The sequence below is a fragment of the Eurosta solidaginis genome, chromosome 5 (assembly GCF_040869045.1).
Source record: "Eurosta solidaginis isolate ZX-2024a chromosome 5, ASM4086904v1, whole genome shotgun sequence".
NCBI classification, from domain to species: domain Eukaryota; kingdom Metazoa; phylum Arthropoda; class Insecta; order Diptera; family Tephritidae; genus Eurosta; species Eurosta solidaginis.
The window spans coordinates 31,734,354-31,806,442 of record NC_090323.1 but is presented as its reverse complement, the minus strand read 5'-3'; the positions used below and the strand labels follow the sequence as shown (position 1 = coordinate 31,806,442).

At 35.8% G+C, this 72,089-nt stretch overlaps 3 protein-coding genes and 1 long non-coding RNA gene across 6 annotated transcripts; 2 read left to right on the top strand and 2 right to left on the bottom strand.

Moving 5' to 3' along the window:
* Positions 1 to 26,106: 26,106 nt before the first annotated feature.
* LOC137251719 (collagenase-like) lies at positions 26,107 to 29,032 on the top strand. The gene is made up of 3 exons (XM_067786511.1): positions 26,107 to 26,376; positions 26,509 to 27,083; positions 27,161 to 29,032. Exons 1-3 carry the CDS (start codon positions 26,108 to 26,110, stop codon positions 27,208 to 27,210), a joined length of 894 nt encoding a protein of 297 aa, XP_067642612.1. The 5' UTR covers position 26,107; the 3' UTR covers positions 27,211 to 29,032.
* A 3,768-nt stretch (positions 29,033 to 32,800) lies between these two features.
* Positions 32,801 to 52,277, top strand: LOC137254572 (uncharacterized). Its single transcript, XR_010954031.1, has 6 exons — positions 32,801 to 33,003; positions 33,080 to 33,312; positions 33,539 to 34,030; positions 34,189 to 34,306; positions 34,365 to 34,475; positions 51,952 to 52,277. It is a non-coding gene; the product is annotated as an uncharacterized lncRNA (long non-coding RNA).
* On the bottom strand, positions 51,861 to 60,107 carry LOC137254571 (putative nuclease HARBI1). 3 transcript variants are annotated; one of them, XM_067792342.1, is made up of 4 exons: positions 60,007 to 60,107; positions 53,187 to 53,379; positions 52,198 to 53,118; positions 51,861 to 52,131 (listed from the first exon to the last, which is right to left on the bottom strand). In XM_067792342.1, exons 2-3 carry the CDS (start codon positions 53,227 to 53,229, stop codon positions 52,202 to 52,204), a joined length of 960 nt encoding a protein of 319 aa, XP_067648443.1. In that variant the 5' UTR covers positions 53,230 to 53,379; positions 60,007 to 60,107; the 3' UTR covers positions 51,861 to 52,131; positions 52,198 to 52,201. The 3 variants fall into 3 exon arrangements, with proteins under 3 accessions (XP_067648443.1, XP_067648441.1, XP_067648442.1); XM_067792340.1 differs by lacking the exon at positions 60,007 to 60,107 and adding an exon at positions 53,464 to 53,655 and having other exon boundaries at positions 53,187 to 53,406; XM_067792341.1 differs by lacking the exon at positions 60,007 to 60,107 and adding an exon at positions 53,464 to 53,655.
* A 7,832-nt stretch (positions 60,108 to 67,939) lies between these two features.
* LOC137253835 (putative nuclease HARBI1) lies at positions 67,940 to 69,755 on the bottom strand. The gene is made up of 4 exons (XM_067791359.1): positions 69,543 to 69,755; positions 69,266 to 69,485; positions 68,277 to 69,197; positions 67,940 to 68,210 (listed from the first exon to the last, which is right to left on the bottom strand). Exons 2-3 carry the CDS (start codon positions 69,306 to 69,308, stop codon positions 68,281 to 68,283), a joined length of 960 nt encoding a protein of 319 aa, XP_067647460.1. The 5' UTR covers positions 69,309 to 69,485; positions 69,543 to 69,755; the 3' UTR covers positions 67,940 to 68,210; positions 68,277 to 68,280.
* Positions 69,756 to 72,089: the final 2,334 nt, after the last annotated feature.

The window sequence follows — 72,089 nt, the reverse complement described above, 5'->3', positions numbered from 1 at the left end:
TTTCCAGATATCCACCAAAATGTGGACCAGGGTGACCCAGAACATCATCTGTCGGGTACCGCTAATTTATTTATATATGTAATACCACGAACAATATTCCTTCCAAGATTCCAAGGGCTTTTGATTTCGTCCTGCAAAACTTTTTCATTTCCTTCTACTTAATATGGTAGGTGTCACAGCCATTTTAGCAAGTTTTTTTCTAAAGTTATATTTTGCGTCAATAGATCAATACAACTACCATGTTGCATCACTTTTTTCGTATTTGGTATATAATTATGGAATTTTTTTCATTTTTCGTAATTTTCGATATCGAAAAAGTGGGCGTGGTCATAGTCGGATTTCGGCCATTTTTTACACCAATACAAAGTGAGTTCAGATAAGTACGCGAACTTAGTTTAGTAAAGATATATCGATTTTTGCTCAAGTTATCGTGTTAACGGCCGTGCGGAAGGACAGACGGTCGACTGTGTATAAAAACTGGGCGTGGCTTCAACCGATTTCGCCCTTTTTCACAGAAAACAGTTATCGTCCTAGAGTCTAAGCCTCTACCAAATTTTACAAGGATTGGTAAATTTTTGTTCGACTTATGGCATTAAAAGTATCCTAAACAAATTAAATGAAAAAGGGCGGAGCCACGCCCATTTTGAAATTTTCTTTTATTTTTATATTTTCTTGCACCATATCATTACTGGAGTTGAATGTTGACATAATTTACTTATATAATGTAAAGATATTCAATTTTTTGTTAAAATTTGACTTAAAAAATTTTTTTTTTTAAAGTGGGCGTGGTCGTTCTCCGATTTTGATAATTTTTATCAAGCATACATATAGTGATAGGAGTAACGTTCCTGCCAAATTTCATAATGATATCTTCAACGACTGCCAAATTACAGCTTGCAAAACTTCTAAATTACCTTCTTTTAAAAGTGGGCGGTGCCACGCCCATTGTCCAAAATTTTACTAGTTTTCTATTCTGCGTCATTAGTTCAACTCACCTACCAAGTTTCATCGCTTAATCCGTATTTGGTAATGAATTATCGCACTTTTCGATTTTTCGAAATTTTCGATATCGAAAAAGTAGGCGTGGTTATAGTCCGATATCGTTCATTTTAAATAGCGATCTGAGATGAGTGCCCGGGAACCTACATACCAAATTTCATCAAGATACCTCAAAATTTACTCAAGTTATCGTGTTAACGGTTGGACATGGCTCAATTGAATTTTTTTTCGATACTGATGATTTTGATATATGGAAGTCTATATCTATCTCGATTCCTTTATACCTGCACAACCAACCGTTATCCAATTAAAGTTAATATACTCTGTGAGCTCTGCTCAACTGAGTATAAAAAAGCAAACACGCCCACTTTTTCGATATCGAAAATTTCGAAAAATCGAAAAGTGCGATAATTCATTACCAAATACGGATTAAGCGATGAAACTTGGTAGGTGAGTTGAGCTTATGACGCAGAATAGAAAATTATTAAAATATTGGACAATGGGCGTGGCACCGCCCACTTTTAAAAGAAGGTAATATAAAACTTTACAAGCTGTAATTTGGCAGTCGTTGAAGATATCGTGATGAAATTTGGCAGGAACGTTACCCCTATTACTATATGTATGCTTAATAAAAATTAGCAAAATCGGAGAACGGCCACGCCCACTTTTTAAAAAAAAATTTTTTAAGTCAAATTTTAACAAAAAATTTATTATCTTTACAGTATATAAGTAAATTATATTAACATTCAACTCCAAAATGATATGGTGCAAAAAAATGCAAAAATAAAAGAAAATGTCAAAATGGGCGTGGCTCCGCCCTTTTTCATTTAATTTGTCTAGGATACTTTTAAAGCCATAAGTCGAACAAAAATTTACCAATCCTTGTGAAATTTGGTAGGGGCTTAGATTCTGGGACGATAACTTATTTCTGTGAAAAAGGGCGTAATCGGTTGAAGCCACGCCCAGTTTTTATACACAGTCGACCATCTGTCCTTCCGCTCGGCCGTTAACACGATAACTTGAGCAAAAATCGATATATCTTTACTAAACTCAGTTCACGTACTTCTCTGAACTCACCTTGTATTGGTATAAAAAATGGTCGAAATCGGACTATGACCACGCCCACTTTTTCGATTTCGAAAATTACGAAAAACGAAAAAAATGCCATAATGGTATTTGGATTAGTTTATTGACGCAAAATATAACTTTAGAAAAAAACTTTGTAAAATGGGTGTGACACCTACCATATTAAGTAGAATGAAATGAAAAAGTTCTGCAGGGCGAAATAAAAACCCTTGAAATCTTGGCAGGAATACTGTTCGTGGTATTATATATATAAATAAATTAGCGGTATCCAACAGATGATGTTCTGGGTCGCCCTGGTCCACATTTTGGTCGATATCTGGAAAACGCCTTCACATATACAACGCTTAAAAGCCTCATTAATACCTTTAATTTGATACCCGTATCGTACAAACATATTCTAGAGTCACCCCTGGTCCACCTTTATGGCGATATATCGAAAAGGCGTCCACCTATAGAACTAAGGCCCACTCCCTTTTAAAATACTCATTAACACCTTTCGTTTGATACCCATATTGTACAAACGCATTCTAGAGTCACCCCTGGTCTACCTTTATGGCGATATCTCGAAAAGGCGTCCACCTGTAGAACTAAATCCCACGCCCTTTTGAAACACTCATTAACACCTTTCGTTTGATACCCATATTGCATAAACGCATTCTAGAGTCACACCTGGTCCACCTTTATGCCGATATCTCGAAAAGGCGATCACCTATACAACTACCACCACTCCCTTTTAAAACCCTCATTAATACCTTTAATTTGATACCGATATCGTACAAACACATTATAGAGTCACCCCTGGTCCACCTTTATGGTGATATCTCGAAAAGGCGTCCACCTATAGAACTAAGCCCCACCCCCTTTTAAACTACTCATTAACACCTTTCGTTTGATACCCATATTGTATAAACGCATTCTAGAGTCACCCCTGGTCCACCTATATGGCGATATCTCGAAAAGGCGACCACCTATACAACTACCACCACTCCCTTTTAAAACCTTCATTAATACCTTTAATTTGATACCCATATCGTACAAATACATTCTAGAGTCACCCCTGGTCCACCTTTATGGCGATATCTCGAAAAGGCGTCCACTTGTAGAACTAAACCCCACGCCCTTTTGAAATACTCATTAACACCTTTCGTTTGATACCCATATTGTATAAACGCATTCTAGAGTCACCCCTGGTCCACCTTTATGGCGATATCTCGAAAAGCCGTCCACATATAGAACTAAGGCACACTCCCTTTTGAAATACTCATTAACACCTTTCGTTTGATACCCATATTGTATAAACGCATTCTAGAGTCACACCTGGTCCACCTTTATGCCGATATCTCGAAAAGGCGACCACCTATACAACTACCACCACTCCTTTTTAAAACCCTCATTAATACCTTTAATTTGATACCGATATCGTACAAACACATTGTAGAGTCACCCCTGGTCCAGCTTTATGGCGATATCTCGAAAAGGCGTCCACCTATAGAACTAAGCCCCACCCCTTTTAAACTACTCATTAACACCTTTCGTTTGATAGCCATATTGTACAAACACCTTCTAGAGTCACCCCTGGTCTACCTTTATGGCGATATCTCGAAAAGGCGTCCACCTGTAGAACTAAATCCCACGCCCTTTTGAAATATTCATTAACACCTTTCGTTTGATACCCATATTGTATAAACGCATTCTAGAGTCACACCTGGTCCACCTTTATGCCGATATCTCGAAAAGGCGACCACCTATACAACTACCACCACTCCCTTTTAAAACCTTCATTAATACCTTTAATTTGATACCGAAATCGTACAAACACATTGTGGAGTCACCCCTGGTCCACCTTTATGGCCATATCTCGAAAAGGCGTCCACCTATAGAACTAAGCCCCACTCCCTTTTAAAATACGCATTAACACCTTTCGTTTGATAGCCATATTGTACAAACACCTTCTAGAGTCACCCCTGGTCTACCTTTATGGCGATATCTCGAAAAGGCGTCCACCTGTAGAACTAAATCCCACGCCCTTTTGAAATACTCATTAACACCTTTCGTTTGATACCTATATTGTATAAACGCATTCTAGAGTCACACCTGGTCCACCTTTATGTCGATATCTCGAAAAGGTGACCACCTATACAACTACTACCACTCCCTTTTAAAACCCTCATTAATACCTTTAATTTGATACCGATATCGTACAAACACATTGTAGAGTCACGCCTGGTCCACCTTTATGGCCATATCTCGAAAAGGCGTCCACCTATAGAACTAAGCCCCACTCCCTTTTAAAATACGCATTAACACCTTTCGTTTGATAGCCATATTGTACAAACACCTTCTAGAGTCACCCCTGGTCTACCTTTATGGCGATATCTCGAAAAGGCGTCCACCTGTAGAACTAAATCCCACGCCCTTTTGAAATACTCATTAACACCTTTCGTTTGATACCCATATTGTATAAACGCATTCTAGAGTCACCCCTGGTCCACCTTTATGGCGATATCTCGAAAAGCCGTCCACATATAGAACTAAGGCCCACTCCCTTTTGAAATACTCATTAACACCTTTCGTTTGATACCCATATTGTATAAACGCATTCTAGAGTCACACCTGGTCCACCTTTATGCCGATATCTCGAAAAGGCGACCACCTATACAACTACCACCACTCCCTTTTAAAACCCTCATTAATACCTTTAATTTGATACCGATATCGTACAAACACATTGTAGAGTCACCCCTGGTCCACCTTTATGGCGATATCTCGAAAAGGCGTCCAGCTATAGAACTAAGCCCCACCCCCTTTTAAACTACTCATTAACACCTTTCGTTTGATACCCATATTGTACAAACGCATTCTAGAGTCACACCTGGTCCACCTTTATGGCGATATCTCGAAAAGGCGACCACCTATACAACTACCACCACTCCCTTTTAAAACCTTCATTAATACCTTTAATTTGATACCGATATCGTACAAATACATTCTAGAGTCACCCCTGGTCCACCTTTATGGCCATATCTCGAAAAGGCGTCCACTTGTAGAACTAAACCCCACGCCCTTTTGAAATACTCATTAACACCTTTCGTTTGATACCCATATTGTATAAACGCATTCTAGAGTCACCCCTGGTCCACCTTTATGGCGATATCTCGAAAAGGCGTCCACCTATAGAAGTAAGGCCCACTCCCTTTTAAAATGTTCATTAACCCCTTTCATTTGATACCCGTATCGTACAAAGAAATTCTAGGGCCATCCCTGGTCCACCTTTATGGCGATATCTCGAAACGGCGTCCACCTATAGAAGTAAGGCCCACTCCCTTTTAAAATACTCATTAACCCCTTTCATTTGATACCCGTATCATACAAACAAATTCTAGAGTAAACCCTGATCCACCTTTATGGCGATATCCCTAAATGGCGTCAACCTATAGAACTATGGCCCACTCCCTCTTAAAATATTCTTTAATACCTTTCATTTGATACACATGTCATACAAACACATTCCAGGGTTACCCTCGGTTCATTTTCCTACATGGTTATTTTCCCTTATGTTGCCACCATAGCTCTCAACTGAGTATGTAATGTTCGGTTACCCCGAACTTAACCTTCCTTACTTGTTTTTTGTTAATATTAATAATTTTGCTGAAGTTTCACCTAACTTACTGCTGTCCCGTACAAACAGATGCTTGTTGCTATTGTCACGGATATTACCACCCCTAAGTTATCCCATCACTAAGGCGATGCTAAGGCCATGCCAAGCAGTATTTACGTTAATAATCAAATCAAGTATACACATATATAAGGCAGCCCAGAGAGATGTCACACACAGATGCATTTACTTATACGGCTATGTGCGCGCGAGAGACTGTAAACTACAAACATTCACATCAATAATTCAATCTTTATGTGTTTACATAAACGAATAAATAATTGCGTCTACACATATGTACGTATACGAGCAGCGGAGCGACAATGCACAAACACATGCATATATCTTATCTCAGTGGTCACAAGAGAGGGCAATAATTTGTGCACGGAGTTGTGGCTGGCGATTTTGTAGCCGAAACAACTAGTAACTTCTGGAAATCGAAGAGCCTAGAAGTATGCAGCATAAACTATAAAAGCGGTGCAGGCGAGTAAGAAGTAATTCAGTTTGAGTTGAGCAATCAATTAGTTATTGATTAAGCCAGCGAGTAGCAAAGTATAAGTGTTATTGTGAAGTACTTTAATAAAGGCCATTTTTCCATTATTCAATATTGGAGTTATTTATTCAACAGTTTAGTGATTCGAACTTAGCAGAGGATTCTAATAAGAGGATTTGCAAGTAAATTCGTTACAATTGGTGTCAGAAGAGGAATTGTTGAATAAATTCCGAAGATTGGGAATACAACTTGGACATGGCAAAGTTCATTGAATTGAAGATCCAGCAACTGAAAAAGGAGTTGGAGAACCGTGGATTAAATACAACCGGCAATAAGATTGAACTTCAAGCACGGCTACGAGAGGCAATGGAGTCGCAAGGAATTGATGTGGACGAGTTTGTCTTTTATCCTGATGGGGACGAAACAACAACAAAAATTGAAGAGAAAGACGAAACATCGCAGACAGTTACAAACACAGACTTGAACATGATATTGGCTGCAATATCGGCACAAATGTCCGAAATGTCATCACAAATATCCACCAACATGTCATCCCAACTGGAAGAACAAAAGACAAATATAACATCCCAACTGGAGTCACAGAAGACATATATGGCATCCCAACTGGAATCACAGGAGGCACGTATTTCAGAAATGACGTCGCAAGTGTCATCTCAACTGGAAGACCAAAAGACATATATGGCATCTCAATTGGAAGCGCAAGAGGCACGTATATCTGAAATGTCGGCAGAAATTTTGGAACAGGTATCATCAAAACTGGAAGTGCAGGATGCAAAAATGGCTCAATTTCAGGCAGAAGTAAATGATTTAAAAGGTCGTATGGAGCAGTTACAACTAAATCGCCCAGCTGTTTCAGCGAGTAATCCAAAGGTAAAGACACCATCCTTTGACGGTTCTGTTCCTTTTCAGGTCTTTAAGCTACAGTTTGAGAAGACCGCAGCAGTGAACCAATGGAATGCTGAATATAAAGTTGCAGCTCTGTTCGTGGCACTGAAAGGGCCTGCCGCGGAAATCTTACAGACCATCCCAGAGTACGAGCGGAACCATTACGAAACATTGATGAGCGCTTTAGAGAGACGTTGCGGAAGCGAGCATAGAAAACAGATATTCCAAATTGAGTTGCAAAACCGCTACCAAAAAGCAAATGAGACATTGCAGGAGTTTGCTTCAGATATTGAAAGATTGGCTCATCTTGCAAATGCGGACGCACCCGTGGAATACACTGAAAGGGTAAAAATCCAGAGTTTCATAAATGGCATACGGGACGTGGAAACGAAGCGAGCTACATACGCAAACCCAAAGCTGATATTTGCTGAAACGGTATCACATGCATTGACTTAGGAAACGGCCTCACTATTGAGTAAACCAGCATACAAAGCTCATCGTGTAGAAGTGGAAAGACCAGATTGGGTAGACACTATTTTGGAAGCACTGAAGGGATCACAACAGAAAAATGCCGGAGTTATTAAATGTTTCAAGTGCGGCAACCCAGGTCATATTGCACGACATTGCAGCAGCGGTCCCAATAGCTCCAACAATGTGGGTGGTCGTAAACGCAGAGCAGAAGGTGATGAGCAAATATCCAAGACCACTCAATCGTTAAACTAAATCGAGTCAGCCGCAAGGGGCGACAGCTGGCTCCCGCAATTGAATGCCCCATAATCTCTATCTCGCAGATTGGAAGAAGATCGAGCAATCTTACTGTTGGAGGACATGTGGACGGAAAGGAACGGTTACTGACTGTAGATAGGGGTGCATCTCATTCCATCATTCGAGCGGATTTAGTCAACAAAAAGATAAGACCACTGCTTGGAGCAAGATTACGTACAGCCACGGGAGAGGGCACCCAGGTAATTGGAGAAGTAGAATGTGAAGTCGCAATTGGGAACGTCACGGTAGTACACAATTTTATAGTGGCAGAAATTGTTGATGAAATCATAATTGGAGTGGACTTCTTAATCGACCAGGGCATCAAGATCGACATGCAAAGCAAGACGATGCGATATAAAAACATGGATGTACCACTTAATTTCGGCTACGAGAGAGGCTACAGCAGTAAACGAGTGCTGGTGGAAGAGAGTCAGCAAATACCACCAAAATCCGAAGCAGTCATCTGGGCAAAGGTTGATGGAGATTGTGGGACAAACAAATTGTGGGTTGTCGAAGCAGCAAACAAATCAGCACTAAACATACTTGTAGGAAAAACCCTGGCTATGACAAAACAAGATGGACGTATTCCGGTAAGAGTACTCAATGAGTTCAAGTCACCACTCAAACTGACTAAAGGAGCTATTTTGGGAAGATGCCAAGAGGCTGAAGTAGTTATTAACTGTGAACAGCTCCAGGAACAGGTTTCGGCTAGTAATACTGATCTTTCAAATGACATCACGGCATGGATGCAGGGGCTAGAGGAAGCATATCAGAGTCAGGCAAAACAACTGCTCCTAAAGTACGCGAACATATTTGACCAGGATGATTCTAAACCAGGCCGCACCAACGTTGTGAAACATCAAATTGACACTGGAGATGCGAGGCCGATCCGTCAAGCTCCACGTAGTGTTCCACTGGCGAAGCGGGAAGTTGTGAGTCAAATCATTCAAGAAATGAGCGACAGCGGCGTCATCGAACCATCAGCTAGTCCATGGAGCTCACCGGTAGTACTTGTAAAAAAGAAGGATGGAAAAATGAGGTTTTGCGTGGACTACCGGAAGTTGAATGACGTAACGAAAAAGGATAGCTACCCATTGCCAAGAATTGACGACACTCTGGACTCGCTATCTGGTACGAAATGGTTTTCCACGCTGGACTTGAAAAGCGGCTACTGGCAAGTGGAGGTGAAGGAGGAAGATAAAGAGAAAACAGCCTTCAGTGTCGGTGATGGTCTTTGGCAATTTACAGTGATGCCTTTTGGACTTTGTAATGCACCAGCTACTTTTGAGAGACTCATGGACCAGGTACTGAAAGGACTACATTGGAAAACATGCTTGGTGTACCTGGACGACATCATCGTATTGGGCAAGAACTTTGATGAACATCTTAAGAACTTGGAGGAAGTTTTCCAGAGAATAGCTGGCGCTGGTCTGAAGTTAAGTCCCAAAAAGTGTGCGCTGTTTAAAAAGGAAGTCAATTATTTAGGTCACAAGGTAACCACAGAGGGCATCTGCACTGCGAACGAAAAAATAGAGGCTGTAAAGGATTGGCCAAGACCACAGAACCTACATGAATTGAGAAGTTTTCTTTGGCTGTGCACATATTACCGCCGATTTGTACCAAATTTTTCCAGCGTAGCCCATAACCTCCATGAGCTTACAAGAAAAAACAAAGCTTTTGAATGGAAGAAGGAGCAAGAAGTGGCTTTCCAAACATTGAAGGAGCGTTTGTGCACTGCCCCAATGTTAGCATATCCGATTCCAGGAGCAACATTTATTCTGGATACAGATGCGAGTGGATATGCTATAGGAGGCGTTTTATCACAACTGGTCGATGGACAGGAGAAGGTAGTTGCATATTACAGCCGTTCGATTGGAAAACCAGAGAGGAACTACGGCCAGCGAATCCGTGTCAGGACAGATCACGCAGCGTTGAAATGGCTTCTGCAGTTCCGTAATCCGGAAGGGCAATTGGCACGGTGGATCGAGCGACTACAAAGCTACGACTTTTCCATTGAGCATCGAAAAGGTAGTACCCATGGAAATGCTGATGCAATGTCACGAAGACCATGTAGTTTGGAATGCAAGCACTGTTCAAAAGCCGAGGCTAAAGAAGACATTATAGATGTCCGGCTAATGAATATAACATGTACAGATGAATGGGACAAGGAACAGCTAAGAAAGTGCCAGCTAGAAGATGCAGATCTGTCACGTGTTATGCAAGGGCTCGAACGAAATGAAAGACCAAACAGAGAAGAGATGTCAGCAGAGAGTCCCATTGCGAAGTCATATTGGGCACAGCGGAACAGTTTAGAATTGATATCCGGTTGCCTTCATCGAGTATGGGAGAGTGAGGATGGTAAATACAAGAATAAACTGATAGTTGTTCCCAGAAAGAGGATTCCTGAGGTGCTCAGCGAGCTGCATAATGGTCCAAGCGGAGGTCATCTTGGAATCACGAAGACGCTCGAGAAGATTAAACAGAGATTCTATTGGGTTGGTTGCCGTCAGTCGGTCACTGAGTAGATTGCGAACTGCGAGGTTTGCAGCAGAGCGAAAGGGCCCAGAACACGAAGTCATGGCCAGATGAAGCAATATAACTCAGGTGCGCCATTTGAAAGGATCGCCATGGATGTCGCAGGTCCATTTCCTACTAGTAACCGCGGAAACAAATACGTACTGGTGGTTATGGATTATTTCAGTAAATGGCCAGAGGTATACCCAATCCCAAACCAAGAAGCAGAAACAGTAGCAGAAGTGGTTAAAAACGAATGGGTTGCAAGGTATGGTGTACCAATGGAGTTACATTCTGACCAAGGCAGGAATTTCGAATCAGCTATGTTCCAGGAAATGTGTAAGTCATTGGGCATTCGAAAAACACGGACAACTGCATTGCATCCTCAATCCGATGGTATGGTAGAACGATTCAATAGAACATTGGAGGAGCACTTAAGGAAAGTAGTAGACAAGTACCATAAAGAATGGGATACCCGCATACCATTATTCTTGATGGCTTACCGATCAGCAGTGCATGAGACAACGGGCCAAACCCCTGCAAAAGTAATTTTTGGCAATGACCTTAGACTGCCAGCTGATTTGAAGTTTGGGATAGATGCCAATGCGGAGAGAAATGTCAGGAAATCCACTAGTGATTTGGAAGAAGAGCTAAGAGAAATACATGATCTGATAAGGCAACGAACAAAGATTATGAGTGACAAGATGAAAGCCAGATACGATAAAGCAATTAATTCAGAAGGTTTTCAGGAAGGAGATTTGGTGCTGTTATACAACCCACAACGTAAAAAAGGTTTGTCCCCGAAATTGCAGTGTAATTGGGAAGGCCCATACAAAGTTGTAAAACGGATCAACGATGTAGTGTACCGCATACAAACCATCGGTAAACCACGAACCAAAATGAAAGTGGTCCATTTGGAAAGGCTGGCAACGTTTAGATCAAGAGATTTGTCTGATCGGGACGATCAGACTTAGGTGGAGGGCAGTGTCACGGATATTACCACCCCTAAGTTATCCCATCACTAAGGCGATGCTAAGGCCATGCCAAGCAGTATTTACGTTAATAATCAAATCAAGTATACACATATATAAGGCAGCCCAGAGAGATGTCACACACAGATGCATTTACTTATACGGCTATGTGCGCGCGAGAGACTGTAAACTACAAACATTCGCATCAATAATTCAATCTTTATGTGTTTACATAAACGAATAAATAATTGCGTCTACACATATGTACGTATACGAGCAGCGGAGCGACAATGCACAAACACATGCATATATCTTATCTCAGTGGTCACAAGAGAGGGCAATAATTTGTGCACGTAGTTGTGGCTGGCGATTTTGTAGCCGAAACAACTAGTAACTTCTGGAAATCGAAGAGCCTAGAAGTATGCAGCATAAACTATAAAAGCGGTGCAGGCGAGTAAGAAGTAATTCAGTTTGAGTTGAGCAATCAATCAGTTATTGATTAAGCCAGCGAGTAGCAAAGTATAAGTGTTATTGTGAAGTACTTTAATAAAGGCCATTTTTCCATTATTCAATATTGGAGTTATTTATTCAACAGTTTAGTGATTCGAACTTAGCAGAGGATTGCAAATAAGAGGATTTGCAAGTAAATTCGTTACACTATTTTTCACGCACATACATATATAAATATTTCAAGAGCAGTTTTCAATTTTTATTTGCACATATACCATGCAATCCTAATGCACTAAAAACTTTGTCTAAAAAAGTTATAGTTTGTCTTTAGTTAAGGCATAAAAATGAAAAAAAATGTGTACGATTTGTTCCGTACAAACCGTGGAATGCTCCAGTAGCAATTATTGTGAAGAGCGTGTTTAATATTATCAACATCGCTAGGTGCCTCTATTTAGGAAGACGTAGATGACTTTCCTATACAATCTGAGCACTGCCTGAGCATTAGTTGCCAGATCGCCCTTTTCGTTCTGCCAAAAATTTGACCCGGGTTTGAAATCTTCCGTATTTGGCCGCATTTTTCTTTCGGGTGGCTGCCATGTAGCTTTATACATTTTTAAATGTTTAAACTTTGAGCTGGATATGAAAATATTTCGGGAAATAGCGAAGTCGATGAACCTCACTCCATTTGTTATTATCTGAAATCGCTGTGTAAATGTATTTTTGTGCACAATCTAAATTTTTTCATCGCCTAATATATGGAAAGAAACGGCAACCCAAGCAGTGATATATAAAATAAAATAATTAAAAAAAAAATTTTAATTAAACGGTTTTAAGATCGCGGGTTCGAATGGACCTCAAGGCCTAACAATAATTTTGCATCATTGTTATTTTTACCACAATAGAAGTAGGATTAATGAAGACAAACAAAAACCGCTGTGATGGCTGAATGGTTATAGCAGCAGCGCCTAAACGTTGCCGATGAAGGGATTTAGCAGTTCCCGAAATGGATCTATACAACGAGCTTTGGCAGTTGTCTAAATTTTTTCTTTCTTCTATTCTAATTTAATAATTTTTTCAATTAAAAAAAAATTTATCATAACAATTAGAATGATAAAAAATTTTTGTTAGGCCTTGAGCTCGATTCGAACCCGCGATCTTAAAAATCAGTAGGCCGATATAGCAACAAAAATTGTTAATACATCCCAGAGCACGGGGAAAAAAGTGTCAATGAAATATGACACTATGGGAGCATTGCCAACAAACAAGTCCAATTTTCACATCCATTCTGCAACAGATGTCGCAGTGTTGTGAATATCAATTGGCACGAACCAGAATAGAAGTAGGATTAATGAAGACAATAAAAAACCGCTGTGATGGCTGAATGGTTATAGCAGCGGCGCCTAAACGTTGCCGATGAAGGAATTTAGCAGTTCCCGAAATGGATCTATACAACGAGCTTTGGCAGTTGTCTAAATTTTTTCTTTCTTGTATTCTAATTTAAAAAGTTTTTCAATTAAGAAAAAATTTATCATAACAATCACAATGATAAAAAATTATTGTTAGGCCTTGAGCTCGATTCGAACCCGCGATCTTAAAAATCAGTAGGCCGATATAACAACAAAAATTGTTAATACATCCCAGATTATATATAGCAGCGGCGCCTAAACGTTGCCGATGAAGGAATTTAGCAGTTCCCGAAATGGATCTATACAACGAGCTTTGGCAGTTGTCTAAATTTTTTCTTTCTTGTATTCTAATTTAAAATGTTTTTCAATTAAGAAAAAATTTATCATAACAATCACAATGATAAAAAATTATTGTTAGGCCTTGAGCTCGATTCGAACCCGCGATCTTACAAAGCAGTAGGCCGATATAACAAAAATAATTTTTAAACGGTTTTATTGAAAACAATACTTACATGAAGTAATAATAATACTAAAAGCTAAAAAATAACTAGGTACGTCCTAGGTACTAGCTATCACACTCCTCATCACTCTATGGCGTTGATTAGACAATTAAATAAATGCGTTGGACGCGTTAAATTTCTATTGATAGTCTTATAGGCCTCACATTTTTAGATATTTCACGCGCTCAACGCTTTTATTTAATTGTCTGATCTACGCCCTAGATTGAAGAGGAGTGTGATAACTAGTACCTAGGACGTACCTAGTTATTTTATAGCTTTTAGTATTATTACTTCATGTAGTTATTGTTTTCAATAAAACCGTTTAACTTAAACATTTTTTTTAAATTATTTTATTTTCAAGTTTTTAGTCTTTATTTAATTGCCAATTATTTCTCATTCTATTTAGTTCATTTAGTGATTCGTTATTACAAGGACTCTTTCCTGACAATTTGTTACAATCTAAGTCCTCAATACATAATCCTACAAAGACTTTACTCGACTCTGCTCCACGTATGCTTGACCCTCCTTCAACTCCAAAATATTTTGATGTTACTTCTACCGGACTGTATTGTATTGTATTGTATTGTATTTATTTAATCACATTAGTACATTAAGATAAGGAAATCTTTTAAGAGTACAACAACCAGGTATTACAATTGAATAATAAATTTGTATATGAAGCAAAATATGCCTAAACGTTAATTTAAGTTACATAAATGAACAGATCAAAAAATATAAAATAAAACGAGTATAAGAAAGTAGTTTAAAAGAAGTGTAGAGAAGTAGTTTGAAATTATTTTAGATAGCCAGTTTAAGTTTCAAGATTAAAAAAGTAGCTGTAAAGAATACGTCTATAGTTGTTTTGGTCCAGAGAGTTTCTCACAGAAGCAGGGATTGAATTCCAGAGACGCGTGGTATGGACAAAAAATTTAATATTTATTCCAAATATGAGCCAAATCGGACATCATAGGACGCTTTCTATTCATGTATGTATTATGTGTTCCAAATATGGACCAAATCGGACAACAAATACGATTTTTTTAATATCTCGATCTTTGCGCCACCTAGCGGCGATTTTTTTATTGGTCGCTTTCTATTCTTGTATGTATTATGTGTTCCAAACATGAGCCAAATCGGACCACAAATACGATTTTTGTGAATATATCGATCCTTGCGCCACCTAGCGGCGATTTTTTCATAGGTCGCTTTCTATTCTTGTATGTATTATGTGTTCCAAATATGAGCCAAATCGGGCCACAAATACGATTTTTGTGAATATCTCGATCCTTGCGCCACCTAGCGGCGATTTTTTTCTTATTATTGCATTGTCATCGGGTTCTGAACTATATTCCAAGTTTCAAGCTTATAGCTTATCGCGAAGTGCGGCCTGCCTGTCAAGTCAAGCTAAACAAAACCGTTTAAAAACGTTATGAGAGTTTACAACTTTTGAAAAATACTTTAAAAGCTTGATGTCTGGTTTTCTCTTATTATTTGCAGATTTTGATGTTATACACAAACAAATTTTGGATTTAAACATAAAAACCAAAACAGTGTGAATTGAAAAAACAATTTTTTACACAGAATTTAGATTATCTTATATATGAAATTCTCGTGACACAGTGCTTGTGGTTGAACTCTTTCGAAGCGCCCGACTCTACTTAAATTTGGTGACCATATTGAGTGGGTTTGAGAATCGTATCTTATCGGTTTTGCATACCCCAAAATGTTAAGGCGGGTTCACCCCTTACATTTTTTTATACATAACTTTTTCTTTTTTTTAACACGCTTTTATTAGCTTGGCCTGGATCTATGTAACGGAAACTTTGTGCTTAATTTTCACCGGTTTCTGGAAGTCTGATTAATTTGAAACTTTGCATACGTATCAAGGACCGATGACAATGCATTAATGTGATGCTGTGGTGACATAAGGTCAACGGCCATAAGGCCAATTGGCCTTATTACCAATTTGAATGGCCATAAGTTTGATTGAAGCTTTGCACACGTATCAAGGCTCGATGACAATGCATTAATGTGATGGTGTGGTGACATAAGGTCAATGGCCATAAGGTCAATTTGCCTTATTACCACTTTAAATGGACATAAGTTTGATTGAAACTTTGCACACGTATCAAGGCTCTATGACAATGCATTAATGTGATGGTGTGGTGACATAAGGTCAACGGCCATAAGGTCAATTGGCCTTATTACCACTTTGAATGACCATATGTTTGATTGAAACTTTGCACACGTATCAAGGCTCGATAACAATGCAATAATGTGATGGTGGGGTGACATAAGGTTAACGGACATAAGGTCAATTGAACTTGTGACCACCCCAAATGGCCATAAATTTGAAACCTTGCACATAATGGCAAAAACGCATTCCTTTATTAATGATAGAAGTGGACACATGGCACATCTACGAAAGTGCATACTGGAGCCCTTTTTAACACGCTTTTATTAGCTTGGCCTGTTTCTATCTATGTATCCATGTATGTATGTAATGGAATCTGAAGTGGAGCCGAGAGCCCCGGTAATGCAGAGCTCCGAACTCCTTTGCACCTTTTGAAGCATTTTAAGATAGGTACTTTTAGCTAGTGCAGTCCACCAGACCAAGGCACCATAAAGAAGAATCGGGCGCACAATGGCTGTGTAAATCCAGTAGGTCACCTTAGGGGAAAATCCCCAGGAGGTGCCAATTGCCCTCTTGCAGGTGAACAGCTCTGCTGCTGCCTTCTTGGATCGCTCCACTATATGGTCACTCCATAATAGCTTCCTATCAGAATGACCCCCAAATACTTGACTTTATCGCTAAACGCTAAGAACGTACCCCCAATTCTTGGCGGTGTAAGATTTGGTACTTTGTACCTCCTCGTGAAGAGGACAAGCTCGGTTTTATCCGGCGGTGGACCAGGGTTGTCTTTCTTAACCTTAACGGCCACCATAGCGAGCGCGGCCTCGATCCACTTCCACTGTTGTTTCGGGATCCTGCCATCTTCGCTGCTCTCGTCTATAATGCCAATGATCTGCCGACCCTTGGCAATTTCGGCGAAATACCGCGTCCAGCCTCCCTACGTCTTGGCCCTTTTCGGTGCCGTGGGGTTGGATTCATCCATGGAGCGCTGGCGTTTCGAGATTTCATTACTCTCGACTAAAACTTTTAAAATTACTTGAACTAAAAAATTAAAAATAAATAATAGTTTAAAAAAACTAAAAAAACACGCTTTTATAGCTAACCGACCTAAAAAATAGAAAATAATTTTCAATTAAAAAGAGTTTATATAACAGTAGTAGAAGGTCAAACAATCATTTATAGTTAATCACCTCAAAATAAAATTATAATAAAATTTAAGTTATTAACAGAATAATTTAATTCACAGTAAAAAGTGTGGGGTGCTTGATATTGAATGTTACAATCATTCTATTGGCAACTATCTGAGAGGAAAGATATGAAATGTAGCCAAATGCACCCCACGCTTCTTAATCTGAATTAAATTATTAACAGAAATAACTTAAATTTTATTATAATTTTATTTTGAGGTGATTAACTATAAATGATTGTTTGACCTTCTACTACTGTTATATAAACTCTTTTTATTTGAAAATTATTTTCTAACTTTTAGTTCGGTTAGCTATAAAAGCGTGTTTTTTTAGTTTTTTTAAACTATTATTTATTTATGAAACAGCATTCAAAAATACATGCCTCCCTCTGGGACTGGGACTGGAAGTGGGAATAACGGATGGGGAAGAATTAAAAGAACTATAGAGATGAAAAACGAGGGAAGGAGAAAGAGCTGTGAAAGTAATAGAATCAGACGAAGATAGAGTGGTAGGTATAGATAGTGTGGGGGAGGCAGAAGGAAAGGGAGCTTGATATAAAAGGAAGGATGGAAAAGACGGGGAGGAAGAAAGGAACGCAGAGATGGGAGTGAATAAAAGGATATTGAAAGGAGAGAGATTGAGGAAGAGACTAAGAGGTAAAAACTTTTTAAAAATCATGCAGATAGACCAAAGTTACGTCTGCCGGGTCCTGAACTCTCAACGTTCGGTGCGAAAGGCTCATCATGCTATCACCAAACAACAGCTGCTTGCCGCTCACATATGACAAATCAATAAGTTGAATCTAAATCATAACAAGTAAGGACGGGAACGCCGAAGACTTCATACTTTTTATAAATGGAGCTGTAATGAATGGAGTACTGATCTTATCCCATTCGTTCGCTCGGTTACAACAAATGTCTGATCGGAAACAAATATATACCCGCTCATCGAATTTCATCAAGATATCTCAAAAATTGAGGGACAAGTTTGCGTTCAAACAGACAGACGGGCATGGCTAAATCAACTTAGATCGTCATCCTGATCATTTCGGTATAGTTATTGGTGGGTCCATCTCTTCTCCTTTATGTACTTACAAATTTTGAGATTCGTGACAAACTAAATATACCATTTCATGAAAACTAGAATAATAAAAAAAAGACAAGTAAAGGTGTCTAAGTTCGGGTGTAACCGAACATTATATACTCAGCGTGAGCTTCAATTGTACATTTCATTTCAGATAAATTACTTTTCTACATAACACGTGGCACCGCCCGTTTAAAAAAAATGCCTCCCCATTTGCTCTTACAATAAAACTTGATAAGTGAAATATCATTGATTCAAAACTGTTTTTTGCTAAGTTATAGCTTATTATTCTAGTCTACGACCCTTTTAAACTTCTTTTCTATCTAAGTTGCCGTGGCCTTTAACAATCCCGTCCATTTTTACTATAAATATTTTCTGCTATAGGGGAAATATATATACACAATTCCATTACGATATTATAATTTTTCTTTGAGTTATAGCTCCCAACCCATAGAAAATTGCTTAGTCATAAAAGGGGTGGTGCCACGCCCATTTTTTTAAATTTTAAGTTTTTCCTATTTATTGTTATAAATCCACTTGGAAAATGAAATACCATTGATATAAAGCTCTTTTTTTGCAAATATATAGCTTACTTTATTCGTCTACGACTCTTTTAAAAATCTTATATATAAAAGTGGGCGTGGTCCTTAACCGATTTCATTAATTTTTCTTCAAAGCATTCCTTATAGTAAAGGCAACATCTCTGCCAAATTTTGTTCCGATAGGTTTAACGATTTTTGATTTATGATTAATAATAATTGTAAAATTTATTTTGTCACAAGTGGGCGGTGCCACACCCATTTAAAAAAAAATTAATTTTTATCAAGAGTCTCAATATCAGTCCACAAGTCAAACTTCAACATTCTAGGTGTGTTATTTACTAATAATTTATCAATCAAAATTTTTTTCGATACTGATGATTTTGATTATATCTATCTCGATTCCTTTATACCTGTACAACCAACCGTTATCCAATCAAAGTTAGTATACTCTGTGTGCAAAGCACTCTGAGTATAATAATTAAGTTGACTCGGGCGGGACTTGAACTCAGGGCATTCGGTGCGAAAGGCGAATAACACTACCACCACACCACTGCGACTTGCTGCTTACATCTACCCTTACTCAATACAAGGAATACAAATAAGTTTTGATAATTCTCCGAAAAGAGTTAACACTGCATTCAAAATTTGTGTGTGCATATACATGTACATATGTATATGTTATGAAAATAATTGTCTGCTTAAATAAATATTTTCCCGAGCTCAAGTGACTGATATTAATTGTTGAAACTATATCTAAATTGAAAGTTTCGTGAGTTAAGATATTATTAATCTTATATTTGAGTCTACACTGTCTCCACTTTTATTCATGTTTTTATACCACTCATGAAAATGAATTGGTATATTTAGTTTGGCACGAATCTTAAAATTTTAAGTCGTTAAAAAAGACGCGATAGACCCCTCAATAAGTACACCGAAATGATCAGGATGACGAGCTGAGTTAATTTAGCCATGCTCGTCTGTTCACATAGGAGGTTTAACAAAATTTCTTCTTCACTTTAACCACTAAAAGCTTCAATTTTTCCCAGATGCTCACAAATAGAGCATTGTTTTTGCCTGAAAAAATCATTAATATCGATCATATATATATATATATTATGTATACAATAAAACCGAATATTCAGATGAAGGGTTTAACGTAATTTCTTCCTCATTTTAACAGCTAGAAGCTTGAAATTTCCCAGGATGTTTACAATAAGGCATACATTGTTGTCTCAAAAAATCGTTAATTTCGGTCGTATATATAGTATGTAACCCATAAAACTGATTGTTCAGATTTTATGCATTTGTTTAAATTCAACACATTATTGTTCAGCTCCATTCATTAAAGGTATGGCACAGCCGAAGACAGTCCCTTCCTTACATGTTTTTTTTTTTATTAATATAGAAAGAAATATAAAGTAAGACCACGTCACCAGTTTGAACTTGTCATATATTTTTTAAACATACCAAAAGTTTCGCAAGAAACACGTATACTTTCACGTTTCACAAAGCAAAAACATTTCCCAGTCGTTTGAGCACTGGCAAGATACCCAGTAAGACAAGCATTTTCTCATGGTCTTTTACCATGTCAATTATCAAGTCTTTCGGGGGAATTTTCTCAAGGCATTTAGTTTATGACGTTGGGGATATTAAGAAAAAGTATACGCTAAAGTCTGCACTGGTTGGCACAATACGAGAAAGTGTACCCTAAAGTCCGTGGTGTATGGCTGGATGCAATTTTTGTAAGCGCAAGGGCGTGATATTTCTCAAGGTCTTTAATTTGGAACTTGTGGCTGGGCCCCACCTCCAATAAGAGGCCAATGTATAAAGGGCATATAATGTATATAGACTGTCGTCAACCTCTGCTATGTCGGATATCAGAATTCTCATCCCTAGCGGCAGACCTGCAGGCTGCAGGGTCCTGAATATCCTATTTTCATTATTTTTATACTCAGTTCAGAAAATCTATCACAGTATAAAAGTTATGTCTCCATAATTGTAGCTTCTGATGGCAGTAATTTATCGAGATAGATCAGTGATGAACACACATATAAGTTTACAAAATGAGAATGTGGTAAACCTTTCGCCATACCTAAAAATTTAAATTTTTAATACCGAAATATTTTGGGATTTAAAATAACGAATTTAGCTTTACCATATAAGATTGAATAGGTAAGTTGGAAACATGAAGAACAAAAACATCCCTGGGCGGACACATAAAGAAATATTCAGCGATTAAAGCAGCAACAACAATAATTTCTGACTTAGACGCTGGTTAGGTTAGGTTGAACTGGCCGGGCAATAAACACCCTCATAGACTGAAAGTGTCCATAGTGTTACCAGAATTTGTTTGACGACCAAACGGAAAACCCCTCAATTAGGCAACAGGACTTATGCTAAGGAATAACTCCGTCCCTTCGGCAAATACTAAAAGGTTCTGGGACCAGCTCAATTGCTACTTTGAGATCTGGCAACTCTGTCGCCTCAAGTAGATGGAGCCTTGACCTCTCGAGCGCATGACACACAGAATGTGCTCAATTGTTTCTTATTGCATTTCGCCCTTCCTACGTCTGCTTTTACTGACGAGGCCAAACTTATATGCTTAGTATGCCAATCGTGAACCTTAAGTCTTGTCTCCCTAGAGATATGAGAGACTTTGTGAGTCTAACGTCGTAGGATTTGCATATGATATTAGATATTTGATACCCATATCTAAGTCCACGCTTTTCCTGCTTGCTTAGATGCTGAATGTCGAACAAATTATTATTCGAGCAAGCGAAATTACCATCACCCCCACAGAGGTTAAATAACTTGTTGGAAAGGCCAAGTCCTCTGAATAAATAAGCCTTGACGGTATAGCCATGGCAGTACTGAAACGCCTTAGCGATAACTGAGTAATCCATCTAACGCACGTTTCCAACATTTCGTTGGAGGCCTTTATTATTCCCGAATAATGGAAAATAGCAAGGCTAGTTCCACTAGTAAAGCCTGGAAAACCATCTGACGAAGGTGAGCGATATCAACCGATTGCTCTCCTCTCACCAGTAGAAAAGGCGAACTCGTCCTGTTCCCCCATTTCACTGCGAATATTCGCTTAGCGGCCCATCAGCATGGTTTCCGCTAAATTCATAGCACTACCACCGAGCTAAACGCCATAAGCAATCAGATAAATTACGGACTGAACCAGGAAAATCCCATTATAGGAAATGCAAGTTCGTCTGCGCAGTTTTTGTTCATATAAAAATTAGATTTCAACTACAAATTAGGAATAACTAAGAAATAAGAAATGAAAATTTGGAAATTTTCGCCTGCCGCTCTTATGTTCATAAAAAAATTAAATATCATAAGAAAATAAGATTTATAATAAACCGAGACTGCGGCGCTGTTTTCTTAAAAAATTAAAATTAAAAAAAAAAGAAATAATAAATTGGGTGATTGCCGCCTTTGTGCATATAAAACTAAAATTGGCAATAAATACACTGTAAAATTAATTGTGTACTTTTTTATTAATAAATATTTTACCAACTGATGGCACCATTTTTGGTAAGTTCATGTTAACTTTCACACATTTTATAAGCAATTTTTATATTAAATTCTAAGAAAACCATAAGTCTCTGGTGTTTGGGGTAGTATTCTTGGAAAGGTGATCAACCCCGGGTTTAATCGGTATAGCACAAAACGAAAAATCCATTTAGAATACACGAAAACAGCTGACTTCTTTTACACTTTTTCCTTGCACTTAACTGAGACGCGAAGCTCAGTTGGAATGAGAATTGCCAAAATGTCAATAACTTATAGATAAGTAGCTAGATGAAAGTGGTGAACCCGGCCCTTACACTATATAAAGGGGCTTAATAGTGAATGTTCCGCTACTTAGTAGGTTTATCATTACAATTCGCTTTAATTTCCTAGTGTTACCGTACAGTTAGAAACAGTCTAACCATTTCAATATTTTCACTATGCAGTCTAGTTCTAGTCTCTTTGAAATCACCCATATAAATTCAAAAAAATTTCCTCTATTTCCCACATCTTAAATCAAATAATTCGAAACAAATCTTAGAGAACCTAAAATACTTACTCTAGTAATTTAAAAATTATTTATATAATCCACCCACATAGTTGGGCAGGGTGCACTAAATTTTTGAAAAAACTTCAAAATCTTAAAAGTTATGAAACACATTTGTATCGTGAGCTGAAGAAATTATATTGCTTTATATGTGAATTATATTCTAACATAAACGAAATATTATAAATGGTTAAAACATGCCAGTTCTCAATGGCTTATATATCTGTGATCACAAATCATAGCAACCTAAGTCAAAAATCATGCCATCGAAAAGATATATGAAATAGGTGTACGAAATGTTTGTTTCTAGCCTATTACCATTCGCATAATTTTTTGTTTTTTTTTTTTTCTATTATTCTTCATTTCGTACAAAAAAAAATTCTTCGAACGAATAACACTGGTCAACATGAAAATTGACTTTTACTCGAAACTACTGTAACGAATTTTGGGAAGTACCTGGTAATAATACACCTTCTGCTAACGTTCGAATCGCTGAACTGTCGAATATATAATTCAAATATTCAGTATTGCAAAATGGTCTTTATTTAGACTATTTTGGGAGAAGTACTTCACAATTATACTTCACTAATGGCGTGTTTAAATCAAACTGATTACTGATTCCTCAGCTTGCGCTGCTTTTATACTCTCGATTACTTCGTTCGCCCATTTCTCCTAAGGTTTAGACGTTTGACGAACATGCCTTCTATGCTGCCCGTAGAGGTATTTGTGAAAATGTTTAATGCACTCTACCAATGCCAACAGCTTTCTCCGTGTAACGCAATAGCTCCTCTCTGGTTTTACAATTGATCGGCTGTAATATGCAACTACTTTGTCCTGTCCATCGACCAGTTGTGACAAAACACCTCCTATAGCATATCCACCCGCATCGGCATCTAGAATAAATGTTGCTCCTGGAATCGGATATGCCAACACTGGGGCAGTGCACAAACGCCCTTTCTATGTTTGGAAAGCCACTTCTTGCTCCTTCTTCCATTCAAAAGCTTTATTTTTTCTTGTAAGCTCGTGGAGGCTATGTGCTACGCTGGCAAATTTTGGTACAAACCGGCGGTAATATGTGCACAGCCCAAGAAAACTTCTTAATTTATGCAGATTCTGTGATCTTGGCCAATCCTTTACAGCTTCTATCTTTTCATTCACAGTGCAGGTGCCTTCTGTCGTAACCTTGTGATCCAAATAACTTACTTCCTTTTTAAACAGTGAACTTTTGTTGGGACTTAGTTTCAGACCAGCGCCAGCTGTTCTCTGGAAAACTTCCTTCAAGTTCTTAAGATGTTCATCAAAGTTCTTTCCCAATACTCCCAATACTATGATGTCGTCCAGGTACACCAAGCATGTTTTCCAATGTAGTCCTTTCAATATCTGATCCATGAGTCTCTCAAAAGTAGCCCAAAGCCCAAAAGGCATCACCGTAAATTGCCAGAGACCATCTCCGATACTGAAGGCTGTTTTCTCCTTGTATTCCTCCTTTCCATCCACATGTCCTCCAACAGTAAGACTGCTTGATCTTCTTCCAATTTTCGAGATAGAGATTATGGGGCATTCAATTGCGGCAGCCAGCTGTCGCCCCTTGCAGCTGACTCGCTTTAGTTTAAAGATTGAATGGATTTGGGGATTTGCTCATCTCCTTCAGCTCTGCGTGTACGCCACCCACATTGTTGGAACTATTAGGACCGGTGCTGCAATGACGTGCAATATGACCTGGGTTGCCGCACTTGAAACATTTCATAACTCCGGAATGTTGTGATCCCTTCAGTGCTTCCAGAATTGTGTCTACACAATCTGGCCTTTCTACTTCCACACGATGAGCTTTGTATGCTGGTATACTCAATAGCGAGGCAGTTCCCTGACTCAACGCATGTGATACCGTTTCTGCGAATGTAGGTTTTGGGTTTGCGTATATCGCTCAAAATCCCGCATTCCATGGATAAAGCTCTGAATTTTTACCCCTTCGCTGTATTCCACGCGTGCGTCGGCATTTTTAAATGTGCAAGCCTTTCGACTTCCGACACAAACTCCTGCAAAGTCTGATTTGCTTTTTGGTAGAGGTTTTGTAATTCTATTTGGTATATATTCGGCCCTTCAATGCTACGAATAGAGCAGCAACTTCATCTTAAGCATTCTAGTTGGTCGCTGCTATAGTCTCTCAAACTGTGGTTTAAAGACCTGGAAAGAAACAGAACCGTCAAACGAATTACTCACTGAAACTGCTGTGCGAATTAGCTGCAACTCCTGCAGTCATCCTTTTAAATCATCGACTTCTGCCTGAAATGGAGCGATTTTTGCATCCTGCGCTTCCAGTTTTGATAATACCATTACTTCCTGTTCTGACAGCTGTCAGAATATGCGATCCTCTTGTGAATTCAACTGCTCGGCCATTTATATCTGCTGTTCTTCCAGTTGTGTTTCCATCTTAGATGTAATTTGTGTCGAAATATCTGAAATACGCGTTTCTTCTTGTGCTTCAATCTTCGATGTTATACGTGTCTTCCATGGATGTTAATCGTGTCTCCTGTACTTCTAGCTGTGCTGAGATATGACCATTTTAGTCGCTCACTCTCCCACATCGGAATGAAAAGTGTGTTCATTAATTCATCAATTCCATAGCTTCCATTAGTCGTGTTTGTAGCTCAGATTTATTGCCAGTAGTATTCAATCCACAGGCTTCAAACTCCTTTTTCAGTTGCTGGATGTTCAAATCACTAAACCTGGCCATGTCCTTGTTCTCCTCTGGAATTTATTCGACAATTCCTCTTCTGACATAAATTTTAACGAATTTTGGGGAGTTCCTGATAATTATGCATTTTTTGCTAGCGTTCGAATCGCTGAACTGGCGAATAAATAACTCCAATATTCAATATTGCAAAATGTTCTTTTTTAGACTGATTTGGGAGTAGTACAATTATACTTCACTTGATCACTTCACAACTAACAGCGTGTTAAATCAAACTGATCACTGATTCTTCAACTTGCGCTGCTTTTATACTCTCGGTTACCTCGTATGTGAAATGATCTCTCTGCTTCAAGCTTCTGGTTATGTGTACGGAATGTTCTTAGTTGCCTTGTACATAAGTGTGGATGTTTGCTGTTTTTGATTGAAACTTTGGGGTTAAGGTGAAAAGTTAAAATCTATCCGAAGTATCCGTAATCGATAGAAAATAAAAATCTCGCTTGTTGTGCAGCCAAATACCCATATACTTTGAATTGCCGAAATATATAAATTTATGACAAAATATTGCAAACTATCCCATAGTACGCTATTTAACTATACTACAAATAAACCAAAATAGCTTAGGGTTTAGTCAGTCTAAATTTGCTTGAACAGCAGTAACATGAAATTGTTGATAGCTTTGTCGCTCCTACTATGTATCGCCTTGGCCTTTAAAAAGGGGGGACCTAGAAATACACAACGTGAATGCTTGGGGTCTATGGTGCAAAAGGTAGCTGTAATTCCACGTATAGCAAATGGTCAAACGGCTGCTGCTAATAAATTTCCTTATCAAGCTGGTTTGCTGTTTTTTGATGGTGAACGTTCTCGCTTTTGTGGTGGATCTCTAATAAACAAAGAATGGGTGCTGACGGCTGCTCATTGTACTTTAACGTAAGTTTTGAATTATATGTACTATATGTTTTAGGGTGTGAGACAATTGGCGAAAAGAAAAATTAATAAGTTAATCACCCAATAACGTACTGTCCATACGCAATCAGACCTAGTCAATTCTTTTAATTTCAGTGCTATTAGTGTGAGCGTATTCCTAGGCAGCATCACTCGGTTAGATCCCATTGTACGCCTGGAGGTGGACAAATGTGACATTAAAGGTCATCCCGAATACGATGTAGCAACTAAGATAAATGACATAGCTTTGATCAAAATTCCAGCCGTAAAATATTCAGCTGCCATTAAACCGGTGTCCCTACCAAAATGTGCTTTATGCTATCCCAATTACATTGGTAAAACTGTAGTGGCTTCTGGATGGGGTCGTACGTCTGATAAAACCACATCATGTTCACCTGTTTTACAGTTTGCCAATCTTAAAGTGATCTCGAACGAAGTATGTGCTGCAGAATATGTTTCATATAAGATCGATACCGGACACATGTGTACTTCCACTGTCAATGGTATTGGAGGTTGTCGTGGTGATTCTGGTGGCCCATTGGTGTTGAAATCTTCAAAGCTTCAAATTGGTATTATGTCTTATCATTCACACCGAGGATGTGAAAGTGAATCACCAGCTGTACATACTCGTGTCACTTCCTACTTGGATTGGATTCAAGAAAATACGGGACTTGAGCTTAATGAAAAAAAGGGTTTGTGTTTCTAAAAAATATTGACCTCAAAATTATTAATTATAAGTATAAATTATAAAAAATAATTAACCTGACAGGATTGAGTCATCACGGCACCCATGCATATATATCTGACTTCTCGGCATAACCGAAAAAGCCACGTTTTTCTCGAAACTGAAGTACATAGTGTGCGATAGCAAACTAAATCGCGGAGAGAAAAAATCCGTCCAGTGTTTATCTTCTCAGTAATTTTTTTTAGTGTTTATTTCATATTTGGCACATTGGTAGACACGATGTGCTAACGTGTGGCGAATAAAAATCTCGCTTAGAAGTACAATGACAAAGTCAATATAAAGGGGTATTCCATGGAAAATCGTTAATTTTCGCCGATTTTTGAACTGATCTCCTTAATAATTTTCAATGCTAATATATTTTAAATGTGTACTTAAGTAGAAGAATTTAAAATTAGTATTTTTTTAAATAAAAAAAGAAATGGCATGGAAAATTTAACTGAAAAATCAAATAGTTCTCAAGAACTCTTTAGCAACCGTTTTACTATACCTTCATATTAATTAGCTGAAAAATTTAACACTATATTTCAGTACATGGACTTAGCCTGTGCCTGGAATATGTATGTGAATATATGTAAGTAAACTGGACTAAATTGCCAGAAGATAATTTAAGCCTAGTTTATCTTCTAATTTACGTCGTGCTCTTTTAATTTTTCCTAAAAATTGGTGGGACTGGTCCTATAGATGAATTCTCACTGAGACATTTTTTGTTGCTGAGATCAATGCCGAGGGCGACTCCGCTTAGAAAAAGTTTTCTAATTGAGAAAACTTGTTTCTGAATTTTTGAAGTTGCTTACCCGGGGCTTGAACCCTCATTAAGATACTTCAAAATTTACTCAAGTTATCGTGTTAACGGACAGATGTACAGACGGACGGGTGTATATCTATCCCGATTAGTTTATGCCGTACTTGTGGTGTTAGTGTCCTCTGCTAATTGTTCTAAGTGTTCTACTACAGTCTCTAGCCCATCGACGATAACGCTAACCGCTTGTATTCTGGCGCTCCATCGTGTTTCAGATTCACGTTTGACAGTTTTTGTTAAAGCATTTTTTAATAATTCCCATCGTAACGTTGAATGTGAAAACAAAAGATATGCGAGTATGCTTACAAATATTCCACAACATGTCGCAGGTGTTCCGGATATATGCGTGCAATTTTCAGCATAGAAAATTGTTTTCCAGAAATCAGTTATAGTAAAAATAAATATTATCCAGGAAACTCTGCTTTTCGGACCATTTGACGCTCCTCGAAAGCCACAGCCACATTTGGTTTCAAAACCGCATTTTGTGGTGGTGCTCTACATAAAAACCAAAACAGTGTGAAATTTATCCCCAAGAACTGCTGAAAAAAAACTATTTTTTAAACAGAATTTAGATTATCTTATATATGAAATTCTCGTGACACAGTGCGTGCTGTTGAACTCCTTCGAAACGGCCGATTCTGATGAAATTTTGTGACGATATTGAGTGGGCTTGAGAACCGTATCTTATCTGATTTGCATACCCCAAATTGTTAAGGCGGGTCCACCTCTTAAGTTTTTTTTCTATACATAACTTTTTTTTATGAAACAGCATTCAAAAATACATGCCGCCCTCTGGGACTGGGATTGGAAGTGGGAATAAGGGATGGCGAAGAATTAAAAGAACTACAGAGATGAAAAACGAGGGAAGGAAAAAGAGCTGTGAAAGTAATAGAATCAGACGAAGATACTATTGAAAACTTGTATGTATTTAACTTTTCTGTATTTATGTATGTTTTGTTATATCTTTAGATGAATAAGTAAATTTCTTTTTGTAACATTTCCGTATAATTACTTAATCGTATTTATGTACTGCCTAAAAGACCAGGTCTTCCTTGTACAAACTCTAAACAAATAAATAAATAAACAAAATAAATAAATAGGGAGGTAGGTATAGATAGAGCGGGAGAGAGAGGGGGAAAGGGACCTTGAGATAAAAGGAAGGGTGGAAAAGACTGGGAGGGAGAAAGAGTCGCAGAGAGGGGAGTGGATAAAAGGGTAATTAAAAGGGGAGAGATTGAGAGGGAGACTAAGGGTAAAAACTTCTGAAAAGTCCTGTTGCAGTCTGCCGGGCCCTGAACCCTCGAGGTTCAGTGTGAAGCGATCATCATCCTATCACCAAACAACAGCTGCTTGCTGTTCACATATGACAAATCAATAAGTTCAATATAAATAATAACAACTAAGGACGAGACCGCCTTCGGCTGTGCCGAAGACTACATACCTTTTATAAATGGAGCTGTAATGAATGGAGTAATGATATACCTCATTCGTTATATCCGAATAATCAGTTGTTGAGGATGTGTAATATATAGAGAAGTGATGTACGTAAGCGTAATTTTCGATAAATATAAAACAAAACAAGTAAGGAAGGCTAAGTTCGGTTGTAACCGAACATTACATACTCAGCTGGGAGCTTTGGAGACAAAATAAGGGAAAACAATCATGTAGGAAAATGAACCTTGGGTAACCCTGGAATGTGTTTGTACGATATGGATATCAAATGAAAGGTGTTAGTGAGTATTTTAAAAGGGAGTGGGCCTTAGTTCTATAGGTGGACGCCTTTTCGAGATATCGCCGTAAAGGTGGACCAGGGGTAACTCTAGAATGTGTTTGTACGATATGGGAATCAAATGAAAGGTGTTAGTGAGTATTTTAAAAGCGAGTGGGCCTTAGTTCTATAGGTGGACGCCTTTTTGCGATACCGCCATAAAGGTGGACCAGGGGTGACTCTATAATGTGTTTGTACGATATGGGTATCAAATGAAAGGTGTTAGTGAGTATTTTAAAAGGGAGTGGGCCTTAGTTCTATAGGTGGACGCCTTTTCCCGATATCGCCATAAAGGTGGACCATGGGTGACTCTATAATGTGTTTGTACGATATGGGTATCAAATGAAAGGTGTTAATGAGTTTTATAAAAGGGTGTGGCCCTTAGTTCTATAGGTGGACGCCTTTTCGCGATATCGCCATAAAGGTGGACCAGGGGTGACTCTAGAATGGGTTTGTACGATATGGGTATCAAATGAAAATTGTTAATGAGTATTGTAAAAGAGAGTGGCCCTTAGTTCTATAGGTGGACGTCTTTTCGATATATTGCCATAACGGTGGACCAGGGGTGACTCTATAATGTGTTTGAACGATATGGTTATCAAATGAAAGGTGTTAGTGAGTATTTTAAAAGGGAGTGGGCCTTAGTTCTATAGGTGGACGCCTTTTCGAGAGATCGCCATAAAGGTGGACCAGGGGTGACTCTATAATGTGTTTGAACGATATGGTTATCAAATTAAAGGTATTAATGAGGGTCTTAAAAGGGAGTGGTGGTAGTTGTATATGTGAAGGCGTTTTCGAGATATAGACCAAAATGTGAAGCAGGGTGACCCAGGACATCATTTGTCGGGTACTGCTAATTTATTTATATATGTAATAGCACGACAAAATTTTCCTGCAATGATTCCAGAGGCTTTTGATTTCGCCCTGCAGACCTTCTTCATTTTCTTCTACTTAATATGGTAGGTGTCACAACCATTTTATAAAGTTTTTTCTAAAGTTATATTTCGCGTCAATAAAACAATCCAATTACCTTATCATGTTTCATCCCTTTTTTCGTATTTGGTATAGAAATATGGCATCTTTTTTTCATTTTTCGAAATTTTCGATATCAAAAAAGGGGGCGTGGTCATAGTCGGATTTCGCCCATTTTTAATACCAAGGTAAGATAAAGAGAGTTCAGATAAGAACGTGAACTAAGTTTAGTAAAGATATATCGATTTTGCTCAAGTTATCGTGTTAACGGTCGACTGTGTATAAAAACTGGGCGTGGCTTCAACCAATTTCGCCCATTTTCACAGAAAACAGTTATCGTTATAGGGGCTATGTCCTTACCAAATTTCACAAGGATTAGTAAATTTTTGTTCGACTTATGGCATTAAAATTATTCTAGACAAATTAAATGAAAACCGCGAAGCCACGCCCATTTTGCAATTTTCTTTTATTTTTGTATTTTGTTGCACCATATCATTACTAGAGGTGAATGTTTATATAATTTACTTATATACTGTAAAGATATTGAATTTTTTGTTAAAATTTGACTTAGAAAATTTTTTTTTAAAGTGGGCATGTTCTTCATCCGATTTTGCTAATTTTTATTTAGCACACATACAGTAATAGGTGTGACGTTCCTGCCCAATTTCATCATTATATCTTCAACGACTGCCAAATTATAGCTTGCAAAACTTTTAAATTACCTTCTTTTAAAAGTGGGCGGTGCCACGCCCATTGTCCAAAATTTTACTAATTTTCTGTTCTGTGTCATAAGTTCAACCCACCTACCGAGTTTCATCGCTTTATCCGTCTTTGGTAATGAATTATCGCACTTTTTCGGTTTTTCGAAATTTTCGTTATCGAAAAAGTGGGCGTATATAGTCCGATATCGTTCATTTTAAATAGCGATCTGAGATGAGTGCCCAGGAATCTACGTTCCAAATTTCATCAAGATACCTCAAAATTTATTCGTGTTAACGGACAGACGGGCGAGCGGACGGACATGGCTCCATCAAATTTTTTTTCGACACTGATGATTTTGACATATGGAAGTCTATATCTATCTCGATTCCTTTATACCTGTACAACCAACCGTTATCCAATCAAAGTTAATATATGTATATGTATGCAAAGCACGCGGAGTATAAAAAGCACATCTACGTTCTTTTGTTGTTTACATACGATAGTTATGACCATGAATAACTTATCTGTACAATATATGACTAATGCATAAGTATTTGATTAAATTTGAAGCTTGTAGCAGTTTAAGTGGGGCAGAATTTACGAAAAGCTTCTCATTTGAAGAATCAGTTGTATTGGATATATATTATATAGACGGCCGGTCTCTCTGTTTTTTTCACAAAATAATATGGCCCATATATAAAAGCGAATTTTGAGCTTCTGTCTGATAAATTCAGGAAGATATTACAAAAAACTTCTTTTCTGAAGAATCGGTTATATGGAGGATATATGCTATAAAGTTCCGATCCGCTCGATTTCGACAAATGTCTGATCCGAAACAAATACATTCCCGCTCACCAAATGTCATCAAGGTATCTCAAATCAACTTAGTTCGTCATCCTGATAATTTTGGTATACTTATTGGTGGGTCCACCTCTTCTCCTTTATGGACTTACAATTTTGAGATTCGTGACAAATTAAATATACCATTTCATGAAAGCTATAATAAGGAAAAAATGTTTAAGTTGACTCGGCCGGAACTTAAACTTGGGACAGTCGGTGCGAAAGGCGGATAACGCTATCACCACACCACTGCGACTTGCTGCTCACATCTACCCTTACTCAATACAATGAATACAAATAAGTTTTGATATTTCTCCGAAAAGTGTTAACACTAGGCGCCTTCTATTATAAGCGAGCATGAAAAGAACACTCGCTTATTCATCGAATTACATTCAAAGCAACAACACTAACTCGCTTATTTTATCCAGTCCTCGCGAAGTCGGCTAATCAATAACCGAGTTGGGAGGTAGTGTTGAAAATAGAAAAAATTGCTCTATTGTGAATGAAGTTTAAAATACACCAAGGAAATTTTTTGACATATAGAACTATCGCAGCCAACTTCACTCAAAAAGCGCATAACAAAACAAAACAAAAGACACCAGAAATTGTGCAAACATTTAATTGTACATTAAAATACCCGCAAGCCAAGCTTTTCTTTGGTGGAAATACATTTTTTTGAACAGCTACCTATTTGGAAGATATTTTAATTTCATCGTACAGGTGTTAAATTATATTCCGTCGATGTTTTCAGTTGTTGTAGTTGAATGTGTAGTGTGGAGTACGTAGGTGAGTATAAATTAAATTATTGAATTTTAATTTTGTGCTGTTTATATAATAAATCATTTGTTTTTACTTTTTGCAGGTTATTTATTGTCTACACGCCACTTTGGTACCCTCACCCATCGTGGCTCGTTATGCATGAACGTAACATGGTTCGCTGTTTTTGTTTTAGATGTGGTTTGGTTGCGTACCAGCGTTAATTATGATTGGTGGCCTTGGAGTTAAGTTACGGTGATTTTCGATATATTTTATGCTTTAACACTGATAACAGCAAGAAATGCAGCATTTGCCGCACTGCGATATTCTACTGACAGAGTAAGTATATCTTTATACCGTGGGCAAGGCGATTCATGATAGTTGCGGAATAAAATACTGAAACAAATCGCCTAATTTTCCATATGTGGCACGCATTTTAATTGGCGCATTTCAATGATTGGCATCAAAATCCGCAAATGCATTGTTAGTGCAATCTATCGCAAATCGTTGGAAGCACGCCGTTTCAAAAATCCACGTCCTGAAATACTGAATCTTATGTCCACAGATTTCTATTCATTCTGGAATGAATTCTGGAAGGTACATCCTTTCACTACACTTTACTTACTCTACACACAATTGGACGCAGCATTTTTAGCTGGTCTTACATTTGGCATTATTCTTATACCCATAAATCGTTGGATTGGACGTTATCCACGTTGTCTCATGCCACAAGTGAAACTATAAGTGATGCAAAGCAAATCAAGGTACAAGCGTGGGAATATGTATTCATTGATAAAATATGTGCCTGTCGCAAGAGGAAGTGGGTTTTTTAAAGAAACATAAATATTTGGATGCGCTTTGTGTTTACTTTTGGGCTACCTTACCTGTATTGATGTCCTTTCTGAGTCATGGTAACTCAACTAAGTTGAATGAAAAACCTATTGTAATGGAGATGCAATCAGCGTATTTTGAACATGAAAATGGCGTAAAAAATTATAATGATTAAAATCAGCAGCCAATTTTTCGTTTATAGAGTGTCAACTTGAATGTGAAAAAGGTATGGAATATAAGCTTAGATTAGAGTTGCTGCATATATATTCGGTTGCATTTGGGCTAAAACTCATTTGTGGTACCACAGAACATTTTTGACTCTCTGAATCAAACTTTTTTAATAAAGATTTTGTGTACCAGTGATATATATTTAAATTTTTTTAGGGCGATTTGGTATGTCTTGAAGGTCCTGTTGGCGATGGCAAAAGTATATTAATCGAAGCTATAGTGGCAAGTGTGAATTGTACATCGGGTACAGTATGCGTGCACGAGCTGTCTTCAGGTATTCAATACTAACTTCGATTTGGTATCCGCAGTTTATTTCATGTTTCTCGATTCAGGTTTCGGTTATGTGCCACAAACGCCTTGGCTACAGCGCGGCACAATACGCGACAACATCAGTTGGGGGAATGTTTTCGATGAACAACAATACAGAGCCGTCTTATATGCATGTGAGTTGACTGAAGGCTTGGAATTGCTGGGCACTTGTAGCTATCATAATAAAAAAAGTATGTCGATTAGAATACGTCGGTCGCTATTGTCGTGTAAACATGGTTTCAGAAAATTTTATAAAACGTCTTGTTTCATAAATTGTTTGAACTACTACTACTTATAAATTTTATTCAAAAACGCCATATCTCAGAATTTGTTTCATATGAAAATGTATTTCATTCGCGCTCAGATAAGGTTTTTGATACAAATTCTGAGCATTTTTAAAACAAATTCTCAGATATAGTTTTATTGAATAAAATTTATAAGTAGTAGTAGTTCAAACAATTAATGAAATAAAACGTGTTTATACCTTTCATGAAAATGAAATGGTATATTAATTTCGTCACGAAACCCAAAATTGTAAGTCCTTAAAGGAAAATAGATATACCCACCATTAAGTATACCGAAATATTCAGAATGAAGAGCTGAGTTGATTTAGCCATGTCCGTCTGTCTGTCTGTTTGTATGCAAACAAGTCTCTAAATTTTTGAGATATCTTGATAAAATTTGGTGAGCGGGTGTATTTGGGTGTCCGATTAGACATTTGTCGGAACCGGCCGGATCGGACCACTATAGTATATATCGTCCATACAACCGATTTTTCAGAAAAAGAGGATTTTTGTCATATCTTACTCAATTTAACAGATTGAAGCTTCAAACTTCATCATATAATTTCGTATATTGCACATATTGTAGCCTGAAAAAATTGTTGAGATCGGTCGTATATATAGTATATATCCCCCACAACCGATTGTTCAGATAAGAAACCTTTCGTAATTACTGCCCTATTTTAAGAGCTAGAGGCTTCAAATTTCAAAGAATGCTTACGTATATAGCATATATTGTTGTCTGAAAAAATCATAGAGATCGGTTGTATATATAATATATATCTCATACAACCGATTGTTCAGATATGAAACTTTTCGCAATTTCTACCCCTTTTTTATGGCTAGAAGCTTCAAAATTCATCAAATTTCATCAAATAGTTACGTTTACGTCATATATTTTTGAAATACGTGATTCGTAGTCATAGTTTTTACATGCAGACCACAAAAAACGTGAAGCTTTGCATTCTCACACAAAGTACCTACCTATTTTTATACCTTTCATGAAAATGAAATGGTATATTAATTTCGTCACGAAACCGAAAATTGTAAGTCCTTAAAGGAAAATAGATAGACCCACCATTAAGTATACCGAAATAATCAGGTTGAAGAGCTGAGTTGATTTAGCCATGTCCGTCTGTCCGTCTGTCCGTCTGTCCGTCTGTCCGTCTGTCTGTTTGTATGCAAACTAGTCCCTCAATTTTTGAGATATCTTGATAAAATTTGGTGAGCGGGTGTATTTGGGTGTCCGATTAGACATTTGTCGGAACCGACCGGATCGGACCACTATAGCATATATCCTCCATACAACCGATTTTTCAGAAATAGAGGATTTTTGTAATATCTTACCCAATTTAACAGATTGAAGCTTCAAACTTCACCATATACTTTCGTATATTGCACGTATTGTTGCCTGAAAAAATTGATGAGATCGGTCGTATATATAGTATATATCCCATACAACCGATTGTTCAGATAAGGAACTTTTCGTAATTACTGCCCTATTTTAAGAGCTAGAGGCTTCAAATTTCAACGAATGCTTACGTATATAGCATATATTGTTGTCTGAAAAAATCATAAAGATCGGTGGTATATATAGTTTATATATGGTGGTATATATAGTATATATATATAGTATATATATATATATATATATTTTTGCAAATTTTAGCCCCATTTTAAAAGCTAGAAGCTTCAAATTTCACAGAATACTTACGTATATAGCATATATTGTTGTCTGAAAAAATCATAGAGATCGGTTGTATATATAGTATATATCTCATACAACCGATTGTTCAGATAAGAAACTTTTCGCAATTTCTACCCCATTTTAACAGCTATAAGCTTCAAATTTCACCGATTGCTTACGTATATAGCATATATTGTTGTCTAAAAAAATCATAGAGATCGGTTGTATATGTAGTATATATCTCATACAACCGATTGTTCAGATAAGAAACTTTTCGCAATTTCTACCCCATTTTAACAGCTATAAGCTTCAAATTTCACCGATTGCTTACGTATATAGCATACATTGTTGCCTGAAAAAATCATAGAGATCGGTTGTATATATAGTATATATCTCATACAACCGATTGTTCAGATAAGAAACTTTTCGCAATTTCTACCCCATTTTAACAGCTATAAGCTTCAAATTTCACCGATTGCTTACGTATATAGTATGTATTGTTGTGTCAAAAAATCATAGAGATCGGTGATATATATAATATATATATGATGGTATATATAGTATATATATATATAGTATATATATTTTTTTTTGCGATTTTTGCCTCATTTTAACAGCTATAAGCTTCAAATTTCACCAAATGCTTACGTGTAGAGCATATATTGATGTCTGAAAAAATCATTGAGATCGGTGGTATACATAGTATATATCTCATACAACCGATTGTTCAGATAAGAAACTTTGCGCAATTTCTGCCCCGTTTTAACAGCTAGAAGCTTCAAATTTCACAAAATGCTTACGTGTATAGCATATATTTATGTCTGAAAAAATCATAGAGATCGGTGGTATATATATTATATACTTCATATAAACTGTCATTTTTGCCCCTTTTTTACGGCTAGAAGCTTCAAAATTCATCAAATTTCATCAAATAGTTACGTTTACGTCATATATTTTTGAAAGACGTGATTCGTAGTCATAGTTTTTACATGCAGACCACAAAAAACGTGAAGCTTTGCATCCCCACACAGATTACCTACCTATCTTTTATTTTATATTTATCTTAAAAATCGTTTAGATATGTTCAAATTTCACCAAATGCTTACGTGTATAGCATATATTGTTGTCTGAGAAAATCACAGACACCGGTGGTATATATAGTATATATCTCATACAACCGATTGTTCAGATAAGAAACTTTGCGCAATTTCTTCCCCATTTTAACAGCTAGAAGCTTCAAATTTCACCATATGCTTACGTATATAGCATATATTGTTGTTTGAAAAAATCATAGAGAGCGGTGGTATATATAGTATATATCTCATACAACCGATTGTTCAGATAAGAAACTTTTCGCACTTTATACCCCATTTTAACAGCTATAAGCTTCAAATTTCACTGATTGCTTACGTATATAGCATATATTGTTGTCTGAAAAAATCATAGAGATCTGTTGCATATATAGTATATATCTCATACAACCGATTGTTCAGATAAGAAACTTTTCGCTATTTCTACCCCATTTTAACATCTATAATCTTCAAATTTCACCGATTGCTTACATATATAGTATGCATTGTTGTGTAAAAAAATCATAGAGATCGGTGATATATATAATATATATATGATAGTATATATAGTATAAATATATTTTTTTTGCGATTTCCGCCCCATTTTAACAGCTATAAGCTTCAAATTTCACCAAATGCTTACGTGTATAGCATATATTTATGTCTGAAAAAATCATTGAGATCGGTGGTATACATAGTATATATCTCCTACAACCGATTGTTCAGATAAGAAACTTTGCGCAATTTCTGCCCCGTTTTAACAGCTAGAAGCTTCAAATTTCACAAAATGCTTACTTATATAGCATATATTATTGTCTGAAAAAATCATAGAGATCGGTGGTATATATATTATATACTTCATATAAACTGTCATTTTTGCCCCTTTTTTACTGCTAGAAGCTTCAAAATTCATCAAATTTCATCAAATAGTTACGTTTACGTCATATATTTTTGAAATACGTGATTCGTAGTCATAGTTTTTACATGCAAACCACAAAAAACGTGAAGCTTTGCATCCTCACACAAAGAACCTACCTATTTTTATACCTTTCATGAAAATGAAATGGTATATTAATTTCGTCACGAAACCGAAAATTGTAAGTCCTTAAAGGAAAATAGATAGACCCACCATTAAGTATACCGAAATAATCAGGTTGAAGAGCTGAGTTGTTTTAGCCATGTCCGTCTGTCCGTCTGTCCGTCTGTCCGTCTGTCTGTTTGTATGCAAACTAGTCCCTCAATTTTTGAGATATCTTGATAAAAGTTGGTGAGCAGGTGTATTTGGGTGTCCGATTAGACATTTGTCGGAACCGACCGGATCGGACCACTATAGCATATATCCTCCATACAACCGATTTTTCAGAAAAAGAGGATTTTTGTAATATCTTACCCAATTTAACAGATTGAAGCTTCAAACTTCACCATATACTTTCGTATATTGAACATATTGTTGCCTGAAAAAATGTATGAGATCGGTCGTATATATAGTATATATCCCCCACAACCGATTGTTCAGATAAGGAACTTTTCGTAATTACTGCCCTATTTTAAGAGCTAGAGGCTTCAAATTTCAGCGAATTCTTACGTATATAGCATATATTGTTGTCTGAAAAAATCATAAAGATCGGTGGTATATATAGTATATATATGGTGGTATATATAGTATATATATATAGTATATATATATATAGTATATATATTTTCGCAAATTTTAGCCCCATTTTAACAGATAGAAGCTTCAAATTTCACCGAATATTTACTTATATAGCATATATTGTTGTCTGAAAAAATCATAGAGATCGGTTGTATATATAGTATATATCTCATACAACCGATTGTTCAGATAAGAAACTTTTCGCAATTTCTACCCCATTTTAACAGCTATAAGCTTCAAATTTCACCGATTGCTTACGTATATAGCATATATTGTTGTCCGAAAAAATCATAGAGATCGGTTGTATATATAGTATATATCTCATACAACCGATTGTTCAGATAAGAAACTTTTCGCAATTTCTACCCCATTTTAACAGCTAGAAGCTTCAAATTTCACCAACTGCTTACGTGTATAGCATATATTGATGTCTGAAAAAATCATTGAGATCGGTGATATATATAGTATATATCTCATACAACCGATTGTTCAGATAAGAAACTTTGCGCAATTTCTGCCCCGTTTTAACAGTTAGAAGCTTCAAATTTCACAAAATGCTTTCGTATATAGCATATATTGTTGTCTGAAAAAATCATAGAGATCGGTGGTATATATATTATATACTTCATATAAACTGTCATATTGACCCCTTTTTTACGGCTAGAAGCTTCAAGATTCATCAAATTTCATCAAATAGTTACGTTTACGTCATATATTTTTGAAATACGTGATTCGTAGCCATAGTTTTTACATGCAGACCACAAAAAACGTGAAGCTTTGCATCCTCACACAGATTACCTACCTATTTTTTATTATACCTTTCATGAAAATGAAATGGTATATTAATTTCGTCACGAAACCGAAAATTGTAAGTCCTTAAAGGAAAATAGATAGACCCACCATTAAGTATACCGAAATAATCAGGTTGAAGAGCTAAGTTGATTTAGCCATGTCCGTCTGTCCGTCTGTCCGTCTGTCCGTCTGTCTGTTTGTATGCAAACTAGTCCCTCAATTTTTGAGATATCTTGATAAAATTTGGTGAGCGGGTGTATTTGGGTGTCCGATTAGACATTTGTCGGAACCGACCGGATCGGACCACTATAGCATATATCCTCCATACAACCGATTTTTCAGAAATAGAGGATTTTTGTAATATCTTACCCAATTTAACAGATTGAAGCTTCAAACTTCACCATATACTTTCGTATATTGCACGTATTGTTGCCTGAAAAAATTGATGAGATCGGTCGTATATATAGTATATATCCCATACAACCGATTGTTCAGATAAGGAACTTTTCGTAATTACTGCCCTATTTTAAGAGCTAGAGGCTTCAAATTTCAACGAATGCTTACGTATATAGCATATATTGTTGTCTGAAAAAATCATAAAGATCGGTGGTATATATAGTTTATATATGGTGGTATATATAGTATATATATATAGTATATATATATATATATATATTTTTGCAAATTTTAGCCCCATTTTAAAAGCTAGAAGCTTCAAATTTCACAGAATACTTACGTATATAGCATATATTGTTGTCTGAAAAAATCATAGAGATCGGTTGTATATATAGTATATATCTCATACAACCGATTGTTCAGATAAGAAACTTTTCGCAATTTCTACCCCATTTTAACAGCTATAAGCTTCAAATTTCACCGATTGCTTACGTATATAGCATATATTGTTGTCTAAAAAAATCATAGAGATCGGTTGTATATGTAGTATATATCTCATACAACCGATTGTTCAGATAAGAAACTTTTCGCAATTTCTACCCCATTTTAACAGCTATAAGCTTCAAATTTCACCGATTGCTTACGTATATAGCATACATTGTTGCCTGAAAAAATCATAGAGATCGGTTGTATATATAGTATATATCTCATACAACCGATTGTTCAGATAAGAAACTTTTCGCAATTTCTACCCCATTTTAACAGCTATAAGCTTCAAATTTCACCGATTGCTTACGTATATAGTATGTATTGTTGTGTCAAAAAATCATAGAGATCGGTGATATATATAATATATATATGATGGTATATATAGTATATATATATATAGTATATATATTTTTTTTTGCGATTTTTGCCTCATTTTAACAGCTATAAGCTTCAAATTTCACCAAATGCTTACGTGTAGAGCATATATTGATGTCTGAAAAAATCATTGAGATCGGTGGTATACATAGTATATATCTCATACAACCGATTGTTCAGATAAGAAACTTTGCGCAATTTCTGCCCCGTTTTAACAGCTAGAAGCTTCAAATTTCACAAAATGCTTACGTGTATAGCATATATTTATGTCTGAAAAAATCATAGAGATCGGTGGTATATATATTATATACTTCATATAAACTGTCATTTTTGCCCCTTTTTTACGGCTAGAAGCTTCAAAATTCATCAAATTTCATCAAATAGTTACGTTTACGTCATATATTTTTGAAAGACGTGATTCGTAGTCATAGTTTTTACATGCAGACCACAAAAAACGTGAAGCTTTGCATCCCCACACAGATTACCTACCTATCTTTTATTTTATATTTATCTTAAAAATCGTTTAGATATGTTCAAATTTCACCAAATGCTTACGTGTATAGCATATATTGTTGTCTGAGAAAATCACAGACACCGGTGGTATATATAGTATATATCTCATACAACCGATTGTTCAGATAAGAAACTTTGCGCAATTTCTTCCCCATTTTAACAGCTAGAAGCTTCAAATTTCACCATATGCTTACGTATATAGCATATATTGTTGTTTGAAAAAATCATAGAGAGCGGTGGTATATATAGTATATATCTCATACAACCGATTGTTCAGATAAGAAACTTTTCGCACTTTATACCCCATTTTAACAGCTATAAGCTTCAAATTTCACTGATTGCTTACGTATATAGCATATATTGTTGTCTGAAAAAATCATAGAGATCTGTTGCATATATAGTATATATCTCATACAACCGATTGTTCAGATAAGAAACTTTTCGCTATTTCTACCCCATTTTAACATCTATAATCTTCAAATTTCACCGATTGCTTACATATATAGTATGCATTGTTGTGTAAAAAAATCATAGAGATCGGTGATATATATAATATATATATGATAGTATATATAGTATAAATATATTTTTTTTGCGATTTCCGCCCCATTTTAACAGCTATAAGCTTCAAATTTCACCAAATGCTTACGTGTATAGCATATATTTATGTCTGAAAAAATCATTGAGATCGGTGGTATACATAGTATATATCTCCTACAACCGATTGTTCAGATAAGAAACTTTGCGCAATTTCTGCCCCGTTTTAACAGCTAGAAGCTTCAAATTTCACAAAATGCTTACTTATATAGCATATATTATTGTCTGAAAAAATCATAGAGATCGGTGGTATATATATTATATACTTCATATAAACTGTCATTTTTGCCCCTTTTTTACTGCTAGAAGCTTCAAAATTCATCAAATTTCATCAAATAGTTACGTTTACGTCATATATTTTTGAAATACGTGATTCGTAGTCATAGTTTTTACATGCAAACCACAAAAAACGTGAAGCTTTGCATCCTCACACAAAGAACCTACCTATTTTTATACCTTTCATGAAAATGAAATGGTATATTAATTTCGTCACGAAACCGAAAATTGTAAGTCCTTAAAGGAAAATAGATAGACCCACCATTAAGTATACCGAAATAATCAGGTTGAAGAGCTGAGTTGTTTTAGCCATGTCCGTCTGTCCGTCTGTCCGTCTGTCCGTCTGTCCGTCTGTCTGTTTGTATGCAAACTAGTCCCTCAATTTTTGAGATATCTTGATAAAAGTTGGTGAGCAGTTGTATTTGGGTGTCCGATTAGACATTTGTCGGAACCGACCGGATCGGACCACTATAGCATATATCCTCCATACAACCGATTTTTCAGAAAAAGAGGATTTTTGTAATATCTTACCCAATTTAACAGATTGAAGCTTCAAACTTCACCATATACTTTCGTATATTGAACATATTGTTGCCTGAAAAAATGTATGAGATCGGTCGTATATATAGTATATATCCCCCACAACCGATTGTTCAGATAAGGAACTTTTCGTAATTACTGCCCTATTTTAAGAGCTAGAGGCTTCAAATTTCAGCGAATGCTTACGTATATAGCATATATTGTTGTCTGAAAAAATCATAAAGATCGGTGGTATATATAGTATATATATGGTGGTATATATAGTATATATATATAGTATATATATATATAGTATATATATTTTCGCAAATTTTAGCCCCATTTTAACAGATAGAAGCTTCAAATTTCACCGAATATTTACTTATATAGCATATATTGTTGTCTGAAAAAATCATAGAGATCGGTTGTATATATAGTATATATCTCATACAACCGATTGTTCAGATAAGAAACTTTTCGCAATTTCTACCCCATTTTAACAGCTATAAGCTTCAAATTTCACCGATTGCTTACGTATATAGCATATATTGTTGTCCGAAAAAATCATAGAGATCGGTTGTATATATAGTATATATCTCATACAACCGATTGTTCAGATAAGAAACTTTTCGCAATTTCTACCCCATTTTAACAGCTAGAAGCTTCAAATTTCACCAACTGCTTACGTGTATAGCATATATTGATGTCTGAAAAAATCATTGAGATCGGTGATATATATAGTATATATCTCATACAACCGATTGTTCAGATAAGAAACTTTGCGCAATTTCTGCCCCGTTTTAACAGTTAGAAGCTTCAAATTTCACAAAATGCTTTCGTATATAGCATATATTGTTGTCTGAAAAAATCATAGAGATCGGTGGTATATATATTATATACTTCATATAAACTGTCATATTGACCCCTTTTTTACGGCTAGAAGCTTCAAGATTCATCAAATTTCATCAAATAGTTACGTTTACGTCATATATTTTTGAAATACGTGATTCGTAGCCATAGTTTTTACATGCAGACCACAAAAAACGTGAAGCTTTGCATCCTCACACAGATTACCTACCTATTTTTTATTTTATATTTATCTTAAAAATCGTTTAGATATGTTCAAATTTCACCAAATGCTTACGTGTATAGCATATATTGTTGTCTGAGAAAATCATAGATACCGGTGGTATATATAGTATATATCCCATACAACCGATTGTTCAGATAAGAAACTTTGCGCAATTTCTTCCCCATTTTAACAGTTATAAGCTTCAAATTTCACCGATTGCTTACGTATATAGTATGTATTGTTGTGTCAAAAAATCATAGAGATCGGTGATATATATAATATATATATGATGGTATATATAGTATATATATATAGTATATATATATTTTTTTTACGATTTCGGCCCCATTTTAACAGCTAGAAGCTTCAAATTTCACCAACTGTTTACGTGTATAGCATATATTGATGTCTGAAAAAATCATTGAGATCGGTGGTACACATAGTATATATCTCATACAACCGATTGTTCAGATAAGAAACTTTGCGCAATTTCTGCCCCGTTTTAACAGTTAGAAGCTTCAAATTTCACAAAATGCTTACGTATATAGCATATATTGTTGTCTGAAAAAATCATAGAGATCGGTCGTATATATATTATATACTTCATATAAACTGTCATTTTGACCCCTTTTTTACGGCTAGAATCTTCAAAATTAATCAAATTTCATCAAATAGTTACGTTTTCGTCATATATTTTTGAAATACGTGATTCGTAGTCATAGTTTTTACACGCAGACCACAAAAAACCTGAAACTTTGCATCCTCACACAAAGTACCTACCCGTTTTTTATTTTATATTTATCTTAAAAATCGTTAAGGTATGTAGATCTGTTCACTATATATTTCTTATCTTATACATCCGATTATTCGGAGATTACGAACGGGATAAGATTATTGTTCAGCCCCATTCATGAAAGGTATGAAGTCTTCGGCACAGCCGAAGACAGTCCCGTTCTTACTTGTTTTATATTTATCTTAAAAATCGTTTAGATATGTTCAAATTTCACCAAATGCTTACGTGTATAGCATATATTGTTGTCTGAGAAAATCATAGATACCGGTGGTATATATAGTATATATCCCATACAACCGATTGTTCAGATAAGAAACTTTGCGCAATTTCTTCCCCATTTTAACAGTTATAAGCTTCAAATTTCACCGATTGCTTACGTATATAGTATGTATTGTTGTGTCAAAAAATCATAGAGATCGGTGATATATATAATATATATATGATGGTATATATAGTATATATATATAGTATATATATATTTTTTTTACGATTTCGGCCCCATTTTAACAGCTAGAAGCTTCAAATTTCACCAACTGTTTACGTGTATAGCATATATTGATGTCTGAAAAAATCATTGAGATCGGTGGTACACATAGTATATATCTCATACAACCGATTGTTCAGATAAGAAACTTTGCGCAATTTCTGCCCCGTTTTAACAGTTAGAAGCTTCAAATTTCACAAAATGCTTACGTATATAGCATATATTGTTGTCTGAAAAAATCATAGAGATCGGTCGTATATATATTATATACTTCATATAAACTGTCATTTTGACCCCTTTTTTACGGCTAGAATCTTCAAAATTCATCAAATTTCATCAAATAGTTACGTTTTCGTCATATATTTTTGAAATACGTGATTCGTAGTCATAGTTTTTACACGCAGACCACAAAAAACCTGAAACTTTGCATCCTCACACAAAGTACCTACCCGTTTTTTATTTTATATTTATCTTAAAAATCGTTAAGGTATGTAGATCTGTTCACTATATATTTCTTATCTTATACATCCGATTATTCGGAGATTACGAACGGGATAAGATTATTGTTCAGCCCCATTCATGAAAGGTATGAAGTCTTCGGCACAGCCGAAGACAGTCCCGTTCTTACTTGTTTATTTTATATTTATCTTAAAAATCGTTTAGGTATGTAGATCTGTTCACTATATATTTCTTATCTTATACATCAGATTATTCGGAGATTACGAACGGGATAAGATTATTGTTCAGCCCCATTCATGAAAGGTATGAACTCTTGGGCACAGCCGAAGACAGTCCCGTCCTTACTTGTTTTTTTACGTTTTTTACACGTTTTTAGTTAGAACCAATACAGAAAACACGGCGGCCACCGTGGTGTGATGGTAGCGTGCTCCGCCTATCACACCGTATGCCCTGGGTTCAACTCCCGGGCAAAGCAACATCAAAATTTTAGAAATAAGATTTTTCAATTAGAAGAACATTTTTCTAAGCGGGGTCGCCCCTCGGCAGTGTCTGGCAAGCGCTCCGATTGTATTTCTGCCATGAAAAGCTCTCAGTGAAAACTCATCTGCCTTGCAGATGCCGTTCGGAGTCGGCATAAAACATGTAGGTCCCGTCCGGCCAATTTGTAGGAAAAAATCAAGAGGAGCACGACACAAATTGGAAGAGAAGCTCGGCCTTAGATCTCTTCGGAGGTTATCGCGCCTTACATTTATTTTTAATACAGAAAACATTTCGGGATGGTTTGGAAATTTGTGTATTAATGAGTTTATTCGAAATCAGGTGGTCATGTAAACATTTTCATTACTTCCACTACTTACATATCTGTATATTTTACTTGCGAACCAAACTTATGTTTAATTATTAGAGTAATATCGATTAAGTTTTTTGGACTTTATGAAATTTGTTGGACTGAATACCTTTTTCTTAAGCTTAGTTTTACTTTCAAAAAAGTTGAATCGAATTTTTAATACTTGCGATAAACATAAACCTGTGAAGAGAAAAATGGCAGTGTCTCAACTTTCAACAAATTTCGTCACTTAAATACTTCTTTTTTATTTCCGATATTTCAAGAAAAAGCTTCTATGAACTTTGGAAACCCATCTCAAAAACGTTTTCAAAAATTTGGGAAAATTTTACCTAAATTTGAACTTTTTATTTGGGGTTCTTAGAACTTTTTTGAGTATACAGTTTCGTAGCCCAGTCAATTTTAGTGTAACAAAGTACAAGTTTTATTTTTATTTCGCATTGATTTTTGAGTATTTTTTTTACCGAAAAGTCTTTAAAATTTTCTTTCATAAAAAAACTGTTTCACAATTTGTATAGAAGAAAATCTCAAACACCCTTCAAAAAACTTCAAAAATCAACGAGAATTTTTAGAGACCTATAGCATGCATGTCCTTTGTTATACTAAAATTGATTTTGCTACAAAATTGTATACTCCAAAAATGCATAGAACCATAAATAAGAAGTTCAAAATTTCGGTAAATTTTTGCGTTTTTCGAAAACGCTTTCGATACTGTTTTTCATAGCTTCAGTTAAAAAAAATCATGGAAGTTTTTTCGTGTAGTATCGGAAATAAAAAAAGTATTTAACTGACGAAATTTATTAAGAATTGAGACTGCTATTTTTCTATTCGCAGGTGTAAGTTCATTATCAAAATGTTTGATGTTTATTAATCTTAACAAGTAAGGAAGGCTAAGTTCGGGTGTAACCGAACATTACATACTCAGTTGAGAGCTATGGAGACAAAATAAGGAAAATCACCATGTAGGAAAATGAACCTAGGGTAACCCTGGAATGTGGTTGTATGACATGTGTATCAAATGGAAGGTATTAAAGAGTATTTTAAGAGAGAGTAGGCCATAGTTCTATGGATGGACGCCATTTAGGGATATCGCCATAAAGGTGGACCAGGGCTGACTCTAGAATGTGTTTGTACGATATGGGTATCAAATGAAAGGTGATAATGAGTATTTTAAAAGGGAATGGGCTTTAGTTCTATAGGTGAGAGAAATCCCCATAAAGGTGGACCAGGGGTGACTCTAGAATATGTTCGTACGATATGGGTATCAAATGAAAGCTGTTAATGAGTATTTTGAAAAGGAGTGATCCTTAGTTCCCTAGGTGGACGCCTTTTCGAGATATCGCCATTAGGGTGGGCCAGGGGTGACTCTAGAATGTTTGTACGATATGGGTATCAAACGAAAGGTGTTACTGAGCATTTTAAGAGGGAGTGGGCATTAGGTCTATAGGTGGACGCCTTTTCGAGATATCGCCATTAGGGTGGGCCAGGGGTGACTCTAGAATGTTTGTACGATATGGGTATCAAAGGAAAGGTGTTACTGAGCATTTTAAGAGGGAGTGGACATTAGGTCTATAGGTGGACGCCTTTTCGAGATATCGCCATTAGGGTGGGCCAGGGGTGACTCTAGAATGTTTTTACGATATGGGTATCAAACGAAAGGTGTTACTGAGCATTTTAAGAGGGAGTGGGCATTAGGTCTATAGGTGGACGCCTTTTCGAGATATCGCCATTAGGGTGGGCCAGGGGTGACTCTAGAATGTTTGTACGATATGGGTATCAAAGGAAAGGTGTTACTGAGCATTTTAAGAGGGAGTGGACATTAGGTCTATAGGTGGACGCCTTTTCGAGATATCGCCATTAGGGTGGGCCAGGGGTGACTCTAGAATGTTTTTACGATATGGGTATCAAACGAAAGGTGTTACTGAGCATTTTAAGAGGGAGTGGGCATTAGGTCTATAGGTGCACGCCTTTTCGAGATATCGCCATTAGGGTGGGCCATGGTTGACTCTAGAATGTGTTTGTACGATATGGATATCAAATTAAAGGTATTAATGAGGGTTTTAAAAGCGAGTGGCCCTTAGATGTATATGTGAAGGCGTTCTCGCGATATCGACCAAATGTGGATCAGGTGATCCAGAAAATCATCTGTCGGGTACTGCTAATTTATTTATATATTCAATAACACTAACAGTATTCCTGCCAAGATTCCAAGGGCTGTTGATTTCGCCTTGTAGAACTTTTTCATTTTCTTCTACTTAATATGGTAGGTGTCACACCCATTTTACAAAGTTTTTTCCAAAGTTATATTTTGTGTCAATAAACCAATCCAGTTACCATGTTTCATCCCTTTTTTCGTATTTGGTATAGAATTATGGCATTTTTTTAATTTTTCGTAATTTTCGATATCGATAAAGTGGGCGTGGTTATGGTCGGATTTCGGCCATTTTTATACCAAGATAAAGTGAGTTCAGATAAGTACGTGGGCTAAGTTTAGTAAAGATACATCGGTTTTTGCTCAAGTTATTGTGTTAACGGCCGAGCGGAAGGACAGACGGTGGACTGTGTATAAAAACTGAGCGTGGCTTCCACCGAGTTCGCCCATTTTCACAGAGAACAGTTAACGTCATAGAATCTATGCTCCTACCAAATTTCAAAAGGATTGGTAAATTTTTGTTCGACTTATGGTATTAAAAGTATTCTAGACACACTAAATGAAAATGGGCGGAGCCACGCCCATTTTGAAATTTTCTTTTATTTTTGTATTTTGTTGCATCATATCATTACTGGAGTTGAATTTTGACTTAATTTACTTATATACAGTAAAGATATTAAATTTTTTGTTAAAATTTGAATTTAAAAAAAAATTTTTTTAAAAAGTGGGCGTGTTCTTCATCCAATTTTGCTAATTTTTATTTAGCACATATATAGTAATAGTAGTAACGTTCCTGCCAAATTTCATCATGATATCTTCAACGACTGCCAAATTACAGCTTGCAAAACTTTTAAATTACCTTCTTGTAAAAGTGGGCGGTGCCACGCCCATTGTCCAAAATCTTACTAATTTTCTATTCTGAGTCATAACGTCAACCCATCTACCAGGTTTCATCGCTTTAACCGCCTTTGGCAATGAATTATCGCATTTTTTCGGTTTTTCGATATTTTCGATATCGAAAAAGTGGGCGTGGTTATAGTCCGATATCGTTCATTTTAAATAGCGATCTGAGATGAGTGCTCAGGAACCTACATACGAAATTTCATCAAGATACCTCAAAATTTACTCAAGTTATCGTGTTAACGGGCGGACGGACGGACGGACGGACGGACGGACATGGCTCAATCAAATTTTTTCTGGATCCTGATTATTTTGATATATGGAAGTCTATATCTATCTCGATTCCTTTATATATGTACAACCAACCGTTATCCAATCAAACTTAATATACTCTGTGAGCTCTGCTCAACTGAGTATAAAAACGTGTGCATAAAACACTGCCTTTCATTTTAAATTGCTTTATATGTTAGGAAATTGAAGTACAAATTAATTTTAATTTCTACTAGAAGTATGATATGTTTAAAGGGTTGTTTTTTATGAAATTGGTGGTTTTGAAAAAATTTAAAAAAGATAGGATCCGTAAATTGCCTTATATTTTATGAAATTGAAGAACGAATTAATTTAAAAAATTACTAAATGTATGAAATGTTTATGCTGTTATGTTATGTTGTTATGAAAGAAAGTGATTAAAACGATTGAAAAGTTGCCTTAAAGTTTTAGCTTTTTTTGTTTAAAAACACATTCTATTTAGCATTTAGTATTTTTAATAATAGTGCATAACTATACAGATGAACCGTTTCTTTGCAGAGTGTCACAAGTACACTTTTCTCTGTATCGAATTATTTAGATTGATTATAAACAACCGGTAGAGGTAGGTTACTCTATGTAGAGTTCAGTCTGGATTATAAACATGTTCAACTTTACGATTATTTTATTATCAACTGGACTCATATGTCAGTATTATTATTAACAAAAAAACTAAAAAAGAAATTTCATATTTTTGCCAATGATTTAGTTAAATTTTTTCGAATACGGTTTTAATAATGCTTGCTTGATTGGAAATAACTGTAGCTTACCAAAATTACAATAAGTTCAATTATTTCGAAAATGTACTTGTGCCAATTTCAATAAACGGTTCAAATATTGTATCCACATTAGAGATATGCGCCGCCGATAAACGCCGCCGCCGTGGTGGACAGTCGAACTAGTACGAAAACTGAAGCTACGCGGTCATCCATAATGAGCTCTTATAACATAAGGCCGGAAAACAACAGTTCACATCTTTCAACTTTCATTCTAAAATATCGTTTTGATTTAACGAAGACTATTGAAATCAATGTTGTGAACACAAACGTCTGCAAACTTTGGTCTACATTTTAAAAATTTGATCCAGGGTCCTTGTAAAATTTTAATTATGTAGATGCGCCGAGGATTATACGATACCCATGTCGCAATGACATCCACTTAGACTGCCTATGATTTCGAGGGCGGCATCCTTGGCCGAATAGTCACTCCCTAACGTTTCAAGGTGCTTCTCTGGTGTAGCTCGGAAGTATAGCTCGACAGAAGCATCCGTTGGAAAGTCTTCGGAGCTACACCAAGAGCTTCTAGGACAGTGACGTCGACGAAGGTATGAGTTCGAAGTCGCAGTCCTATAGCCTCCGTGCTGTCATATGGTGTGAGGGTCAGGTGTGGTAGCGACTGGTGGTCGGGATTGCTACTGTTCGCACATCGGGAATTGTAGCTCCTAAAAACAGCCGAAAAATCTGGAGGCTACATGTGCCACTAGAGGCATGAGTATTAAAAGACCATTAATAGCAACCGTAAGTCGCCTTTGTGTGTGACCGCCAAGGAGCCACAAACTACGCCGAAATATACAGACAAAAGTGTGACCATTTTATGTATCTCTTCCGAAATGGTCAAACCGTTGATTTCCTTAAATAAATACAAACAAAACCTTTCCTAAATATTTTTTTAAATAGAAAGATCAAGCTTTTTAAAGTAAAAATACCGGAGTACGCCGCCGCCGATAAAAGGATCGGCGTAAACCTCTAATCCACATATACTTACGTAGTTGCTAACTAATTCTAATCTCTTATTTAAATAATTATATGGGACTGCATTTATTACAGTTTATATAATGTTATTTAATTTTATTTTCTGCTTATCATTTTTGATTTATAACTCATTAGTTTAACAAGAATTGACAAATTGTTATATTATTAAAAAAAAAAAATAATATTTTATAAAATCATAGTACCATACAATCACTGGAGTCAACATACATGCCACGTATAGGGGCTTTCTTAATGGTAGTACCAGCGTCACCATCATCATCGGTATCGTCGCTTGTGCTGCAAAGTTTTTTCAATAAATAACCAATTTGTATTTGACAAAAGCGTTTGGTGCCTTTAGCCATAGTTGACATTGATTTGATCTTAAATTTTAAAATATATATGATAGTAAAATGTATATATTTATTTTTTTCATGCTAACCACTTACGACATTAAATGATGTGATTCTGTATCAAATAGTTGAAAAGGTTTTGCCTCCTGTCAAGTGCTTCATCAATACCGGATTCATCCCCTTCATCCTCAGTAGTGAATAGGGTGTCTGTACTTTGTTCGTTCATGTCATACAAGTCGTCAAAAGAAATGCAAATGTTATGCAAAACGCATACGCTGACTACTATGTTAGTTATCATCTTAAGGTCAGTTTGCTCTGTAAACATTAAAAGCCTCCGAAATCTGCCTTTCAACAAACCAAATTCGTTTTCAACTACCATTCGTGTAGATGAAAGTATTTCGTTGAACTTTCTTTGCGCATCATTTAAATTTCCATAGTCTTTGAACGGTGATACTATCCACTTGTTCGAAGGATACGTGGAATCTCCTATGATGAAATGCGAGTTGGGAAACATTTCCTCATAATGACTTTCTGCGTCTTCAAAGAGTTTGGATCGTCTTAGTACCCTATAATCGTGAAGCGATCCTGGTTCACCACAGGTAATATCAATAAATTTTTTGTTACAATCGACTACGGCTTGAACCACTATGCTGTATGCCTTCTTCCTATTAAAGTACATTTCCTTACAATTCTTTGGTCCCTTAATGGCAATGTGTGTGCAATCGATTGCCCCAATTACACCCGGAATACGTTTCTTTTCACGAAATTGTTCTGCATTTTCATGCAAATAAGCCCCTTGTGGCCACTTTATGTGTTCATCGGCTATGGACACCAAAAAAGTAGCAACTCGCTGCACTACTGACCATGCTGCCGAATGAGCCACCCCAAACAAATTACCTAGTTGTCTGAAGGTCACTGTGTTGCTCACGTACCAAATATACATATATACAGACTTTTTGGCCGTAACTGGTGGCCTTCCACCGCTAGATGGATCAGGGGCATAATTAGAATATCTCACTAAAAGGAAAAATAATTCAAGTGATTTAGTATTTACAAACTTATATGAATAATTTATTGGATATTACTAATAAGGTATTCCACAATTTCACGTTTCAGTCTCATGTGCATTTTAAAATCTTTCTAAGTCGCTTCGAAATTTTCGCACTTTACATGATCTTCGTTTTCGGTGTCAGAGTCCTCAGAGGAGCTGGAACCTGCGAAAACAGCATCCAAGATTTCGTCGACAACTTCTTCCTGCCTACGGGCACGCAATTCACTCTGGTCATCCAAGAGAAGAAATTCAATCTGAAAGATTACTACACCTTATTTCTTTCTAATTTCTTTAATTAATTAGTAATTTACCAAATAGTTTTCCGGAGCACTCATTTTGCTTTTCTTTTATTAGTATTTTGCTTATTTATTGCCAGTAAGTTTTCAAAAACGTTGTATTGCAAATTTCACGAGTTTTGCAACGAAAATATAAAAAAAGGCGCCAAGATAGGTGCTCAAAACACAACAAATATTATAATTTACAAAAATGTTTTAATTTTCGTGCTTAAACAAAGAAAACGTCAATAATAAACAACAGATGATTTTGACAGCTGAAATGTTACCAGTGTTGTTAAATACATGCAGGGAAATTTTAACCGAGTTTGGCGTTCTTTTCGCACTCGCTTAGAATAGAACGCGGCTACTGCATTAGATAATTTTTGTGTGTGCATATACATGTATATATGATGAATTTCATATCAAATCCAATATGCGTTGAACCCGACCCCCTCAGAATTTGATGAAATTTTGCATGGGGTTACATCTTACCCACCCAAACACAACCTCATTTTTAGAAATTGCATTTTCGAAAAATTGTGGGCGTGGCAAGGTATCGAAATATCCGAAAATATTAGAAAAATTACGATAATAGGTACTTTTAAAGTGTGATAACTACGGAATAACTTTACCGATTTCAAAGATATTCATACCATTAGAAAGGTATTGAAATAAGCTTTCAAAAAAATACACTGTAAAAATTTTTAGTACACTGAAAAAATTTTTTTTTTTTTTAATATAATTTAAAACTGAAAAAACACTTCAAAGATCAAGCGATTTTGAAAAATAAAATTTTATTTTAGAAAGGTCTATTTAATATATATAACATATCTGAAAACTAAAATCGGGTTTTTTTTTTTTAATTTTTTTAAGTAAATGCATCTCTTGGTTACTTTCTCATATTTGGATATCACGCGTAAATTAATCAACCAATTTGAAAATTTTTTATACCGTTAGAAAGGTATTAAAATCACCTTTGAAAACATATACTGTAAAGATTCTATATTACACTGAAAAAAAGTTTTAATGTTTTCCTACATTTTTTTTCAAACTGGGAAAACACTTCAAAGACCAAGCGATTTAAAAAAAAATTTTTTTGGAAAGGTCGATTTAATATAAAAACTAGAATGGTGTTTTTTTCTTTTAAAAAATTTTATAAGTAAAACCGTCTCTTGTTAACTTTTTTTTTATTTTGCTATTATTGTGTGACAAAAATGGTACCTAGCTATACTTTGAAAGTTATACAGATACAGATACTATAACTAAGTATTCTAATAGATTCGAACAAGAATTGTATTATCAAATTTTTCAGACACGCACAATAAATAGACATACACTTGATAAAGTTAATTTTTTATTTTTATTTATTTAGATTTAATATGCAACTTTGCGCAGCTCATACTGCTGACTTTCGGAATATTTGCTTACTTACTAGTTTGTTCAGGTAAACTACGCCTGTCCATGCTAGAGCGTTTGACGTCCGAAAACTTTGTTTTATTTTTATACTCAGCTGAGCAGAGCTCACAGAGTATATTAAGTTTGATTGGATAACGGTTGGTTGTACATATATAAAGGAATCGAAATAGATATAGACTTGCATATATCAAAATAATCAGGATCGAAAAAAAATTTGATTGAGCCATGTCCGTCCGTCCGTTAACACGATAACTTGAGTAAATTTTGAGGTATCTTGATGAAATTTGGTATGTAGGTTCCTGAGCACTCATCTCAGATTGCTATTTAAAATGAACGATATAAGACTATAACCACGCCCACTTTTTCGATATCGAAAATTTCGAAAAACCGAAAAAGTGCGATAATTCATTACAAAAGACAGATAAAGCGACGAAACTTGGTAGGTGAGTTGAACTTATGACGCAGAATAGAAAATTAGTAAAAATTTGGACAATGGCCTTGGCACCGCCCACTTTTAAAAGAAGGTAATTTAAAATTTTGCAAGCTGTAATTTGGCAGTCGTTGAAGATATCATGATGAAATTTGGCAGGAACGTTACTCCTATTACTATATGTACGTTTAATAAAAATTAGCAAAATCGGAGAAGGACCACGCCCACTTTTAAAAAAATTTTTTTTAAAGTAAAATTTTAACAAAAAATTTAATATCTTTACAGTATATAAGTAAATTATGTCAACATTCAACTCCAGTAATGATGTGGTGCAACAAAATACAAAAATAAAAGAAAATTTCAAAATGGGCGTGGCTCCGCCCTTTTTCATTTAATTTGTCTAGGATACTTTTAACGCCATAAGTCGAACAAAAATTAACCAATCCTTTTAAAATTTGGTAGGGGCATAGATTTTATGACGTTAACTGTTTTCTGTGAAAATGGGCGGAATCGGTTAATGCCACGCGCAGTTTTTATACACAGTCGTTCGTCTGTCCTTCCGCATGGCCGTTAACACGATAACTTCAGCAAAAATCGACATATCTTTAATGAACTTAGTTCACGTGCTTACTTGAACTCACTTTATCTTGGTATGAAAAATGAACGAAATCAGACCCACGCCCACTTTTTCGATATCGAAAATTACGAAAAATGAAAAAAATGCCATAATTCTATGCCAAATACGAAAAAAGGGATGAAACATGATAAGGTAATTGGATTGTTTTATTGACGCGAAATATAACTTTAGAAAAAACTTTATAAAATGGTTGTGACACCTACCATATTAAGTAGAAGAAAATGAAAAAGTTCTGCAGGGCGAAATAAAAAAACCCTTAAAATCTTGGCAGGTTTACATATATAAATAAATTAGCGGTATCCAACAGATAATGTTCTGGGCCACCCTGGTCCATATTTTGGTCGATATCTGGAAAACGCCTTCACATATACAACTACCACCACTCCCTTTTAAAACTCTCATTAATACCTTTAATTTGATACCCATATCGTACAAACTCATTCTAGAGTCACCCCTGGTCCACCTTTATGGCGTTATCTCGAAAATGCGTCCACCTATAGAACTAAGCCCCACGCCCTTTTAAAATACTCATTAACACCTTTCATTTGATACCCATATCGTACAAACATATTCTAAAGTCACCCCTGGTCCACCTTTATGGCGATATCTCGAAAAGGCGAACACCTATAGAACGAAGGCCCACTCCCTTTTAAAAATACTCATTAACACCTTTCATTTGATACCCATATCGTACAAACGCATTCTAGAGTCACACCTGGTCCATCTTTATGGCGATATCTCGAAAAGGCGTACACCTATAGAACTAAGGCCCACTCCCTCTTAAAATACTCATTAACACCTTTCTTTTGATACCCATATTGTACAAACAAATTCTAGGGTCACCCCTGCTCCACCTTTATGGCGATATCTCGAAACGGCGTCCACCTATGGAACTAAGGATTACTCCCTTTTAAAATACTCATTAACACCTTTCTTTTGATACCCATATTGTACAAACAAATTCTAGGGTCACCCCTGGTCCACCTTTATGGCGATATCTCGAAAATGCGACCATCTATACAACAACCACCTCTCCCTTTTAAAACCCTCATTAATACCTTTCATTTGATACCCATATCGTACAAACACATTCTAGAGTCACCCCTGGTCCACCTTTGTGGCGATATTTCGAAACGGCGTCCACCTATAGAACTAAGGCCCACTCCCTTTTAAAATACTCATTAACACCTTTCGTTTGATGCCCATATTGTACGAACAAATTCTAGGGTCACCCCTGGTCCACCTTTATGGCGATATCTCGAAACGGCGTCTACCTATGGAACTAAGGATTACTCCCTTTTAAAATACTCATTAACACCTTTCTTTTGATACCCATATTGTACAAACAAATTCTAGGGTCACCCCTGGTCCACCTTTATGGCGATATCTCGAAACGGCGTCCACCTATGGAACTAAGGATTACTCCCTTTTAAAATACTCATTAACACCTTTCATTTGATACCCATATCGTACAAACGCATTCTAGAGTCAACGCTGATCCACCTTTATGGCTATATCCCTAAATGGCGTCCACCTGTAGAACTATGGCCCACTCCCTTATAAAATACTCTTTAATGCCTTTCTTTTGATACGCATGTCATACAAACACATTCCAGGGTTTCCCTCGGTTCATTTTCCTACATGGTTATTTTCCCTTATGTTGTCACCATAGCTCTCAACTGAGTATGTAATGTTCGGTAACACCCGAACTTAACCTTCCTTACTTGTTTTGTATATCTTTGCTAATTTTTATCAATTCGTAAGATAAATCATGCCCAAAAATGTCTTTAATTTCCTTAGATGTCATGGTGTTTGGTAATAGAGATAATATTTTTTGACTTATCTTGTTTGGTTATTTTATTTTTTGTTATTAATATTTTTTGCTTATCCAAATTATTTGAGCAGTTTTCGATTTGATATTTCATGTTCTCCAAAATTTGTTCGTAGTAAGCTTTGATCTTCTGATAAAGTTGACAGTGAACTACCTCCAAGTGAATCCGAAATACTTTGCGCAATTTGCTGTTTTTTTTTGCAGTATGAATCCCTTTCTAAATATTTTCGCTTCATTGGCGATGGATGGCTTCCAAGATGAGGAACAACATGCTTATTTATATTGTCGACGAGTTCTTTGCGTTCGAGTGATTTAGTATAGCTGCTGCATGTTGGAACTTCCTTATATTCTTGAGACAATTCACCGCTAGTCAAGATTTCTTGTGCCTCTTCACTTTCCGTTTCAGTAGAACGCTGATTATCAGCAATCTTGATAGCATCCTTAAGTTTAAAGCGACAACTTTCGCAAATACGGCAACGATGAATGTCGGAGACTGCTGGAAAATGCTCAGATATCAGCGCTGCTTCGTTTAAGCTAATTTTTCGAAGTTGAGAGGAACATTTTCTTGATAGCTGCACACATCTGTATTTATTAGTTGATTCCATATCAATGCCTAGTTTCGTTCTGGTCTGTGTCTATCCGTTGTGTTGTTTTTTATAGTCCATGGGTGCTGTGGCAGGTAATGTCAATCTATGTGACCGTGGTAGGTAACGTTAATATCCGTGTGTGTGTGCGCGGTATTGATACGTTCGAATTGTTACCTTTTCCGAGGGTTGCTTTTGTAGGTATCTAGACATACCGCTTGTTAGCTAAGCGGTAGGTTGAGGTAGGTAGAAATCGGTAATTTTTGCCGTTTGGTAAATTTTTCGTTTTTGCTTGTTCGTTGTTACGTGTTTGGTTGCTGTACCTTGTGGCATGTGCTGTTTTTTGTAAACTAGTTTTAAGGGTTCAAATATTTCGTCAGAGATAGTGTTGGTTTGTTCGTTTATTATCCTGCCGTCAAATGTTTTTAACTTGTATATCTCCATGTTCTCAAGTACATTGAGCCGCCGACCATTTCCTTGTACGTAAAGTATTCGAGCCGTTGTTTTGATGTTAGCTGGGGTGCACCACACTGGAATAAAAATTTTTTACAGTGTATTTTTTCAAAGGTGATTTTAATACCTTTCTAACGGTATAAACATTTTTGAAATCGGTTGATTAGTTTACGCGTGATATCAAAATATCAGAAAGTAACCAAGAGATGCATTTACTTAAATAAATTAAAAAAAAAAAGAAAAAAAACACCCTTCTAGTTTTCAGATATGTTATATATATTAAATCTACCTTTCTAAAAAAATTTTTTTTTTAATCGCTTGGTCTTTGAAGTGTTTTCCCAGTTTGAAAAAAAAAATTTAGAAAAAAATAAAAAAAAATTTTTTCTCTTAGTGTAATATAGAATCTTTACAGTATATGTTTTCAAAGGTGATTTTAATACCTTTCTAACGGTATAAAAATTTTACAAATTGGTTGATTAATTTACGCGTGATATCAAAATATCAGAAAGTAACCAAGAGATGCATTTACTTAAATAAATTAAAAAAACCCCATTTTAGTTTTCAGATATGTTATATATATTAAATAGACTTTTCTAAAATAAAATTTTATTTTTCAAAATCGCTTGATCTTTGAAGTGTTTTTTCAGTTTTAAATTTTATTTAAAAAAAATTTTTTTTCAATGTACTAAAAATTTTTACAGTGTATTATTTCAATACCTTTCTAATGGTATGAATATCTTTGAAATCGGTGAAGCCATTCCGTAGTAATCACACTTTAAAAGTACCTATTATCGTCATTTTTCTAATATTTTCGGATATTTCGATACCTTGCCACGCCCACAATTTTTCGAAAATGCAATTTCTTAAAATAAAGTTGTGTTTTAGTGGGTAAGATGAAACCCCATACAAAATTTCATCAAATTCTGAGGGGGTCGGGTTCAAAATGTACGTTTTTTTCAGCCTTTGATATGAAATTCATCATATATGTTATGAAAATAATTGTCTGCTATATTCAAATCTGACATAAATATTTACAAAAAAAGACCTTTAAAAGTTATTTTATCACCAGATCTTAAAAATTTGGCGCAGGGTTGAAAAATTTTTTTGTTAGAGGCAAATTTGTACCATTGTCTAATTTTCAGCTGTGCTTAAATAAATATTTTGCCGAGTTCAAGTGACTGTTATTGATTGTAGTTTCATGAATAATAAATATATCGAATAATAATACCGAAATTATCAGGATGACGAGCTGAGTTCATTTAGCCATATCCATCTGTCCATCCGTCTGTCTGTTTGAACGCAAACTAGTCCCTCAATTTTTGAGACATCTAGATGAAATTTTGTCAGCTGGTACATATATTTCGGTGACCAATTAATCATTTGTCGGAACTAACCAGATCGGACCACTATAGCATATATGCCATCACTATGATGTTAGTAAATAATCACAATAACAAAAACAGCAAGCAGCCACACTTATGTACATGTACATATTAAAGCAAAGAATATTCCATTCACATACATATATAGAGCCGGCAGCTAAGAGCAGAAGTTGTTACTCACACATACATACGTATATGGTTAGAAAAAAAGCATAAACTACAGATATACATATATATAGCTAAATAACCAAGCATGAGATGCAACTGTTCTAGAACACATGTTCGTGAAATGACTAGACCTTAGGAGAAATGGGCGAGCAAGGTAACGGAGATTATAAAAGCAGCACAAGCTGAGGAATAAGTAACCAGTTTGATTTAAACACGCTATTAGTAAAGTATAATTGTGAAGTACCACACCCAAAGTAGTCTAAATAAATACCATTATGCAATACTGAATATTTGAGTTTTTTATTCGACAGTTCAGCTATTCGAACGTTAGCAGAAAGTGTATAATTAACAGGAATATCCCAAAATTCGTTTCAATACATTTAGATATACATATGTATGTACTACATACATGCAAGTGTAACAAAAAATATAGAGGGGATAGTGAAAGTCTATCATTTTTCAACTCCTACTTCGGTCCTTAAATTGATGGTTTCGATATTCCAGAAATCCAGTCACATTAATGTCCCTACCTCCTGCCTTACCCTGCGATATGCTGTAGGAGCTGTAGCCAAAGCAGTAGAAACACAGTAGAAAATAGTTTAAACTGCAGCCGTGTCAACGTTTACATTGGCGGCCAATCAGTAATTAAGGCAATAACCTCGCATAACACAGCATCAAAAAGTCTATTAGTCTATTGTAAGCCATCCCTGGAAAGAATCGGTATAAGGAGATTCATATATATCTATATTGGGTTCGAGGGCATATGAGAATAGATAGGAATGAAAAAGCGGAGAACTAGCTAAAAAGGGCCTCGAAGATTGCTCCGTAGTCGTCCCATTTAGATTGAGCGAGATTAAGAGAAGGCGTGAGTTGCACATGATCAACCAACCGCAAGGCTGTAAAGCCTCGAAGATCATGTATAGGTCTTACAATATTAGACTAACAAAGTTACTCCTATCAATAAAAGGAGAGGACTGTGTCTCATGACGAGACTAGCGGATGTAGGAAGTGTGGGTTGGAGAAGGAAACGCTCGTGCACGTTTTTTGTGCTCGTGCCCTGCGCTTGCCAGGGTAAGACTCCAGCTCTTAGGAGTGATAACGCTGTCATGGCGGGTACAGTATGCGTGCACGAGCTGTCTTCAGGTATTCAATACTAACTTCGATTTGGTATCCGCAGTTTATTTCATGTTTCTCGATTCAGGTTTCGGTTATGTGCCACAAACGCCTTGGCTACAGCGCGGCACAATACGCGACAACATCAGTTGGGGGAATGTTTTCGATGAACAACAATACAGAGCCGTCTTATATGCATGTGAGTTGACTGAAGGCTTGGAATTGCTGGGCACTTGTAGCTATCATAATAAAAAAAGTATGTCGATTAGAATACGTCGGTCGCTATTGTCGTGTAAACATGGTTTCAGAAAATTTTATAAAACGTCTTGTTTCATAAATTTTTGAACTACTACTACTTATAAATTTTATTCAAAAACGCCATATCTCAGAATTTGTTTCATATGAAAATGTATTTCATTCGCGCTCAGATAAGGTTTTTGATACAAATTCTGAGCATTTTTAAAACAAATTCTCAGATATAGTTTTATTGAATAAAATTTATAAGTAGTAGTAGTTCAAACAATTAATGAAATAAAACGTTTTTATAACTTTCATGAAAATGAAATGGTATATTAATTTCGTCACGAAACCCAAAATTGTAAGTCCTTAAAGGAAAATAGATATACCCACCATTAAGTATACCGAAATATTCAGAATGAAGAGCTGAGTTGATTTAGCCATGTCCGTCTGTCTGTCTGTTTGTATGCAAACTAGTCCCTAAATTTTTGAGATATCTTGATAAAATTTGGTGAGCGGGTGTATTTGCGTGTCCGATTAGACATTTGTCGGAACCGGCCGGATCGGACCACTATAGTATATATCGTCCATACAACCGATTTTTCAGAAAAAGAGGATTTTTGTCATATCTTACTCAATTTAACAGATTGAAGCTTCAAACTTCATCATATAATTTCGTATATTGCACATATTGTAGCCTGAAAAAATTGTTGAGATCGGTCGTATATATAGTATATATCCCCCACAACCGATTGTTCAGATAAGAAACCTTTCGTAATTACTGCCCTATTTTAAGAGCTAGAGGCTTCAAATTTCAAAGAATGTTTACGTATATAGCATATATTGTTGTCTGAAAAAATCATAGAGATCGGTTGTATATATAATATATATCTCATACAACCGATTGTTCAGATATGAAACTTTTCGCAATTTCTACCCCTTTTTTATGGCTAGAAGCTTCAAAATTCATCAAATTTCATCAAATAGTTACGTTTACGTCATATATTTTTGAAATACGTGATTCGTAGTCATAGTTTTTACATGCAGACCACAAAAAACGTGAAGCTTTGCATTCTCACACAAAGTACCTACCTATTTTTTATTTTATATTTATCTTAAAAATCGTTTAGGTATGTAGATCTGTTCACTATATATTTCTTATCTTATACATCCGATTATTCGGAGATTACGAACGGGATAAGATTATTGTTCAGCCCCATTCATGAAAGGTATGAACTTTTGGGCACAGCCGAAGACAGTCCCGTCCTTACTTGTTTTTTTAATTTTCTGATACCATGTTTACACGAAAATAGCGACCGACGTATAAGCACACGTTTTTAGTTAGAACCAATACAGAAAACATTTCGGGATGGTTTGGAAATTTGTGTATTAATGAGTTTATTCGAAATCAGGTGGTCATGTAAACATTTTCATTACTTCCACTACTTACATATCTGTATATTTTACTTGCGAACCAAACTTATGTTTAATTATTAGAGTAATATCGATTAAGTTTTTTGGACTTTATGAAATTTGTTGGACTGAATACCTTTTTCTTAAGCTTAGTTTTACTTTCAAAAAAGTTGAATCGAATTTTTAATACTTGCGATAAACATAAACCTGTGAAGAGAAAAATAGCAGTGTCAACTTTCAACAAATTTCGTCACTTAAATACTTCTTTTTTATTTCCGATATTTCAAGAAAAAGCTTCTATGAACTTTGGAAACCCATCTCAAAAACGTTTTCAAAAATTTGGGAAAATTTTACCTAAATTTGAACTTTTTATTTGGGGTTCTTAGAACTTTTTTGAGTATACAGTTTCGTAGCCCAGTCAATTTTAGTATAACAAAGTACAAGTTTTATTTTTATTTCGCATTGATTTTTGAGTATTTTTTTTACCGAAAGTCTTTAAAATTTTCTTTCATAAAAAAACTGTTTCACAATTTGTATAGAAGAAAATCTCAAACACCCTTCAAAAAACTTCAAAAATCAACGAGAATTTTTAAGAGACCTATAGCATGCATGTCCTTTGTTATACTAAAATTGATTTTGCTACAAAATTGTATACTCCAAAAATGCATAGAACCATAAATAAGAAGTTCAAAATTTCGGTAAATTTTTGCGTTTTTCGAAAACGCTTTCGATACTGTTTTTCATAGCTTCAGTTAAAAAAAATCATGGAAGTTTTTTCGTGTAGTATCGGAAATAAAAAAAGTATTTAACTGACGAAATTTATTAAGAATTGAGACTGCTATTTTTCTGTTCGCAGGTGTAAGTTCATTATCAAAATGTTTGATGTTTATTAATCTTAACAAGTAAGGAAGGCTAAGTTCGGGTGTAACCGAACATTACATACTCAGTTGAGAGCTATGGAGACAAAATAAGGAAAATCACCATGTAGGAAAATGAACCTAGGGTAACCCTGGAATGTGGTTGTATGACATGTGTATCAAATGGAAGGTATTAAAGAGTATTTTAAGAGAGAGTAGGCCATAGTTCTATGGATGGACGCCATTTAGGGATATCGCCATAAAGGTGGACCAGGGCTGACTCTAGAATGTGTTTGTACGATATGGGTATCAAATGAAAGGTGATACTGAGTATTTTAAAAGGGAATGGGCTTTTGTTCTATAGGTGAACGCTTTTTCGAGAAATCCCCATAAAGGTGGACCAGGGGTGACTCTAGAATATGTTTGTACGATATGGGTATCAAATGAAAGCTGTTAATGAGTATTTTGAAAAGGAGTGATCCTTAGTTCCCTAGGTGGACGCCTTTTCGAGATATCGCCATTAGGGTGGGCCAGGGGTGACTCTAGAATGTTTGTACGATATGGGTATCAAACGAAAGGTGTTACTGAGCATTTTAAGAGGGAGTGGGCATTAGGTCTATAGGTGGACGCCTTTTCGAGATATCGCCATTAGGGTGGGCCAGGGGTGACTCTAGAATGTTTGTACGATATGGGTATCAAACGAAAGGTGTTACTGAGCATTTTAAGAGGGAGTGGGCATTAGGTCTATAGGTGCACGCCTTTTCGAGATATCGCCATTAGGGTGGGCCACGGTTGACTCTAGAATGTGTTTGTACGATATGGATATCAAATTAAAGGTATTAATGAGGGTTTTAAAAGCGAGTGGCCCTTAGATGTATATGTGAAGGCGTTCTCGCGATATCGACCAAATGTGGATCAGGTGATCCAGAAAATCATCTGTCGGGTACTGCTAATTTATTTATATATTCAATAACACTAACAGTATTCCTGCCAAGATTCCAAGGGCTGTTGATATCGCCTTGTAGAACTTTTTCATTTTCTTCTACTTAATATGGTAGGTGTCACACCCATTTTACAAAGTTTTTTCCAAAGTTATATTTTGTGTCAATAAACCAATCCAGTTACCATGTTTCATCCCTTTTTTCGTATTTGGTATAGAATTATGGCATTTTTTTAATTTTTCGTAATTTTCGATATCGATAAAGTGGGCGTGGTTATGGTCGGATTTCGGCCATTTTTTATACCAAGATAAAGTGAGTTCAGATAAGTACGTGGGCTAAGTTTAGTAAAGATACATCGGTTTTTGCTCAAGTTATTGTGTTAACGGCCGAGCGGAAGGACAGACGGTGGACTGTGTATAAAAACTGGGCGTGGCTTCCACCGAGTTCGCCCATTTTCACAGAGAACAGTTAACGTCATAGAATCTATGCTCCTACCAAATTTCAAAAGGATTGGTAAATTTTTGTTCGACTTATGGCATTAAAAGTATTCTAGACACACTAAATGAAAATGGGCGGAGCCACGCCCATTTTGAAATTTTCTTTTATTTTTGTATTTTGTTGCATCATATCATTACTGGAGTTGAATTTTGACTTAATTTACTTATATACAGTAAAGATATTAAATTTTTGTTAAAATTTGAATTTAAAAAAAAATTTTTTTAAATGTGGGCGTGTTCTTCATCCAATTTTGCTAATTTTTATTTAGCGCATATATAGTAATAGTAGTAACGTTCCTGCCAAATTTCATCATGATATCTTCAACGACTGCCAAATTACAGCTTGCAAAACTTTTAAATTACCTTCTTGTAAAAGTGGGTGGTGCCACGCCCATTGTCCAAAATCTTACTAATTTTCTATTCTGCGTCATAACGTCAACCCATCTACCAAGTTTCATCGCTTTAACCGCCTTTGGCAATGAATTATCGCATTTTTTCGGTTTTTCGAAATTTTCGATATCGAAAAAGTGGGCGTGGTTATAGTCCGATATCGTTCATTTTAAATAGCTATTTGAGATGAGTGCTCAGGAACCTACATACCAAATTTCATCAAGATACCTCAAAATTTACTCAAGTTATCGTGTTAACGGGCGGACGGACGGACGGACGGACGGACATGGCTCAATCAAATTTTTTCTGGATCCTGATTATTTTGATATATGGAAGTCTATATCTATCTCGATTCCTTTATATATGTACAACCAACCGTTATCCAATCAAACTTAATATACTCTGTGAGCTCTGCTCAACTGAGTATAAAAACGTGTGCATAAAACACTGCCTTTCATTTTAAATTGCTTTATATGTTAGGAAATTGAAGTACAAATTAATTTTAATTTCTACTAGAAGTATGATATGTTTAAACGGTTGTTTTTTATGCAATTGGTGGTTTTGAAAAAATTTAAAAAAGATAGGATCCGTAAATTGCCTTATATTTTATGAAATTGAAGAACGAATTAATTTAAAAAATTACTAAATGTATGAAATGTTCATGCTGTTATGTTATGTTGTTATGAAAGAAAGTGATTAAACGATTGAAAAGTTGCCTTAAAGTGTTAGCTTTTTTTGTTTAAAAACACATTCTATTTAGCATTTAGTATTTTTAATAATAGTGCATAACTATACAGATGAACCGTTTCTTTGCAGAGTGTCACAAGTACACTTTTCTCTGTATCGAATTATTTAGATTGATTATAAACAACCGGTAGAGGTAGGTTACTCTATGTAGAGTTCAGTCTGGATTATAAACATGTTCAATTTTACGATTATTTTATTATCAACTGGACTCATATGTCAGTATTATTATTAACAAAAAAACTAAAAATATTTTTGCCAATGATTTAGTTAAATTTTTTCGAATACGGTTTTAAGAATGCTTGCTTGAATGGAAATAACTGTAGCTTACCAAAATTACAATAAGTTCAATTATTTCGAAAATGTACTTGTGCCAATTTCAATAAACGGTTCAAATATTGTATCCACATTAGAGATATGCGCCGCCGATAAACGCCGCCGCCGTGGTGGACAGTCGAACTAGTACGAAAACTGAAGCTACGCGGTCATCCATAATGAGCTCTTATAACATAAGGCCGGAAAACAACAGTTCACATCTTTCAACTTTCATTCTAAAATATCGTTTTGATTTAACGAAGACTATTGAAATCAATGTTGTGAACACAAACGTCTGCAAACTTTGGTCTACATTTTAAAAATTTGATCCAGGGTCCTTGTAAAATTTTAATTATGTAGATGCGCCGAGGATTATACGATACCCATGTCGCAATGACATCCACTTAGACTGCCTATGATTTCGAGGGCGGCATCCTTGGCCGAATAGTCACTCCCTAACGTTTCAAGGTGCTTCTCTGGTGTAGCTCGGAAGTATAGCTCGACAGAAGCATCCGTTGGAAAGTCTTCGGAGCTACACCAAGAGCTTCTAGGACAGTGACGTCGACGAAGGTATGAGTTCGAAGTCGCAGTCCTATAGCCTCCGTGCTGTCATATGGTGTGAGGGTCAGGTGTGGTAGCGACTGGTGGTCGGGATTGCTACTGTTCGCACATCGGGAATTGTAGCTCCTAAAAACAGCCGAAAAATCTGGAGGCTACATGTGCCACTAGAGGCATGAGTATTAAAAGACCATTAATAGCAACCGTAAGTCGCCTTTGTGTGTGACCGCCAAGGAGCCACAAACTACGCCGAAATATACAGACAAAAGTGTGACCATTTTATGTATCTCTTCCGAAATGGTCAAACCGTTGATTTCCTTAAATAAATACAAACAAAATTTCCTAAATATTTTTTTAAATAGAAAGATCAAGCTTTTTAAAGTAAAAATACCGGAGTACGCCGCCGCCGATAAAAGGATCGGCGTAAACCTCTAATCCACATATACTTACGTAGTTGCTAACTAATTCTAATCTCTTATTTAAATAATTATATGGGACTGCATTTATTACAGTTTATATAATGTTATTTAATTTTATTTTCTGCTTATCATTTTTGATTTATAACTCATTAGTTTAACAAGAATTGACAAATTGTTATATTATTAAAAAAAAAAAATAATATTTTATAAAATCATAGTACCATACAATCACTGGAGTCAACATACATGCCACGTATAGGGGCTTTCTTAATGGTAGTACCAGCGTCACCATCATTATCGGTATCGTCGCTTGTGCTGCAAAGTTTTTTCAATAAATAACCAATTTGTATTTGACAAAAGCGTTTGGTGCCTTTAGCCATAGTTGACATTGATTTGATCTTAAATTTTAAAATATATATGATAGTAAAATGTATATATTTATTTTTTTCATGCTAACCACTTACGACATTAAATGATGTGATTCTGTATCAAATAGTTGAAAAGGTTTTGCCTCCTGTCAAGTGCTTCATCAATACCGGATTCATCCCCTTCATCCTCAGTAGTGAATAGGGTGTCTGTACTTTGTTCGTTCATGTCATACAAGTCGTCAAAAGAAATGCAAATGTTATGCAAAACGCATACGCTGACTACTATGTTAGTTATCATCTTAAGGTCAGTTTGCTCTGTAAACATTAAAAGCCTCCGAAATCTGCCTTTCAACAAACCAAATTCGTTTTCAACTACCATTCGTGTAGATGAAAGTATTTCGTTGAACTTTCTTTGCGCATCATTTAAATTTCCATAGTCTTTGAACGGTGATACTATCCACTTGTTCGAAGGATACGTGGAATCTCCTATGATGAAATGCGAGTTGGGAAACATTTCCTCATAATGACTTTCTGCGTCTTCAAAGAGTTTGGATCGTCTTAGTACCCTATAATCGTGAAGCGATCCTGGTTCACCACAGGTAATATCAATAAATTTTTTGTTACAATCGACTACGGCTTGAACCACTATGCTGTATGCCTTCTTCCTATTAAAGTACATTTCCTTACAATTCTTTGGTCCCTTAATGGCAATGTGTGTGCAATCGATTGCCCCAATTACACCCGGAATACGTTTCTTTTCACGAAATTGTTCTGCATTTTCATGCAAATAAGCCCCTTGTGGCCACTTTATGTGTTCATCGGCTATGGACACCAAAAAAGTAGCAACTCGCTGCACTACTGACCATGCTGCCGAATGAGCCACCCCAAACAAATTACCTAGTTGTCTGAAGGTCACTGTGGTGCTCACGTACCAAATATACATATATACAGACTTTTTGGCCGTAACTGGTGGCCTTCCACCGCTAGATGGATCAGGGGCATAATTAGAATATCTCACTAAAAGGAAAAATAATTCAAGTGATTTAGTATTTACAAACTTATATGAATAATTTATTGGATATTACTAATAAGGTATTCCACAATTTCACGTTTCAGTCTCATGCGCATTTTAAAATCTTTCTAAGTCGCTTCGAAATTTTCGCACTTTACATGATCTTCGTTTTCGGTGTCAGAGTCCTCAGAGGAGCTGGAACCTGCGAAAACAGCATCCAAGATTTCGTCGACAACTTCTTCCTGCCTACGGGCACGCAATTCACTCTGGTCATCCAAGAGAAGAAATTCAATCTGAAAGATTACTACACCTTATTTCTTTCTAATTTCTTTAATTAATTAGTAATTTACCAAATAGTTTTCCGGAGCACTCATTTTGCTTTTCTTTTATTAGTATTTTGCTTATTTATTGCCAGTAAGTTTTCAAAAACGTTGTATTGCAAATTTCACGAGTTTTGCAACGAAAATATAAAAAAAGGCGCCAAGATAGGTGCTCAAAACACAACAAATATTATAATTTACAAAAATGTTTTAATTTTCGTGCTTAAACAAAGAAAACGTCAATAATAAACAACAGATGATTTTGACAGCTGAAATGTTACCAGTGTTGATAAATACATGCAGGGAAATTTTAACCGAGTTTGGCGTTCTTTTCGCACTCGCTTAGAATAGAACGCGGCTACTGCATTAGATAATTTTTGTGTGTGCATATACATGTATATATGATGAATTTCATATCAAATCCAATATGCGTTGAACCCGACCCCCTCAGAATTTGATGAAATTTTGCATGGGGTTACATCTTACCCACCCAAACACAACCTCATTTTTAGAAATTGCATTTTCGAAAAATTGTGGGCGTGGCAAGGTATCGAAATATCCGAAAATATTAGAAAAATTACGATAATAGGTACTTTTAAAGTGTGATAACTACGGAATGACTTTACCGATTTCAAAGATATTCATACCATTAGAAAGGTATTGAAATAAGCTTTCAAAAAAATACACTGTAAAAATTTTTAGTACACTGAAAAAAATTTTTTTTTTTTTAATATAATTTAAAACTGAAAAAACACTTCAAAGATCAAGCGATTTTGAAAAATAAAATTTTATTTTAGAAAGGTCTATTTAATATATATAACATATCTGAAAACTAAAATCGGGTTTTTTTTTTTTAATTTTTTTAAGTAAATGCATCTCTTGGTTACTTTCTCATATTTGGATATCACGCGTAAATTAATCAACCAATTTGAAAATTTTTTATACCGTTAGAAAGGTATTAAAATCACCTTTGAAAACATATACTGTAAAGATTCTATATTACACTGAAAAAAAGTTTTAATGTTTTCCTACATTTTTTTTCAAACTGGGAAAACACTTCAAAGACCAAGCGATTTAAAAAAAAATTTTTTTGGAAAGGTCGATTTAATATAAAAACTAGAATGGTGTTTTTTTCTTTTAAAAAAATTTATAAGTAAAACCGTCTCTTGTTAACTTTTTTTTTATTTTGCTATTATTGTGTGACAAAAATGGTACCTAGCTATACTTTGAAAGTTATACAGATACAGATACTATAACTAAGTATTCTAATAGATTCGAACAAGAATTGTATTATCAAATTTTTAGACACGCACAATAAATAGACATACACTTGATAAAGTTAATTTTTTATTTTTATTTATTTAGATTTAATATACAACTTTGCGCAGCTCATACTGCTGACTTTCGGAATATTTGCTTACTTACTAGTTTGTTCAGGTAAACTACGCCTGTCCATGCTAGAGCGTTTGACGTCCGAAAACTTTGTTTTATTTTTATACTCAGTTGAGCAGAGCTCACATAGTATATTAAGTTTGATTGGATAACGGTTGGTTGTACATATATAAAGGAATCGAAATAGATATAGACTTGCATATATCAAAATAATCAGGATCGAAAAAAAATTTGATTGAGCCATGTCCGTCCGCCCGTTAACACGATAACTTGAGTAAATTTTGAGGTATCTTGATGAAATTTGGTATGTAGGTTCCTGAGCACTCATCTCAGATTGCTATTTAAAATGAACGATATCGGACTATAACCACGCCCACTTTTTCGATATCGAAAATTTCGAAAAACCGAAAAAGTGCGATAATTCATTACAAAAGACAGATAAAGCGACGAAACTTGGTAGGTGAGTTGAACTTATGACGCAGAATAGAAAATTAGTAAAAATTTGGACAATGGCCTTGGCACCGCCCACTTTTAAAAGAAGGTAATTTAAAATTTTGCAAGCTGTAATTTGGCAGTCGTTGAAGATATCATGATGAAATTTGGCAGGAACGTTACTCCTATTACTATATGTACGTTTAATAAAAATTAGCAAAATCGGAGAAGGACCACGCCCACTTTTAAAAAAAATTTTTTTTAAAGTAAAATTTTAACAAAAAATTTAATATCTTTACAGTATATAAGTAAATTATGTCAACATTCAACTCCAGTAATGATGTGGTGCAACAAAATACAAAAATAAAAGAAAATTTCAAAATGGGCGTGGCTCCGCTCTTTTTCATTTAATTTGTCTAGGATACTTTTAACGCCATAAGTCGAACAAAAATTAACCAATCCTTTTAAAATTTGGTAGGGGCATAGATTTTATGACGTTAACTGTTTTCTGTGAAAATGGGCGGAATCGGTTAATGCCACGCGCAGTTTTTATACACAGTCGTTCGTCTGTCCTTCCGCATGGCCGTTAACACGATAACTTCAGCAAAAATCGACATATCTTTAATGAACTTAGTTCACGTGCTTACTTGAACTCACTTTATCTTGGTATGAAAAATGAACGAAATCAGACTATGACCACGCCCACTTTTTCGATATCGAAAATTACGAAAAATGAAAAAAATGCCATAATTC

Bases quoted from the DNA above. Each gene is read 5' to 3' on its own strand.
- LOC137251719 (XM_067786511.1), top strand. From the start codon at position 26,108: ATGAAATTGTTGATAGCTTTGTCGCTCCTACTATGTATCGCCTTGGCC. The intron at 26,377-26,508 runs GTAAGTTTTGAA...TTTTAATTTCAG, and splicing joins GCTGCTCATTGTACTTTAAC to TGCTATTAGTGTGAGCGTAT. The intron at 27,084-27,160 runs GTTTGTGTTTCT...TTAACCTGACAG, and splicing joins TGAGCTTAATGAAAAAAAGG to GATTGAGTCATCACGGCACC.
- LOC137254571 (XM_067792342.1), bottom strand. From the start codon at position 53,229: ATGCACATGAGACTGAAACGTGAAATTGTGGAATACCTTATTA. The intron at 53,119-53,186 runs GTAATATCCAAT...TTTTCCTTTTAG, and splicing joins AATTGTGGAATACCTTATTA to TGAGATATTCTAATTATGCC.
- LOC137253835 (XM_067791359.1), bottom strand. From the start codon at position 69,308: ATGCGCATGAGACTGAAACGTGAAATTGTGGAATACCTTATTA. The intron at 69,198-69,265 runs GTAATATCCAAT...TTTTCCTTTTAG, and splicing joins AATTGTGGAATACCTTATTA to TGAGATATTCTAATTATGCC.